This window comes from Equus quagga, chromosome 8 (genome assembly GCF_021613505.1).
Source record: "Equus quagga isolate Etosha38 chromosome 8, UCLA_HA_Equagga_1.0, whole genome shotgun sequence".
Classification (NCBI taxonomy): Eukaryota; Metazoa; Chordata; class Mammalia; order Perissodactyla; family Equidae; genus Equus; species Equus quagga.
In genome coordinates, this window is record NC_060274.1 from 107,952,868 (window position 1) to 108,023,434 (window position 70,567).

Consider the following 70,567-nt stretch of genomic DNA (forward strand, 5'->3'; position numbering starts at 1 on the left):
GTAGCAAAGAATTTGCAGCCATTTTAATCCACCACAGCAGGTATAGTGAATGCTGCGGTGTGCCACTGTGTTAGTCTGTGTTCTCCAGAGAAACAGAACCAATAGGAGAGATATAGATACAGACACAGATACAGATATAGATATCTACCTCTTTTTTATTTACTATGAGGAATTGGCTCACATCATTATGGAGGCTGAGAAGTTCATGATCTGCAGTTAGCAAGCTGGAGACCCAGGAAAGACAATGTGATAGTTCCAATCCAAAGGCCTGAGAACCAGGAGAGCTGATGGTGTAAGTTCCAGCCCTAGTCTGAGTCTGAAGGCAGGAGAAAACCTATGCCGCAGCTCAAAGACAGGCAGAGAGAAAGAATCCTTTATTACTCAGCCTTTTGTTCTATTCACACTTTCCACAGAGCAGATGAGGCTCACCCACACTGGGGAGGGAAATCTACTTTACTCAGTCTACAGATTCAAATGTTAATCTCATCCAGAAACACTCTCACAGACACACTCTGTGTCTGTGAGAATAATATTTAACCAAATATCTGGGCACCCTGTGGCTCAGTCAAGTTGACACATAAAATGACGCGTCACAGCCATCCGGCTCCCCCTTCCAGGTGGAGGCATTTGTTTGCCTGCTGGGAATGTTGGCTGCTCACAGCTGGGTCTCTCTCCAGGAACTGTCCTCCCCCTAAGTGACATCGCCCTCAGAGCACAGCCCCCACCCAATGACTGGCGCATGTGGGGCTTATCAGAGCTCAGCCCCCTTACTGTTTGGGACAGCTCTGAAGGGCCATCCCAGCTTGAGATCTCCCCACGGGATCAGCTTATGATTCTGTTGTAACTGTATCACAGCTCTTCTTCTCCTGCCCACTCCTCTTCCCTCATCCCTCACAGATGCTGCTCTCAAAGCCCTCCCACTCTGTCTCACAGTGTTTCCCACATGCCTGACCTAGTCAGAGGAGGAAGGGGCTGAGCTCTGACTGGGGCATGTAGAGGCGCAGACAGCTTCTGAAAGGTAACCAGAGCCTTCTGCAGGCAGCAGGATTTGTGAGGCTGCAGTTGGAGGGAGAGGTTGAGCTGTGATGGAGCAACAGAATGAGAGGATCAGGAGACCGAGGTGAAAACAAAGGGAACATGGACCTAACCAACCTGCAAAAGTTAATCATTTAGGTTGTCTCCAGTTTCCACTGTCATAAAAAGAAAAAAATTGCAATACATGTCTTGATACCTACGTTCTTTTGTCCACAGTTCTTGATCTCTTTTTTTTGGAAAGATTTTGAGCAATGAAATTATGAATTAAAGAATATAAGCGTTCTTGAGGCTACCAGAGCTTTCCAAGGCCCCTATTAACACTGCATTTACACAGCATTCTCCTTCAGCCAAACTCCTAAATTTATAAGAGACCTGATTTAGGGAAGGTCATTGATTCAGCTGGAGAGTTAATTATTCATTTGAATTGGTTTGTGCAAAAGGCTCCAGAGAGCCTATAAGAATAAATTGAAAAGCTATTAGAACTAACAGGCGAATTTAATAAAGTGGCTGCATGCAAAATTCAATAGCTTCCTCATCAACCAGCAATAACCAATTAGAAAATATAACGAAGGTGGGTGGATGGGGGAGCAGAGAGCAAAATCAAAATAGCAATAACAATAACAAAACAACCAGGATTGACTTTACCAACAAATGTGGGAAATGGGAAGACTATATCTTAAAAATATGTAAACTTCTCTAAAACACATGAAATAATTAATGAGATGGAAAGGCATGCCATGTTCCTAAATGGGAAGACTGAGTTCACTTGTAGATTTAACACAGTCCAATTAAACGCCCAAGGAGGTTTGTTTTGTTGTTGTTAAACATGCTACAGTTATTCTCAAGTTTACTCAGAAGAAATACATAGACAAGAATAGCTAAGACAAAAATTTAAAGATGAGGGCTGGCCCCGTGGCCGAGTGGTTAAGTTCGCGCGCTCCGCTGCAGGCGGCCCAGTGTTTCGTTGGTTCGAATCCTGGGCGCGGACATGGCACTGCTCGTCAGACCACGCTGAGGCAGCGTCCCACATACCACAACTAGAAGAACCCACAACGAGAAATATACAACTATGTACTGGGGGGCTTTGGGGAGAAAAAGGAAAAAATAAAATCTTTAAAAAAAAAAAAAAATTTAAAGATGAATGAGGAGGAGTTTTGTTCTGCCAGATATTAAAAATACAATGAAGCTAAAATAATGAAAATCGTGTAGCTCTGATGCAAGAATGGCAGACACATCAGTAAGTCATACTTACAAGCAGGAGTTAGTGTGCAGGAATCCAGCATCTGCTGAAGGAGGCATCACAACCCTCTCAGAAGAGGTGGCATTATTTGATAAATGGTATAGAGACAATTGGCTAACTATTTGGGGGAAAAAAATTATACCTTCTCTCACACCACACATCCAAATAAATTCCAGGTGATGAAAGAGTTAACTGTTGTTATGGGTTGAACTGTATCCTTTGCAAAAAAGATATGCTGAAGTCTTAACCCCCAGCATCTTATTTGGAAATAGGGTTGTTGCATATGTAGTTAACTAAGATAACATCATACTAGAATAGGGTAGGACCCTGATCCACTATGACTGACATCCTTATAAGAAGACACGTGAAGACAGAGGCAGAGATGGGAGCTATATGCCACCAGCCAAGGAACATCTGGGGCTACCAGGAGCTGGACGAGGCAAGGAAGGATTCTCCCCCGGAGATTTCAGAGGGAGCGTGGCCCTGCTATCACCAGACTTCCAGCCTCCAGAACTGTGAGACCATGAATTTCTGTTGCTCTGAACCACTCAGTCTGTGGTATTTTGTTACAGTGGCCCAAGGAAATTAATACAAATGGAAAAATTAGAACCATTTAAAAAATTCAAAGAAAATATAGATGAAAAATGTATGTGCTTTCAAAAGCAGTAAGGACTCATAAGCATAAAGTGATGGAAAAAATCCAAAGGGAAAATCAATGCTTTCTATATCTAAAAAACTTAAACTTACATATAAAATAGCTTTACCCAAACTAAAAGGTAAATGGCAAACTGGGAGATATGTCACAAAATGGCAAGTGGCCCTTATTCTTGCGTGGATCTCTCAGGCGTCCTGCTGTGCTGTGTAGGGAATCCTGCTGGTTGACGGATGTCTGTTTAGTTATAATTCAGAGGAGAGAGAAAAAGGGAACAACTTACTCCGTCATGATGCTGATGTCACTCCAAGTGGCCATTATTCTTAAGATAGAGGGAGAATTCTAAAACCCCAACAGAAAATTGGGTGAACAGGAGCAAACAATTCACAGAATGCACGTGACTGTAACATAAAAAATGTTTAACCTCATTAGCAATCAAATCCATATAAATTAAAAGGTGATAATTTCACCTTTCAAATTAACAATATTTTATATTAATAAGGGTGCAGTAAAAATTGTTTCCCTCTCATAATACTGTTCCAAGTGTTAAAATCAGCCAAAATATTTATCTTTTCTTCTGGACAGTGTAATTTATGGGTGGTTTCATTTTTTTTGTATTGTGGTGAAATATATATAACAAAATTTACCATTTTTAAATGTACAATTCAGCGGCGTTAAGTACATTCACAATGTTGTATAACCATCACCATTATCTATCTCCAGGACTTTTTCATCATCCCATATTGAAACTCTATACCCATTAAACAGTGACTCCCCCTTCCCCCTCCCTCCCAGCCCCTGGCAACCTCTATTCCGCTTTCTGTCTCCATGAATTTGCCTATTCTAGGCACCGTAAGTAAGTGGAATCATACAATATTTTCCTTTTGTGGCTTATTTCACTTAGTGCAATGGACTGAATGTTTATGTCCCCCGAAACATTTTAAGTTGAACTAACCCCCAAGGGGATGGTATGAGGGGGTGGGCCTTTGGGAGGTGATGAGGTCAAGAGGGTGGAGCCCTCATGAATGAGATTTATGCCCTCATAAAAGAGACCCCAGATGATCTCTTGCCCTTTCAGGCATGTGAGGTTATAGTGAAAAAATGGCCATCAGTGAGGAATTGGGTCCTCACCAGACAGAACCTGCCAGTGCCTTGATCTTGGACTTCCAGACTTCAGAACTGTGAGAAATAAATGTCTGGTGTTTATAAGCCACCAGTCAATGGCATTCTGTTATGGCAGCCTGAATGGGCTAACACATTTAGCACATGTTTCAAGAGTCATCCACGTCATAGAGCAAGTATCCCAGCACTTCTTGTCCTCCACAACCTGGAATCTCTTGGGAGGAGGCTTTGCCTTTCTTTCACTTCCCCCTTTTGTCCCTTGCCTGCCTGGAGCAGTTCAAATCATTCACGGCCTCCTTAGGAAAGGCATGATCGATTAAATAATTGGCCATTGGTGATGGAGCTCAATCTCCAGCCTCTCTCCCTTCCTCCTAAGTAGAGGGGAGGACAGTAAGGGGTGGGACTGAAAGTTCCAACCCTCTAAGCACAGGGCTGGCTCCACTGGCCACCAGCCCCCAACCCTAGGTGCTTTCCCAGTCTCCTCATTAACAAAAGACACCTTTATGGTTCTCATCACAGAAATTCCAAGGGTTTTAGGAGCTCTGTGTCAGGAAGGGGATGAAGATCAAATATATATTTTTCATTATAAATCACAGTATCACATTATCTTATTAGAAGGGTGTACCTGAATCCCATCCTCTCCTTGCAAATAGTATAGGAACAATGTTCCAGACCTCTCCCTCCCTCTGAGGCACCAAATGCCATGATGGGGTCTTCCCAAATGTAGGCTGACATATAGTATCTTCTCTGCAGTAGCATCCAAAGGGAAAAACCATATCAAAAGCACAGCATTTGAATATCTTTTGATTGAAAAGGGCATGTAGACAATGGAGTGTCAGGCCCAGGAGAGAAAAAAAGGAGAAACGGAAAGAGGTTGAGTCAGATGAATAGGGGACATATGAGAATGGGTTTCTTACAACTAGGTTTTTTGCACATACAGCCTTCACTGTCCAGCCCTGTGCATAGTGCTGGAGTCCCTCAGCAGAGGGGGACAGGAATGGGCTCTGGCCACAAGGCAGATTAAGCAACCTCTGTGGTTGACTTGGTGGACTGCGGCCCAGACAATGATGCCGGGAAGAGGAGGAAGAGAAAAGGAGAGGGTGAGAGAAACTGACATTTATTGAGCACATACTATTGGGAATGAGGCTGGGAAAGAAAGAAGATAAAATACACAAAATGGGGGCCAGCCCCGTGGTCAAGTGGTTAAGTTCGCGCACTCCACTTCAGTGGCCCAGGGTTTTGCCAGTTCAGATCCTGGGCGTGGACCTAGCACCACTCATCAAGCCACGCTGAGACAGTGTCCCACATAGCAGAACTAGAAGCACCTGCAACTAGGATATACAGGAAGGGGATGAAGGGGAAAAAAGGGGAAAAAAAAGATTGGTAACAGATGTTAGCTCAGGGCCAATATTAAAAAAAAAATACATAAAATGATAGATTGGGGAGAGATGACTGCAGATGCCCGTCTGCTATATCCCTCCTCTTCATCATCCTCAATAACCAATCGCTTAGGACAGCCATGTGCCAGGCCTTGGGGCTAGGATTACAGGGGCTGCTTCCTGCTACAGGGGGCTCAGTCTACTTGGGGAGGAAAAACCCAAAGAAATGACAAGGAAGCCACAGTAGCCCATGCTGTGTTGGTGAGTGGATGCCAACCACTAAGTGTGCCAGGGACTGAGGGAGGGATCGCAATGCCCTTGGTTGGTTGAGGTCCCCAAGGAGAAATTGGGCCTTGAGCCTGAACTTAAATACTGGATGGCACTTGAGTGGAGAGGAGGGACAGACAAATTAGTATGGACAAGGCACAGCAAAAAGAACACAGGTGGTGTGTTCAAGCAGCTTATTCTTCTTTTTCTCCCACTTTGTATTTTGGGGCCCTTTCACATACATTGACTCAGGAAATGACTCTGTTGTCCTTCTCAGTCCCAGCTAAGCCTGGAACAGATGGCCTTCAGTGAGTTCAACAGAATTAAAAGAACTCCTACTATGTGTAAATCATTAAGTATTGTAGAGTATGTGGAAAAGTGTGAAATATAGTCCCTGCTCTCAAGGACAGAAAGGATTTTCCTTCTGTCAAACGGCCAGTGAAGGAGGTGTGGGGGTGACTCTGCAGCAGTGAAGCCCTATGTCTGATCAAAGGCAGTGGGCTCTGGGCAGCATGGACAAGTCTAAAGTAACCTGGATTCGCTATCTATCAAGATGCTCCATTTGGGGGTGGTCCAAAAGATATTCGTCACTGCACAGTTTATTTCTCAGAATTGGGTACCAGGCTCTGTCCATCTTGTGTCCTTCACATTCTTCTCAGTATATTCCTTCACAAGCACAGACGCTTGTCTGCAAACACCAGGTCAAAACAGAAGCCAAAGAACCTGCAGGTGCACCTATAACTCATCCATAGCGGGGCCACTAAACATCCCAATCAATGGGCAGTCTCAGACTCTGCCATTAATCCTGGAAAGGAAGAGGCACCAAGACAGGAACAAACCAACCAAAATAAGGCAATGCATGTGGGTAACTTCTAAACTGGTCCACCTTGGGCAAAGGGAAGTCTGGAAAGTTTTACTTGGCCTGAGAGAAACAAAGCAACCTCATCCTGGCCCTTAAAGCACAAGTTAGGGCTGATGGGAGAAAGCATAGTTGAGCATCACTCAGAGCAAACTGAAATACAAACTTATCTTGGGCATCCTTAGTCTGATGATGTGGCTACTTCCATGATGGAGAGCAGCCTATGGAGAAGTTCAGGAACTTTCCAAGTTGCGTGGCAGAGTTGCTACTTACATGACAGAATTGGCAGATGCCTCTCAGTCACTTCATAAAAAGTGAGTTGAAGGAATATTAAGCAGACAACTAGCTACTTGGGTCAGCCAGAGGGCATAAGACTGAAGATTCTGGTTAGTCAGCACTCACTGTGGCATATTTGACCTCCTGCCTCTTCAAATGACTGAAGGCCAAATACATGGTAAATGGGAAATCTCTGGAGCCTTGAGGTTCTCAGCTCTGAATTTTTAGTTGGAAAATCTCTTTTCAAGGCAAAAACTACCAAAGGCTACTTGGAAGTATTCTGAAGAACGAATTCACACGCCCTAACTCTGTAACAGAGGAAGCTACAGATCTCATTTCAAGACAGATGAAGTATAATCCTTGCCACAGGCTAACTCTAGAGGAAGGGACTATACATCCTGGATCAGAGCAGATTCCTCAAAATTGCCAAGCAGCCGCCCCCAGCCCAAAAAAGAAAGAAACAGCCAGCACACAATCTTAAGACTCTTTATTTAAAGAATTATCTCTGAGCCAGGCTACTGTGTAACCAAGCAGGAAAATGCTACTGAAACTTGACAGTTTTGGCTGATGGCCTTCAGTCTTGCATGTTAACAAAAATGGTTATTATCGTTGTTTTTTAACCAAGCAGTCTGTACTTCCACCTTCGTCTTTAAGTGAGAAAATTCCATTAAATAAAACATCAGGCTCCGAAGTGAAGGAGTGAGCACAACTCTTGTTGCATTAACACTCCCAAGGCAAGGGGAGGAGCTGTCCAGATAACCACAGCAAAGTGTCCCACAGGAAGACACCATACAAGGAATCTGGGTGGTGAGAAAATGGATGATTTGTCCTCCTATCACTTTCTTAAAGAGCTGCACAATAACTTTCCAAGCAGTTTTTTTTTTCTTTTTTCTGCTTTATCTCCCCAAATCCCCCCAGTACATAGTTGTCTATCTTAGTTGCAGGTCCTTCTAGCTGTGGCATGTGGGACAGGGACACCACCTCAACGTGGCCTGATGAGGGGTGCCACATCCGCACCCAGGATTCGAACCAGTGAAACCCTGGGCCGCCGAAGCAGAGGGCGCGAACTTAACCACTCGGCCACAGGGCCGGCCCCTCCAAGCAGTTGAATGATGTTTTAAACATACTGGGTTGCCAAAGCTGTCAAAAGAAATATTTGGATCTAAGAGAATCCAGCAAAGCTATCTGAATGAACACCAACTTTCATCTATTCTAAATGTTAAGATATATTTTCGAATGTTAATTTATAGATATCTGCATACTAGGGGAAAAGGTGTCTGGTGAGCAGACAGGTGACCAAGGGAAAACAGATGAGCTGACAGACAGGTTGTGGATACTGTGTATCCTCCATAATAAAGTACCTGACTCCCTCCATAGCTCACAGCCCTTCCCAGGACAGGTGTGCTGCCAAGCCGCTGCACGAATGTTTCAAACTCCTCAAGTCACAATGTCTCAGGGTAACTCTGGAGATAGAGCCCTCATCCTTAAGTTCTTTCCAAAAGAAGGTTTAAATATTCTCAGGGTCTCCCCTTTATCTATTTTTAACCCAATTAAGAATCTTTTGAGCATTCACTGGTTTCCCAAGATATTGCAATGAAATAGCCATATCCCTCGGTCAGGAATGATTCTGAGAAAAACATCACTATAGCACCAGATTGGACTAGGGAAGCAAGAACTTTGGGCTATATTTCCAACTCTTTCTCTGGCCTGCTGAGTACTGTTTCTTTCTTTGCCCTATTATTTTTTTCATTCAAAAAATATTAACTCAATACCTACTATGTGCCAGGCTCAATTCTAGGTGTTGTGTCTACAGGACCAAACGAGAGAGATCAAGTTCCTCTCACAAGGCATAAATTCTAACTAGGAGGAACAAACAAATAATTTCAGATAGAGATGAATGCTAGAAAGAAAATAAACAGGGTAACAGAATTCAGTGATGGGGGCAGGATAGAGAGAAGGGGAAAAAAAGCCCTACTTTAGCCAGAGAAGGGCTCCAAGAGGCAGTGACAGCTCTATGGAGATCTGAGTGATAATCCAAAGATCTGAGGGAGAAGCTCTCCAGGTGAAGGGAATAAATACAAAGGTTCTGAGGTGGTAAACAATCAAACAAACTGAAGGAAAGCCTGTGTGGCCAAAAATGAAAGAAAGGGAGAGTGGATAAAGACAGGTAGGAGAGATGATGGGGGCTGGAGAACCTAGGGCACTGCACATTATGGAAAGGAGTTGAAATTTCAATCAAAGTGAGATGAGAAGGCACTGGAGGGTTTTAAGCAGAAGCTAAGCCATCTCAACCATGGGGCAGACCTAAGGAGGACCAAGTGTATGAAGGATACTACACAGAGAATGCTGATCAGCTTTTCTCCAGAAAGGGGCCTCAGGGCCTAGGGTGAGACATGAGGCACATCTTCAGGTCATCGTGGGTCCAAACATTAATGGGCTGACCGATCCTTACCACCTCCTCTAGCCCAATCCCCCAGTTCTGGAATCCCCTGGACAATATCATGGACTTACTACATCTACACTTCAAGAGTTCCAGAGACAGAACTCATGCTCCTCTGACAGCTATGCTAAAGTTCTTCCTTGTACTGAGCCAAAATCTGATTCCTTGTCACTTTTACACATCTGCCTCCACATATCCTTCTGGGCTCTACTAACAGCTATTACATCCCAAGAACCCCCTTCTCAGGCAGGTCAGTACCAGTTTTCTTCAGTTACTCATCTAACTTTGTTTTGTATGTGAGGAAGAATAGCCTGAGCTAACATCTGTTGCCAATCTTCCTCTTTTTGCTTGAGGAAAATTGTTACTGAGCTAATATCTCTGCCAATCTTCCTCCACTTTTCATGTGGGATGTTGCCACAGCGTGACTTGATGAGTGATGCTAGGTCTGTGCCCGGGATCCAAACCTGCAAACCCCGGGATGCCAAAGCAAAGCAAATGAACTTAACCACTATGGCACTGGGCTGGCCCCTCATCTAACTTTTTATTACAGAAAATTTCAACTGTTCACAAAAGCAGACAGAATAGTATTACAAATCTCCATTTACCCATGACCAGCTTCAATAACAATAAACTCATGACCACTTTTGTTCCCATCTGACATTTTGATTTCCTTCACCAATTTAGTCATTACATTTGTCTTACAAGTGTGGTCTGGCCAGCTCAGAGTACTAGCAGCTCACTCATTTGAGATATCTCATTCCTACTAATACAGCCTAACAGTCCTCCTGCATTCGTGGTAGCCTCTGTTGCTTCATAATTGACTCAAACTCTCCCACCAGAATTTGTGCAGTAGGATTTTTGGTCCCAAGTGAGAGAATTTATGTTTGTTTCCAATGATTTTCATCTTATCAGATTCAGTCCACTTCTTCAGGTGATCACGATCTTTTTTGGATCTTGATTCTCTAATATTTATTCACCATCCCGCCCAGCATTTGTGACACCTCTAAAATTTTGAAAAGTAATGAAAGCCACCTATAACTTGAATTTAAAAATAGAAAGAATATGAACATGGATAGGAATGCATTAGAAACAGAGTTTAGAGCTGGGAAGGATCAGAGAAAGCCTGTAATTAAACTTCTTATTCTATAGATGAGGAAACTAAGGCCCAGAGAGTCTGTGTCTGGTTCAAGTCCACCCATTAGGTAAAGGCAGGTCAGGCTAGAGCCAAGGCCTTGTGCTCACTGCTCTCTCCACTACCCTCTACCTTTCTAAGTCCTCAGCATGAGGCGCACGATGAGAGAAAATGCAAGTTATCACCACCCAGGCTAGTGTCTGTGGGCCACTGCAAACTGATTTCTAGTCAACCACTAACAATTACCCACTCATCTGGTAAATAACTATCAGGCATGCTCTCTGCCAGGCCCCACTGCCCTTAATTACTTTCCAAGTTTCTTTCACCCTCAGAGATTAGGTTGGAAATAATTTTTCTCTGCTCTTAATCCCTGCAGTATACAGGACTACATAACTGAATTAGAGTTAGGAAAGTCAAAAACATTCATAAATAATAAAAGATTCACATGTATTAGAAATGAGAGATCATTTGTTATTCAAAAAGCCACAAAATATCTCATCTTAAAATATATATATACATCTTAAAAATTCAGCCCTCAAGAATGCTTTTTACAATTGTTTTCATCTGAGAAACAAAGAACTAAAATGGGTAATAATTACAGACACAACTTCAACACAATAATCCGGATAATAGGCAAGAAGCATCACGACGTTTTTCTGAGATTTCTCTTTGTGGTTAACTGACCACACACCAGGGAGAGACCAAAGTTCAGATGTGCACAGCCCAGGGGCCCCCCAACAAAGTGGCAATGCACTCAAGGGGTTTCTTACCCTCAGTAAATGACACTGGGGATGTGGGGGGGCCTGGGAGCTTTATCAAGAAGCGCACAATCCCGCTTCTTATCCAGTGTGTTGCCATCATCAACTGTCAAACCATTTGCTCCTCTTTGCAAGAGGTGCTCCTTTGGAAGGTCCCAATAATTTCTGCTTATATTGTTCGACCAGCTGGTTGAAGCGGTTTTCTGTCTTATTTCCCTTAGCTTTTTTCCTAGGTGCCTACAAATGAAATGCAAGGAAACACAAGATAATCAATTTCAAGCATTAAGTATCACCTTACCCTCAGGACACCCAAGAGAGAAAATAAGTAGGTACAGAGATCTAGTCCGCTGCAAGAGGTAGACTTCCAGTGACTCTTTGAGAGAAAAATCCAGAAAGAATCATCCATCAGTAAGAAACCAGACCAGGAATGCCTAAAAGAAGGGCCCAACTAACACACTGTTCCGAGGCCTCTCCCAAGCTAGCCCCCAAATGCTCACGTGAATCTCCTCACAGATGTCAGCCCAGAGTCTGGATGTTCTGGCTTTCCCTTCTCTCACAAAGAACACTTAGGGGATTTCAGAGATAGAGCTCTGTAAGATAGTGCAGCACGGGTCAGACTTCCCAGGGACACAGACTTCTTGAGTAGGATGGGAAGCTAATGCTTCTTTTACCTTAAAATAAAAGGACTAGGGAAGGGGAAAAGAAAGCTTGACCTCAAATGTTCAAGAATGTAGGACCACCGTTTTCTACTAAAAAGAAATAAGGCTCCTTGGAAAAATGGCTAATGCCAGGCCCAGGGAAGAAATACATAAGATGAGCTGAGCTGTCTGGTTGTATTAGAAAGCAAGGACACTACCGAAGACAGGTTCACATCAGGACTCAGAAGCCTTCTGTTCCTGGAGAGGCTTCTGTTGGCCTCACATGAGACAGGAATAATAACTGCATTTGAGTGAAACACATCAAGTATATAAAAACTCAGGAATTCATAATACTAAAAAAATCTTACTTATCACTATAGGAGGTTGGCAGGATATCAATTCATTACTCTGGAAACTGATAAAGAGAAAAAAAATCAAGCATTAACCTGCCTTTCCTATACAAATGGTATTTCATGGTAACCAAATAGTTGACAAGGGAAGGTTCTTTCTTCCAGAATTCTACTAAAAAAATGCGAAAGGACTGATACAATCAGAAAATCACCATTCTGTAACCTGCACTGAACCAATGGATCTGGATAGCAATCATCACTGGGTGCTAAAACCATTAGGTGAGAGGTTGATGGGGACTTCACAGTGGAAGATGAGGTAAACAATCCCTCAACCTAGTGATCAATCTCAGCATCGATGAAAACGGGGCAACCAGACAGTATGTGCCTTATGATGCGATGTCACAGAAAGTACACAGCACTACTTATGAAATCCTCTTGCCAACAAAGTGGAACTTGAATCTAATCAAGTCTCTACATATAACTACCATTTTATAGGCAATACGGGGTGTTACAGGAAAAAGTTCAATGACACCACAAGGAAGCAAGCAGCTAAATTCAAAATTTAACACATTCTAAAGGGCAAATGACCTGGTTTCTCCAACAAATTATCAGCATGGAAAAAAGGGGAGTGATGAGAAAGAGGGAAGATTACAGGGGAAAAAAAGACAAAAGATATAACAACCAAATATAATGTGTGGACTTTGTTTGGATCCTGATTTATATGAACCAACTATAAAAAAACATTTTTGAGGCAATGGGGACATTTTCATATGGGCTGACTATTAGGTGATATTAAGAGATGCTTATTAATTTCTTAGACATGATAATGGCATAATATATACATACGTATGTGTAAGTATTTTTAAGGTCTGGTCAATTGGAGATGCATTCTGAGGTATTTTTCTCAGCAATATACTTCATTTTCATACAAGATGTATTTACATGTGAAGCAGTTTGCTTTAAGGTACTCTAGGCCGGGGGGGGAAGTATGTATGGGGAACAGGTAAAACAAGGTAATTGTCGAAGCAGAGTAACTGATATATGGGAGTTCACTTTACTATTCTCTCTACTTTAAAACTGTGTACCTCAGCATCCTCAAAAGGTGCAGTCTTGCGTGTAGCTGCAATCCAGAAGCCCTTTTTGTTCAACTAATCAAGGCAAAAAAGTGGCTGCCAGCCCCGGCAGAGTCATGCCATACCAAAGTCTTACGCTCTACAAAACTCACCTGCTTAGAAGATAATTTCTGCTTCTCCTGTTTCCACTGGTTTATCTGGGGCTTTGGCTTTTTGGGAGGGAGAGACTTCACTTTGCCTTTGTCCCGCAACCTGAAATAAGACGGTCAAGCAAGGGTCACCCCGAGTTCTTCCTCTAATTGGTACCCCTGAGGTTCTCTCAGCCTGGAAGATAAAGTTCATTTTCTTACACTGGCTCTTTCTAAGCCCTCGATAAGTCATTCTAAAAAGGGAGAGTGCAACAGAATATCCTAAGGCTCAACATTTGTATACTTGTTTTTTCCTTTTGGCTTCAAACCTCAAGAGAATCTCAAAAACCTTCATTTATTTAACAAATATTTTGTAAAGATCAACTTTTGTTGGGGCTGGCCCCGTGGCCGAGTGGTTAAGTTCGCGTGCTCCGCAGCAGGCGGCCCAGTGTTTCGTTGGTTCGAGTCCTGGGCGCGGACATGGCACTGCTCATCAGACCACGCTGAGGCAGCGTCCCACATGCCACAACTAGAAGAACCCACAACGAAGAATACACAACTATGTACCGGGGGGCTTTGGGGAGAAAAAGGAAAAAAATAAAATCTTTAAAAAAAAAAAAAAAAAGATCAACTTTTGTTCATAGAACTAATTTGCTGCCCCAACAGAAACTGCAAGGAAACATCAAGTAAGTGGGTCTCAGCTGACAGGGGCGGCCATGTGGACAGGAGGAAGCTCTTCAGAAAGGAGAAAAATGGCATGAAAGCCTGCCCTGGAAGGCTCCTCCGAGGTCCCCTCTGCCAGTCATGTCCTGGCTTCCATTGGCCCAAGAGTGACAGCTCCGCTGGTATGAAGATACTTGTGCACTACCCTTCATGTGGGACTGGCCCAGCACCAAGCATCCCTTTTATCCAAACAAAAGCCACAAAGAGGAAAAGGGTTAAACGAGAACACACCCTGAGGAGCCACCCAGTGCTCAATGCTACCATCCTGCATCTCACCTAATTTTGGGGCCTCGGTGTGAGGGGAGCACCAGGACCTTTCTTCTCTTCTTTCCATCAGGCAGCTCCACCTGTTCCACTTCAGCCTTGGTCTGGAACCCTGTCCACGAGATGGAGCCCGCCTTCCCCTTCTGCTGCAGGGGAGCCTGGCTTGGTTCCTGGGTGTGGTTTTGGGCTGCTTTCCATTGCTGGTCTTTTCCAAGCTCTGGCTGGTTCTGCTGGGGCTCGCCAGTCATGGACTTGGATTTCATTTTTTGCTGCATAAAACAACAGACTGCCATTTCTGGATGAAGTCTATTTGCTGAATACACTCAGTAGAAGAGGAGATTTATGTGAGCTTGGTAAAAGAAAGAGAATTCTTCCCCTAAATAGAGACCAGAGGAAAGTGAACACAAGTAATTCACAGGCCCTGACACAGTAACAGAAGGTTACTGAGTAAGGGACACTAAACAACCATTTCCCATTCCATATGCAGAAACAGGGGGAAAGTACATGCATGACCAAGACTCGAAAGATGGCAGAGAAAAGGAAAAGAAAAGGCCAGTAGCATGGGACAGTTACTAAAGGTGTAACGAATGTGTAATGGGAATAGCAGGAGAAGAAAGAAAGGAACCAAAGACATATTTGATAAAAAGTACTGAGATTTTTCCAAATTTAATGACAGACACTAAATCACAGATTCGGGAAACTCAGCCAAATACCAAACAGAATAAACACCAAAAAACCTACACCTAGGCCTCTCATATCTAACCACAGAAAATCAAAGGTAAAGAGAAAATCCTGAAAGAAGCCAGAGGGGGAAAAATAAGATTACATTAGATTTCTCTTCAGAAATCATGTAAGAAGAGTATAGAGCAAAATATTTAAAGTTTTTTGGGAAAAAAAATCACCAACCTAGAATTCTGTATCCAGTGCAATTATCCTTCAAAACTGAAAGAGAAATAAGGACTTTCTCAGACAAGGAAAAATTAAAGAAATTGGTCACCAGTAGACCTGTCTTGCAAGAAATGCTAAATGAATTTCTTCAGAGAAGGAAAACGACCCAAGTCAGAAACTCAAATCTACATAAAGAAAGGAAGAGCATTAGAGAAGGAATAAATGAAGTGAAGAAGACAAGGAAAAGACACTGTGAGAAGAAAGGCATAAAGTATGTTACAGAGTTACGTAGCATTAAAGTAGAAGATTCATGTGAAGTTAATGTAATAATAATAAGCGTTATTTTGTCATTTTCACCTTAAAAATCTAGATAGGGACATTGATATAACAAAGATTTACTGTATGCCTATTTTGTGCCACTCTCTGTTTCTAAGTTGTAAGGGTACAGATGCAAAGAATAAACTATCTCCCTTTCAGGACTCAGCCTAATGGAGAGAAGAGATGCATACACAAATAAGGCACAGCAGACAACTAAAGAACAGTCTAAGGAAGTTCATAAAAGTGCAAGTAATGAGGTCTTATCTCTTGAGAGAGGTGGGAAAATGCTCCTTGAAGAAGTACATTTGATTTGAGTATGGAACTGAGTAGAAGCATCCTTGATTCAGGGGAAAGGGGAGACACAGCAGTATGTACATAAGTGGAGGCAACAGATAAAGCCATCTGAATTTTATTTTTTAAGCCAGTAGCCTCAGAATCACTTCTAAACAATGGCTTAAGGCAGTAAACAATTCTATACCTAGGATAACAAAGCAGGCTTGAATAACTAGATCCCAGGTTTTCCAACACAGGGCCATTGTATTAACCAGTGAAACTGGTCCTCTATTGGTCATGCTCCTAGCATACACCACAAAGACAGCAAATGTTTGATACATATGCAAGTTAAGGTATCGTATCCATGAGGGCTGTAAGAATCATGATATCAAAAATAATCTGGTCCCATGTGCCCTGAGGGAAGATGGGTAAGACAATGAGATTTAACTGTGTGCTGACCATGCAGTATGCAAGACAACTTACATGTATTATCTGATTTAATCCTCATCAATCATGTGAGGAAGATGCTGTTAATCTCATTTTACAAACTAGAAACTGAAGCTGAGAGAGGTAATAATTTGCCGAGGAACTAAGAAAAGGGCAGAACCAGAGTTTAAACATGAGTATTCCTGTGCCCAAAGTTCCTGTTCTTTCCTGTATACCACACTAGATTAAAAACAGTACTAAAACTACCAGACATCACAATTCTGGAGCCATCTAAGAAGAAAAAAGAACTATGGAAGTGATAGTTGAAATCTACAGGGAATGTAAAACGTTAATCTTGGCAATTAATTTGATATGTACGGTCAGCAAACACTGTGTAAGAACTGCTGATTGGTAATAACATCAGTCTAATTCTCCTCTCTCCCTCTCTCTTCTATGGAGCTATCACAAGATAGGCTAGCAGAGGAGAAGGTGGCCTGGAGAGTTCCAGGGAACAAAGAGCAAAGGGTAACAAAGAACCTAATGAGGTAGAGACCTACTTCAAGGCAGCAAAACCTTAAACTGAACAATATAAGAGTTTAAATACGGCCTTAAAAAAATTATCTTAGTGCATTGTACACTTAAAAACAGTAAATTTTATGTTATGTGTATTTTACCACAACTATAAAAACAAAAACAAAAGAAACATTTCGGTTCTGTACCAGGCTGCGCTGGATCCTCAGTTCCTTTATTTTGAGTTTCCTTCGATCTTCCAAAGAGAACTCCACTATCGGTCTCTGTGTCAGGAGACAGAAAGTCATTCGTTAGCTTTCTCAATCTCCGAGTGCAACGAGCTGAGCTGTCCCCCACCACTGCCCTCTTTTTTGCAAGTCAGAGGCTGCCACTCACATACTCTTCTTAAAGGTAAGAGGTCAGTTCTGCAAGCAGTCTACCCAATTTAGAGTTCCTTTTAGTCGTCTTATCATTTGAATCACAGCTCATTCCCTCCACTGACTTTCTACTCTTTCCAACCATTCAAATGTCAGAGAACACTGGACATGAAGGAGAGAAATGGTTTTCTGCAAATGGCTCTCGGCAAACAGCTGTCCCCACAGGATGAGGCCCACCTTCTGAGGTCCAAAGATTTCCGGATTGTTGTTGATATGGCGCAGGGCCACCAGGGCATGCTCGTGTTCCTGGAACTCTGCAAAGGCGTAGCCTAGGGACTGACCCTTAATTTTCCCGTGAACTCCTTTAAGGTCTCGCATCACCCTACACTATGAGCAGAACAAGAAAAAGAGCAGTAATTATGAGATGATGAGAAATCTTAACAGATTCAATAAGAAATCAGATTATTGGAACAGAATCTTCATCTATATCGTCATCACAAGAATTACACTGGAATAACACTTATGTTTGTCTTATTAGAATACACCTAGCGAGAGCACAAAACAAATTAAATAGATATTTTCTCACTTCCTAAGAGTTTACAGACATCAACACAAATCTACAAATAAGCATGTAAATAAAATAAACTTCCCAAGGAAAAGTTATAATAGCTAACCGGTGACAATATGTACAACTCGAGAGGTACATGGTACTTATAATAAGTATTTATTATACAGTAAGTTGCATAATAAGTTATCACTAAGGATGACATGCTGTCCACAGATCTCATAATTGAAGAAACCACTCAGAAAGGAACTTGTTGAAGAAGGCCTGATGGCTTTAGATAAGAAAGACATTTCAGGTATGGGGAAGAGCCTGCCCAAGATACAGCCTCAGAATTACAGGAAGAAACCTTAGCCGTCTTTGCTTGGAGCTTAGATACACTTCAGCATGATTTTTCCCTAAATCCTTACGCTGGATGTAATAGACATGCTGGGGCACCGAGGTACGGTAGGATATTTTAGGAAAACAGATCATTCACATGCTATTACTCCTGGAAGCCGTAGTTCTCATGTAATGAAGAAGTCTAGGTATTGGGGACACTCGGACGCTGCATTTGGTAGACGTCCAGTATCTACTGTGCCTAGAACTGTGCTATGTACTGTAGGGAAATCCAGAAAAGCATTAAATGAGGTTCCTGTCCTCTAGAAGCTTACTATCTTACTGAGACACTATATTTACACATATGAAAGAATTAAGAGAAAATTCAATATAATGGAAATATTGTAAAACACACATAAATTGTTCTAAATGACAGGTTTTAAATGTGCAGACATTAAGTATTGTACATGTTCATATGAGAAATTACACAAGTGACCCCTGTGCCACTAACACTTTGAATAGTTTTATTAAGAGTGGTATTGGATCTATGCTGAGCGTTCACATTCTCTCATGTGATTACCCAAATACCAATACCACACATGTTGAAGAGTCTTTCAGGGATTAGAAAACAGTTTATGGTGATGAAACAAAGCAAAGCAGATTCATAATACTGGCTATGTTACTTTTTCAATAAGTACTGATTGAGACATTACTATGTGCCAGGTACTACGCCAAGGATTGGGAACAATGAGCTAACACCTGCCCTCAAAGAGCTCAAACCAGTTGGGAGAAATGACTGACTGACACCACAGGACAGTGTAACAGTAAGTGCTCTACTGGAGGTATGTAAAGGGTGCTGTAGCGGCAAAGAGGCTTCTGTACTCACACCATGTCTAACCAAGTCGGTATGAATCCAGCACTTGTCTGATACAACTGTCAAAGACCCATGTGGCTCCCTGTGCTCACCATGGGGCACTGAGGACTCTTACTATAGGCTAACAGCCTAAATGGTAGTAAAATGCTCTTCTAAAGAGCAAAACAGATGATTTTCTCTGGAAGAAAATTAACATTACAGCACCTGTTATAAGGCTGAGCACACAGCAGGCATTCAATAAATGCTTGCTACAGTAATTCACCCCGGCAGGGACTTCCTCACATTCTGCTACAATTTGGTCAGTGAAAAGCAGTTCTCAGAAGAGAAAAAACAAAAAGGAAAGAAAACTACCAAACACAGCCTTGTCTGTTGACAATGGGTCCAAAAGAAAATCTGTCAATTTGCTAGCACCACAACCTGAAATAATGCTTGATCTGACCCAGGATGAGTACCAAAGTTCTGAGAGGGCAGAGCCAACTCTCACCTCCTTGATGCGCACCCCTCTCTCCCCTCTAGTGGCATTTAGCAGCAGCTTTCTGAGCTGTTTGTCATCCACGGCCTTTGGGAGGTTGTGCAGGCAGAGCCTCGTCTGGGAGACAAAGATATTCTGGTCCTTCAATTTCTGATGCTTCAGTAGCTCAAACTGAAAGAACAACAAACTGTTAAGAATACAATCCACCTTTTAAAAATGCAGGCTCATAGCTCTCCAAAAGGGAAGAACCATGACGCCCATCTAAGAACCACATCTGCAGATAAAAGGAGGGGAATTACCCACACTGCAGCCTTACGATGGCCACCCTCACAGGGAAAGGTTCAAGGAGGCAGCATGGTGGGTAGGCGGTACACACAATCATGGGCTCTGGAGTCAGACTCAATTAGATATCCATCCCCAACTAGCCAAACGTGAAATTTTTTAAGCCTCGATTTTTCAGCTACAAGTGAAACTGCTGATCAAAAAAGCAATCTCTCAGCACTGATGTGAGGCTGAAATGAGGTAATATACATAAAATCTCAAACTTGAAACCTGGCCCAGAGCAAATAATAAGTAACACTGTGTTTAACATCTATGCACAGTCCTTATTCACCCACCAACTCAAACTAATTATCTAGTCCTTTCAAAAGGAAACAGAATTTATTTAAAGAATACTTGAGAGAATGTTGTCTTGTCTCAACTCTGCCACCTTGAGGCAAAAGAGTACTCATGACCACAGAAATGCATTCTGCTTCTAGAGCATCAGCCTCAACTATGCTGCACAAAACACTGGTCTCAGAGCAACCTGTCTCTAAAGTGAAAAGATGACATTCTTCTCCCGATTTGTTTTTTTAAAATTAGGTTAGTAGAAAAAAGTTTTAAATTGAAATTTTCTTTTATTAAGTCTTCTCGTTACTGCTATTCTTTGGTAAAAGTACTAACAAATCACAAAATAAACAGATACTCTGGAAATGAGTATTACAGGGCTATTTGAGGAGGCTATCATGCTGAAGTTCAACAGTCTGATTTTTCTCCCAGGAAAAACTGTGTTTGCTGTGAATTATCATGCATATAATCTAGTGAGCTTTTTGCTAGAAAAATTCATGCTAAGAGAAAACTAAATGTGTCACTATCGCATTGTGATCAGAAAAGGGCATACAATGCCCCCCCCACACACCCCAATACCATGATTTCCAGATGCTCACTATCAAAGGCAGTTGAGAACACTGGTCTAGAAAACGAACACAGAAAAGACACACTGCCTCTTGCTGTCATTATTTTCTCATCTCTGTCCACCATCTTCTGCACTTTCAGGTTCCATAGTTAACTCTGTTACTGGTTATGCATCTTTACCATTCTAAGCTGGCTTACCCTTTTGAAAGCAAGCTATATGAGCAAAAGTAAAAATTACTGGGGACAAACATTACTGAGCAGCAAAGGAACTTAATGGTAGCAGTTATCAGTGGAAACTCCCATAATATGGAGTTTTCCTAAAATGATTTTATAATCTAGGGATATCACCCTCCTGCCCAAAATGTCTATCTTAACTTTGACTTCCAAGACCCACATCTACCTCCTTCCCTACTAACTCCAGCTTGCTCTGATCTTCCTTTCTTATGTTATTCTGCATTTATACCGATATCCACTTATAAATAGCCCTAGCCTCTAAGCGTTTACTGCATGATCTACAAACATACTATTCGGCAAATATTTACTGCTGAGCATTAGGAAAATAAAGAATAAGACCCAGTTCTTATAATGGCATATAATGCTGATATAATATTATGTATAATGTTGGGTTATCTGTTTTGTCACCTGTGTGCTTCTTTTCTAACAAAAGTGTAAGTTGGGTCTGTGATCAATACTTAGCTCTTTGATAAGCACCTCTAGCATTCGTTATTATTTTTTATTGATTTATAATAAGTCATGCAGAACCTGATGGCTGGTGCCTAATCCACTCACTCGTTCTCTTTTGGCCATATCAGCAGCACTCACGCCCTCTGCAGCCTTCGTCCCAGCACGAATCACTGCAGAAAGAGGGAAACAGGCCAAGACATCAGCATGGGAACTTTCACTGAGCAACAAGAAGAATGTGATTTGAATGATGCAAGCTCTCTGTATAGGGCCCAGAGGACTATGCTGGCCAGGACACAGTGGCATTTGGGTAGGTCCAGAAATAGGCTACAGGGCTAAGTTCTCGGCTCAGAGCTGCTCTCAAGGACCAAAACTCTGAACATTTTGTGATTTTTGCTCTTTTTCTCATTCCCTCCCCTTAGAGAAGCTTCATGTACATGCCCAAAGTCAGATGGCAAAGCCCAGAGGAAGTTCTGAAAGTAAGTACATTTTAGACATTTGGAATGCAAAAATGCTCCCCCTATAACCTGCCCTTAGAATGTTGCTGCTCTTCATGTACTTGGGGGCCACTACTAAGCAGTGAATAAGCCAGCCCAGAAAACAGCCACGCTGCCATATAAAGGCCTAGTCCGAAAGGCTAATGGCCTTACATTAATAGTCTAGGCGGTGCAGAAGGTGGGCCAATAAATACTGTATGACCCTGAAGAAGAGATTCTTCTTTTTTTTTAATTAAAGCTAATTTTTTATTATCTTTCTGACATTAAGAGAAAGACACTGATTGTACATGTTAAATTCATGAATAATCCAAAAGAATAATTCTAGTCATAATTTTCAACTCCTTCAGAAAACATATTAGAAATGATGACAAGAAGCGAAGGCAATTTGAGTTTTTCCTTCCTCTTTGCCCTGGCAATCCTCTGACGAAAAGGTCTAGAGGCATGCAGGCAGAAAAACAAATGGACCAGTTAATCCACAGACTGGGTGAAGTTTGCTAAGAGAAAGCCACATCTGCTAAAGTGGAATCACAATATAACACTGTTAAAGAGACATTTGGGTTTTTAATTTGAAACATGATCCCAAACACACTATTGTTGGGTCACTGTCACAGCACAGAGCCAGCTACTGAGAAGGCTGGTTCATGTCTCCCTTCCACTACTCACAGCCTTCCCGGGCCAGATAGAGGTTCCGGGTTCCAGTTGGCTTCTTCACCTTCTTTGTCTGGAGCTTTGCAGCCTCATCACGGGTCACTGCCAAGTCAACCTTGAGCTGCCGGCCATCCAGTTTAAGCCCACCACCCTGTAAGAGGTTGTAATCCTCTCTCTTAAAATACATAATAAGTAGAAACTAAGCACCTGACAAGGAACACCAAGGAAACGGAAACAGCAAGCCCTAACTATGCTATGGAACCCAACCCCCAGGATGTTTTAGCCCAGCTGGCTGCAAGTGGATCACTGAGCCTAACAGTATTTAGTATAGTCATGCAAAAGGCCACGTGTGTACTTAGGGCAGTCAGCAGTAAATAATTTATTTTTGGGGAGTTGATTAGTCCCAAAGTAGGCCCAAATTGAGGAAAATGATCTGTAAATAGGCATATTTTTAGCATTCTAAAGAAAGCTAATGAAATAATAGTGTTAATTCTACTCAAGAAAATTTAGGAGACAATGGCATCAGGATAACTTGTCTCAAAACAATGTATACTCTTGCTCATAGAATACACAGAAAAATTCTTCATCAACCACTTTCTCTCTCAAACATTTACTCTTGGGGCTGGCCCGGTAGTGCAGCAGTTAAGTGCACAGGTTCCACTTCGGCAGCCTAGGGTTCGCCAGTTTGGATCCCAGGTGCAGACATGGCACCGCTTGGCAAGCCAGGCTGTGGTAGGCTTCCCACATATAAAGCAGAGGAAGATGGGCATGGATGTTAGCTCAGGGCCAGTCTTCCTCAGCAAAAAGAGGAGGATTGGCAGTAGTTAGCCTAGGGCTAATCTTCCTCAAAAAAACAAAACAAAACATTTACTCTACTTCATAGATGGCCTTAATCTGTTCTTGCCCCAGTCTTTCATGTCATCAGCTAGGATAAAGGCTAACACACAGATAGTGATCAAGAAATATTACATATATCATTATACCTGTTTCCTCACCTATAAAATAGGGATAATAATTGTACTTACCTTATATGCTCCTATAAGGCTGATACAAAGATTAAAATAAGGTAATACAAGTAAAGCTCAGTGCCTAACCAAGTGCTCAATAAGTGTTAGCTTTATTATTATATTATTGACAATGATAATAATATTGCTTTTTGTAAACATCAGATGTTGCCCCTGGGAGCCACTATCACCTAAGTTATAGAGTAAAGGAAATGTCTTCCTTACCTCAGTCTCTGGAGATGCAGCTTCAAGGCATTTCTGCGCTGCTTCTTGAGTCATGAACTGAGCAAATGCACAACCTGCTCAAGAGACAAAATTAAGTGAGATCAAAGACCAAAGACAACACTACAAATGGTGGCAACCTGACACAACGTGGAAGGGGTAGTAGCATCCTTTTGCTAAGTACCACGAGACAGGCACTGTGTCAGGCATTAAGAGTTCAAAGACATAAGATAGCACACCTGCTCACAATGAAATTTTATTACTTCCTTCATCTTTTCCAATACATCTTAGAGCTTTAGTCTCACCATCTCCCTCCTTAATAAGAAAGATCCATACGAAATGGTAGAGAAATTCCAGCTTAACACTTAATTCACTTACTGCATGTCTATTAGAGGACTAAAAATAAGGCAGGAACCACTTAACCCTGAAATTAATTACAGATCTCACTGTCATCACAGTCACTTGGTGGGAGGTATCAGATAAGGGCAGATCTGTCTCTTGGAGTAAAAGTTCCTGGTCTCTATCACAAGAATACAGCAGTGAACCAGAAAGCCATGAACTCAATTCTTGATTCATGCTCTAAAATTGCCACAGGCCCACCCTTCACTGGCTAGATGTAAGGCCAATCAGCCCATCCTAATTTCTGCTATTGATAAAACACAGCTTTTACAAGCAAATAAAAAAAAGTTCACCTCATAGAAAACTCCAAAAAAGAAATACAGGTTACATAATATTTTGTTAGTATTCCTTTAGACTTCAAATATTCTCTCACATATAAAAACAATGCCATATTTCCTAGAGCTACTGGAACATTGATCTTTTACCACTATTTGCAGGTGACATAATTTTATATCTAGAAAACCTAAAGAATGCAACAAAAGACTATTAGAAATAATAAGTGAACACAGCAAAGTTGCAAGATACAAAACCAACAAACAAAAATCAGTTGTGTTTCTATACACTAACAACATACTAGCAGAAAGAGAATACAATCCCATTTACAACTGCAACAACAACAACAAAATACCTAGGAATAAGTTTAACCAAAGAGGTGAAAGACCTGTACACTGAAAACTATAAAACACTTAAAAGAAACTGAAGACAACACAAAGAAATAGAAAGATAGTCCATGCTCATGGATTGGAAGAATTAACATAGTTAAAATGTCCATACTCCCTACAGCAATCTACTGATTCAATGCAATCCCTATCAAAGTCCCAACAACATTGTTCAAAGAAATAGAACAAAGAATCCTAAAACTTATATGGAACAACAAAAGACTCCGAATAGCCAGAGGAATCCCGAGAAAAAAGAACAAAGCTGGAGGTATCACACTTCCTAATTTCAAAATATACTACAAAGCTGTAGTAATCAAAATGGCATGGTACTGACACAAAAAGAGACACACAGATCAATGGAACAGAATTGAGAGCCCAGAAATAAACCCATGCATCTATGGACAGCTAATTTTTGACAAGGGAACCAAAAACATATAATGGAGAAAGGAAAATCTCTTTAATAAATGGTGTTGGGAAAACTGGCCACATGCAAACGAATGAAAGTAGACCATTATCTTACACTATACACAAAAATTAACAAAAATGTATTCAAGACTTGAATGTAAGACCTGAAACCATAAAAGCTCTAGAAGAAAACATAGGCAGTACACTCTTCAACATCAGTCTTAGCAGCATCTTTTTGAACACCATGACTCACTAGGTGTTCACTAGGTGACTGACTATCAAAAAAAAATAAACAAATGAGGTCACATCAAACTAAAAAGCTTCTGCACAGCAAAGAAAACCATCAACAAAATGAAAGACAAGCTAACAATTGGGAGAAGATAATTCACAAACCATATATCTGATAAAGGGTTAATATCCAAAATTTATAAAGAACTCATACATCTCAACAATAAAGAAACAAACAACCCAATTAGAAAATGGGCAAAAGATCTAAACAGACACTATTCCAAAGAAGATTTACAGATGGCCAACAGGCACATGAAAAGATGTTCAACATCACTAATTATTAGGGAAATGCAAATCAAAACTACAATGAGGTATCACCTCATGCCCGTCAGAATGGCTATAATTAACAAGACAAGAAATAAGAGGTGTTAGAGAGGATGTGGAGAAAAGGGAACCCTCATACACTGCTGGTGGGAATGCAAACTGGTGCAGCCTCTAGGGCAAACAGTATGAAGACTCCTAAAAAAATTCAGAATAGAGAGCCAGCCCTGATGGCCTAGTGGTTAAAGTTGGGCATGCTCTGCTTTGGCAGCTGGGGTTCAGTTCCTGGGTGCGGAACCACACCACTTGTCTGTCAGTAGCCATGCTGTGGTAGGGGCTCACATAGAAGAACTAGAAGGACTTACAACTAAAATATACAACTATGTACTGGGGGCTTTGGGGTGGCGGGGGGAGGAGGAAGGAAGATTGGCAAGAGATTATAGCTCAGAGCAAATCTTTTCCAGCCAAAAAAAATAAGAAAATAGAACTACCATATGATTCACTATTCCACTTCTGGATATTTATCCAAAGAACACAGAAACATGAATGTGTAAAGATATATGCATCCCTATGTTCACTGCAGCATTATTCACAATAGCCAAGACTAGGAAACAACCTAAGTGTCCATCAATGGATGAATGGATAAAGAAGTTGTGGTGTATATACACAATGGAATACTACTCAGCTATAAAAAAGATGAAATTTTGCTGTTTTGAGACAACACAGATGGACTTTGAGGGTATTATGCATGCTAAGCAAAATAAGTCAGATGAAGAAAGTCAAATACTGTACGATTTCACTCATAAGAAAATAAAAACACCACCACCAAATAAGCACATAGATACAGAGATTGGGAAGGCGAAAGGGGTGATAGGGCATATGTGTATACTGGTAGATGGTAATTAGTCTTTGGGTGGTGAACATGATGTAGTCTACACAGAAATCGAAATATAATGATGTACACCTGAAATTTATTTGTTTTAAACCAATGTTACCTCAAAAAAAAAAAATATATGAATGAATGTTAGCAGACTAACTGAAAAGACACATGTAGCAGGCCAACACAAGGGTCACCATCTAGGTCTTCCCTGCCTCCTCCAGGCAGAGTCAAGTACCCCACCCACAGGTCCTCCACTCACATCTCTATTACAGTACTGGTCAGGTGGCACCTTCCCAAACAGAGTGAATGCCTCAGGAATAAGGGGCATGTTTCTTGGCTGTTTGTAGATCCCTAGTACCTACCATAATGTCCAGCATTAACAGATACTCAAAAGAAACAAATAATAAATATGGAGGAAAAAATGTTTCTAATAGGCAGATCTGCCTATTCATCCAATATGAAGAAAGTGAGTAAGTACTTCTCTCTGAATGGGTATGAATTTTATCACTGGAATTTCCAGGATCAGTACTGGGTTCAGTCTTAACACTTCCCAAAAAGTCTTCAGATAATATTTAGCTCTTTCAGGCAGTGAAATGGCATGCTGACGGGGAAATATTGTAGCAGGAGGCCAAAGTTGTGTGAGTAGGCAGAAAAAGTGCCAGAAAACCTTAATACGAGCTAGGGAAAGACAATGCATTACGAAAAAATAATGAAAACTATGCTTATTAAGATCATTAACTCTCAGCTAACATTAATAGACCAAGAAAGAGACTGAGCAGGTCAACTGTAGACTACCTTCTGAAAATATCAACTCAATATACTACTGCACTCAAAAAGGAATAAAAGATACCATCAAAGTAAAGCAATATCCTTTACTGCTTAAAACATTCTATGCAACTTTAGTTGCCCATTTTTAGAAGAACATACTAGAATGGAGAAGGTCCAAGAAGTATAACTGAATATCAGAGCTGAAGGCACCTTAAGTGACTACTCTAGTTAAACCCACTCATTTTACACATAAGAAACTGAAGCCCAGGGTGCTTAAATGATTTGCCAAAAATCACCCAGCTGTTCTATGGCTTAGCTGGGATTAGATCCCTAATCTCCAGGAAGCAGTTGGATTTTCTTTCCATCAAATTGCCTTATTTACATCTTTTCTAGCTGAGTAAAAACCAAAACTGATCAGATCTCATCAATTCAGAAAATAAGAAAGTTTAGAATGGAGGTTATTAATCCATGGATAGGCTCCAGAGAGCCCACAAACCCTCAGAAGTGGTATTTTTCTGAGATGGTTCATTGCTTTTCCTAGATCTCAAAGGAATCAAGAATCATAACGAATTAAAAATTCACTGCTTTAGGAGAATGACTGCAGTTGATGAAATCAAAGATTATGAATGGAGAATGGGTTGAAAAGACGGTCCCCTAACAACAGTATACTAGAATAAGGAGTGGTCAACCCTTGAAGATCAAAAGAAACAGCTTTAGGGGAAAAAAACCTGAAGGCAGCACTACCACTACACAGTTTTCCTTCTGACTATTGCCACTGCAACAAAGTTTCTCTGTCAGCTTCCATTTCTAACAAAAGAGCTGAGGAAGATTCCAGTAATTTCAAGCAATGTGGAATGATTAATACCCAGGAAATGTTATCATATTTGAAATTCAAAGGAGAACAACAAATGGAATTCATTACCCTAAATTAAATAAGCAAGAGCTTGAAAAGCTTAGACAAAATTACGGCTGGCAGCACCATTAAAGGTGATGAGTTTGACATGATGGAAGACAACCTCAAAATGTCCTTGGTGCTTCTATGGACCAAAGAAACCTGGATGGCCTGTGAACCCCTCAGAAGGGCACATGTTATGCTCTCACATAACCTAGTCAGTGCCTGTGGCAGTGGTCTCAATCCTTTTAGGGCCTGACCAGCTGACAGCAAATACCTTTAGAATGCTCTGTGTCTGGATGCAAGACAATGCGGACATATTTAAGGTCTCCAAACTGCTGGAGGAGCTCCCCAAGCTCTTCTTCCTCTGAGTCAAAGGACAGGTTTCTATGGAAGACAATCAGGTCACAAGAAAGGTCAATTACAAAAGTGAGATTCTGTGTTCCAGTACAAGGTGAGTGAGTCAGACATCAGAGGGTTCTCTTGTCCATGACCACCCTCCCCTGTTCAGGAATAGCACCAACAGGGGTGGCCCCCAGTGGCCAGGTCTCTGATGTATGACTCTGTCCTTCGGCCATAACTGACTGACCTGCCCAAGTCAATCAGATTCTCCTTCCCAGGAATTTAAAACTTGAGCAGACATACAACAAGGACCAGAAGTTACAGATGCAGATTCACTTCCAAACAGCAATGCCCCACCCGAGGGAAACTTCTGGGGAACTGAAAATGTTCCATATCTTGATCAAGGTGGTGGTTACATGGTAATATATATACAGCTATACATATTTGTATGTGTGTGTGTGTATATATATATGTATTTCATATATATATATGAAAAATTTCACTGAGTTGTACACATAGGTTAACGCACTTTACAGAATGCATGTTATACCTTAAGAAGGAAAAAAAAGGGGGGTGGGGATCCTCAGAGAAAAGACCCATGGCCTGCTGCAGCTAGGGTCTCAGAACTACCCAGATTTTCATCCCCTTCTTGAGGTTTGCTCTTTGACAAGCTTGATTCTGTGAGTCACCCTAATGTTCATCCAACAAACCCGCTTTTTCACTTAAACTGGCCAAATTTAGTTTCCCTTACTACAACCAAGACTCACAGCAGGCTAATGAGAAAAGTCAAAACTCTCCCTGTCTTTCAATTAGCCATTTTCTCCTCTGTGCTCCTATGAAATCAGGTTTCAGTTAAAATTTTACAAAAGTCATAAAGTCCTTCAAAATAATAACTCAAAAGCAAATATGGTAAAGTTTACTGGCTAAGTGCAAAAAAAGAAAATTACTTATTTCTCTCGATGGGATTAAAAAATGTTGGAAGGAGATTTTGTTCTACTAAATTTCAACACAGTGTGAAGATTCCTCATCTCCCCAGCTATGCGCAGCCTTCCAGGGATAAGAAAAACAGTCCCAAATAAATACCTATTTGACTTCTCTTACACTCAGTTCACGACCCCATAAATGATCCTGCCTTATGGAGTAACCAAGATAAAGAAGATGTTCTGTAATAAGACATATCCCAGCCACATTATTTCTTCGAATTTGCCTCATCATGTACACAGTTTTTTCTCTTCCATCCCATGACTTTCTTAAGTTCTTTATTAACTAAAAGATGTATAAGGAATGGTACCCTTGGTATTGAGGTCACAGGCTTCTAAATGCGACATTTCTTCCTTCCTTTTAGATAGAATCCTCTACAAATACAAAATTATTTATATGGCAATTCTAAATAACACAGTAAAAAAAAATTATGTAGACATATGCTGCAGAGGAAGAAAATAGGCTACAGCACAGCATGCATAGGCTAAACTCATTTTTGTGAATATTTATGATACGGGCATGTGTGCGGGTGTTCTCTGAGTAGTGATTAAGGTTAATTTTTTTGGTGTTGTTTTGCTCATTTATTTCCTAAATTTCCCACAATAAACATAAATTAACTGTGTAACAAAAACAATCTTAAAAGATTGTACAGAGCCTAGTAGTTAAAGTTTAGCATGTTCCACTTCAGTGGCCCAGGTTCGGTTCCTGGGCACGGAACCACACCACTCGTCCATCAGTAGCCATGCTGTGGTGGCAGCTCATGTAGAAGAACCAGAAGAACTTAGAACTATACATAACTATGTACTGGGGTTTTGGGGCGGGGGGAAAGAAGAAAAAAGGAGGAAGATAAGCTAGAGATATTAGCTTAGGGCAAATCATCCCCTGCAAAAAAAAAAATTCTACAAGAGGATAAAATACACATTTCTAAAATAAGACCCAAGGATGAGAAGGCATGCTTGAGGTGTACTGAAGATATCCCAACCTTCTGAAAAAACCAATCTACTGCAGTCAATAGGACTAAAACAGCAATGACAACATGAAATAAAACCTAACTCCAGCCCAACTCTCTCCCTCAGTTTTCCTAGAAATAGGATGCCTTACTTTATTCTGGACACTACTTTAGAATATAAGTTAGGCATGAAGAAAGAAGTCATTTTGGAGTAGCGGTGTTACTCCCTCCCCAGCACTCCTTCTAAAACAAAGGCCAGAAGCAAGATGTTTCTAATAGTTAAAGAATTGATTTGTGCCAAATTATGCCACCCCAATTACAAAGAATGGAATCTAAATGAGGACAAGATATGAAGACCCCTGCTATTTATCTTCTTTGTATAGTTCTGATTCTCCTACGTTTCTCATTGTTTGGTATGTTCTTAGGGCCAGATGTGCTAATGGTCTTAGAGGCATCTAACTTTCTGGCTTAGCTAACAGAACTAGCACCAAAAAAAAAAAGGAGAAAGAGGGAAGGAGGGAGAAGAAAAAAGAGAACCCTCTGAAGGCGACATAATCAGCAGTTGTCAAGGTAGAAGGGGATACCTGATAAAGACAGTTTTCCCTTCATTCACATCAGAGGGTAGCTTCCTCTTCTTTTTCTTTGAGACTTGCACATCTACAGTAAAAAGAAAAGTAACAAACTGAAAAAGAGTAGTGCAAGCCATACAATGGGTTAACTTCTTAAATATATAAAGATCTTGCATAAATCAATAAGAAAAAAATCTGATTAAAAATGAACAAAGTATGTGAAACTAAATATAGAGAAAGATGCTCAAACTCACTCATAATTAAACAAAAACATAGCACAAGAAATAAGATACTATTTTTCACCAACAGATTAGCAAAAACCAAAAAGATAGATGATATTCACTGTGGTAATGGTATGGGAAAAAAGAGATTCCCCACGTACTGTTGTGACAGTGTAAACTTTCTGAAAATATAAAATATGTAGGACATTTGAGGAGAAAAAATGCACATACCCACAAACAACATACACTATATTGTATATATGTGCGTATATATGTGTATGTGTTTGCTTATAAAGGCATTAAATATCTTTGAATACACGAGAAACCTGGTTGTCTCTGGGGAGGGGCCCTAAGTGGTCAGGAACAGGGTATAAGGGAGACTCACTGTTTGTTTTTAAAAATAGACACACATGCGGGATGTGCGAATTTAACGGCTGCACTACTGGGCCGGCACCTAAGCTAGGTTTTAAATTCCCTAACAAAGAATCTTAACTCTCAGACACCACTCCAAACTCATTTAAAAAACAAAACAAAAACACCTTTAGAAGACAGGAATATAAAGGTTTCATCTTTAGCACTGAAACATAAATTTGACAGCACACCTCAGGGTCCTATTTAAAAAGAGGCATGAGCTGAACTGAGGCATATCTCTCAGTAACTTATTTTAAATTTAAAGGCATCTACAAAGATCCCTGGCAAACCTTCGTCCTCTTGCTCTTCAGTGTTGGTATCACTCTGAGCCTGTTCCTCTCCACTGTCAATACTCTCTCCGTCCTCCAGGTCGCCGTCCTCATCGGAATGCTCCTCTTCACTGCCTTCTGCAGGCGCTGCCCTCTTGACTGCTCTGCAACGGGACAGTTCAGAACTAAGGATCTGGGCTGAGACGGGCCTATCCAACTTCCTTACCCATGTCAATTCTGCAATGATGGGGGCAGGAAAAGACATCACTTTTCTCTCAGAAACAACTCTAAATCTTCCTCTGTTGTCTCAGAACAAGCTGAGCTGCTTACCTCTTCTGAATTTGCACAGCCTTCATCACCTTTGATTCTTTATTCTCCTCCTCCTCTTCTTCATCTTCTTCATCCTCCTCCTCCTCCTCCTCCTCCTCCTCTTCCTCTTCCATATCATCTTCATCCTCCCCCTCCTCCTCTGCTTCCTCTCCCACATTCTCTTCTTCCCTGCCATTCTCTTTACCTAATTTCTGATCTTTAGGTTCAGCCCTCTTCTCCTCACCTACACAGGGAAGTAAAGAAAGTTAGGAATTCACTTAGTATCCAAAACAGGGTTATTTTAACAAGAGCAACTAATACCCCAAGTTCCTAGTTTCTTTGGTTTTACAGAATCTCACATAGTTTTCTTACTGTACTTAACAGGAGAAAGTATGGAGGAAAAAAAGCAAAAAAACCCAACAAAAACCCCTCATCACTGAGATTCCCTTGGAGTCTGTCTCATTCATCAGAAACCTCAAGGTTAACCTGGCTTGGAATGAGAGAAGTAGCAACCAAGCCTCCACAAACAGCCCACCACTGTGCACCACGGCCAGCACAAGCCTTGCTCTGGAGCCCAACCATGAACTTTAGTCTCAGTGAGTTCTGTTTTCTGAGAACCTGGTGACTCAAAAGCCAATTGTTTTCTAAATAAAACTCAAATTTTTAAGTCTCCCTATTCTTTATGTTCTATCACTCCCTATTATGAAAAGCTTGGAGAGGACAGCAAGTAGAGGGGACAGTGAACTCAGGCCCCACCCCTCACTTGCATCCGCATCCAAGAGGGAGCTTAGACTCAAAAGATCCTATGTTTTGGGACCAGATCACCAGATGGTATGATATGAACTGACAAAGAGCTCTGGGCTCATTTGTGAGACAGAAGGAATTCAGAGTTTTTCTTACTCTTCAGTCTCATTCTTCTGGTTAATCTTACGCTTTGGGTGTCTCTAGGCCAATGTTCTCACTGACAAGCAGGTTCCCTTATACTTTTATTGTAGATAGTTGTTTCTGCACTCACCTTGGGACATACAACCCCTCCTACCCAACACCACCACATCTTACCTGGAGCAGAAGCAGACTGAGTATTTTTATATTTATCCTTTGCCACGGCCCAATCCACAGCCACCGTCCGCCCTGTAAGACAGAAAAGTAGCATCAGAAAGGCCTTCTTCTTTTTAACATTCCTATCTCCTGTAAATGGCTTCTTATTCATCAAAGACTGTAACAGAACCAAAGGAGACAAAGAAACTGCCAATTCAGACAATGTTGGTCCTAAATAAAACTCCAGTAGCTGTCAATTCTTTTTAACCTTTAATCATTCTAACAACGAACAGAAATCTTGCCTTTCTACACAGCCACCATGCCTGGGATAAGATAGAGTAAAACATAAATAAAGAATTAGAAGAGTGCATCCAGTTAGACTTAAGTTTCCAGTTAGATTAGCAAGAGGCAAAACAGGCATTCTGGCATAATCTGCACCTTACTCAGAAGTTAGGAAGTCTCTGAGCCAATCCCTTCCTCAGGCAGAGTACCTCGTAAATCAATACCAGAGTAGCCTCACAGTCAACCTAAGAGCCTACAGATGGTAAACAGTGACGATAACCAAGAGGGAGGAACCTGCAGATCCCACATCCCCTAGACAGCAGCCTGCGTCTATCAGTGATTACTTCAGGGACAGCTCTCATTAGGGACTTAAAAGGACACTCATCACCAAATAAAGAAAAGAGAATAATGACATGGGTTCTTTCAAGTTTAACCCTAGAATAAACTACCAGGAATATTTCACCAAAACAGCTTCTATATTAGCAGTGAGACTCTCAACAATGCAAACACCTTTTGAAAATGTAGAAAGTGGGTTACTGTGTGAATTTACCCCAACACCAGAAACATCTGGGTCAATGGTATGGGTATAGAAAACTTACCTTTTATCTCTTTCATGTTCATGCTTTTGAGAGCTTTTCCTGCTTCTAGGAGGTTTTTGAACTGAACAAAAGCGAAACCACGCATCTTTCCATCTGTGTGCAAAAGTAGAAAGAAGTTAGAGGCAGCAGGTAGGGAGCCAACAGACACTAAGAAAGAAGTGACAGCAAACCCAGATGGCCCAAATCCTGCCAACCAGTCAGCCCCTTGCCCAAAGCAACAGCTTATGTCCTGCTGAGCATACCCTGACTCAGGCTTGGGGAAAGCAACGCATTTTCTCAAACTGTAACTCATCTTCTAAAACTAGTTTGATCTAACTAAAACTACCATCAGGAGAATAGCACTAGTATTTGAGTTTTTATTACTTGTCAAGGACTGTGCTTGATACTTTATGTATATCATATCATCTGGGGCTCACAAAGAGTATGACATGAACCTTGTATTTCTACTTCAAATGGCGCTTAGTTCAAAGGCGATAAGGAAAAAGACCATTTTGTAAAATAATCTTAATCTAATCCACAACAAAAGAAGGGTTGCTAGTACCTGGTTTCCTAGGGATGTTTACTTCCAGGACAGCTCCAAATTGAGCAAATATTGTCTTCAAGTCATCTTCTGAACACTGAGGCCAAAAGTGAAGAAAGACAAAGAGAGATTATCACAGCAAATAAACACAAACATCAACTACCAAAGTAGTTCACTAGGAAGAGCCTGAATATTTGCACTCCTTTTTCACTTTTGAGACTAGGACATGGAACATTTCAGAATAGAAGACATCTGGCTTTGTATCTAAAAGGCAAAAAAGACAGATATCAGAGAGCTTTTCTCCCCTCCCTTTCTCAGCAGTAGTTTCCCAAAAAGGAGGGAATCTTCACACTTACTGTCCTTAATAAGGTCTTGTTTATACAGGCACATTTTATTTTTCTTTCTTTTTTTTTTTTTTTGTGAGGAAGACTAGCCCTGAGCTAACATCTGTTGCCAATCGTCCTCCTTTTGCTTGAGGAAGATTTGCCCTGAGCTAATATCTGTGCCAATCTTCCTCTATTTTGTATGTGGGATGCCACCACAGCATGGCTTGATGAGCACTGTGTAGGTCTGCAACTGGGATTTGAACCCGCAAATCCCAGGCCACTGAAGCAAAGTGCATGAACTTAACCACTTGCCACTAGGCTGGCCCCTACAGGCCCATTTTCTGAATTCAACAAGGTTAAGGTTCATCCCCAGAAGGAAGTAAGCCCAATTACACCATCCTAGTGAGGAGTTCCACCAATGAGCATGCCTTGGCTCCAACAGCCTTCAGAACACACAGTGTTAGCCTTCTCTGTCACTTACCTTAAAGCTCAGGTTCCGAATAATTAATCTGGCTTTCTTATCTGTCACTTTGGTTTTTTTAGGCTTCGGCTCCTTCTTTAGGGACTCTGAATTTTCTAAAAAGTAGGAGGCAATGGAATAAGTCTGTGCTCCAAGACCACCCACCTCTCGGCCCAGAACACTACAGGAAAGAAGCTACTAGCAACAGATGACATTTACACAGGGTTAAGTAAAGCAACTCCCAAGAACACCAGACTTTCCAGACTTAGAAGTAACTAAAAGACTAAAACAAGTAACAGAATACACTGGATGACTTAGAACATTAAAAGGAAATTTGGAAAGCTTTAGGTCTAGAAGCTAACCCCAGTGCCACTCTGCCTCCTCTTCACTCTGGGAGAAAACTCCCTTCACTTACTAGAAACTCACCATTTTTCCCCTTTTCCTTGGACTTGTTCCTCAGTTTTTTCTTAGCAACAGTCACGTTGATCTTGCAGCCTTCAAAAGTAGTAACCTCCTTGAGGGCCCTCTGAACATCTTCCAGCATAGAAAAAGTGACATAGCCAAAGCCTCGACATGCCTTACTCCCTGGAACAGTATCGGGGTGGGAGGGAGACGATCGTAAACCAAGAGCCCTAAATCAGTAAATTCTCAAAGTCCTAAACTAGCAGATATACAGCCGGGTGATCCTGTTGTCAGTTTGCCAAAATTCTTAGGAGGGAAAGAAACAAGGTTGGCATCAGTGGCCCCTTCTCCACTTTGCTCACAAATCGTCAGGCTTCCTCTTCTAACCTGGTGTCTTCGCTGTTAGCTCCTCTTCTTCCTCCTTTCCTGATAATCTCAAGGATATGGAGGATCCATGAAACACACTGCAGCTCCAAAGAAGAACTCAACATCAGATAGAACTGAACATCACCAGAGAAGTAAAGAAAGTAAGGTAGCTTCAAAAATTACAATGTAATAATGCAGCCCCTCCTCAGAATAGATCAGCAATGAATGGCTGAGGCCCTGACAAAAGAACCTCAAACGATAAACATTGCTTCGGGAGCCTGCAGATACCATTACCATTATTACCAACCCTTAGCAACCAATATCAAATTAAACTTTCCAAAATGGCTCCAAATCTCTTATCTCACTTTATCTTCAGAACACACCAAGGTAGGTAAAGCGAATATCATCATCCCTTCTTTCCAAATGAATACAGTCATGAGCTGCATAATGATGTTTTGGTCTAGGACTGACTTTACATAAGACGGTGGTCCCATGAGATTGGTACCATACAGCCCAGGTGTGTAGTAGGCTATACCACCCAGGTTTGTGTAAGTACACTCTATGATGTCCGCACAACACAAAATCGCCTAACGATGCACTTCTCAGAAGGTATGCCTGTCATTAAACGACTGCGTAGACACAGCAGCCAGGGAAGCCCCGACTAGCTGAGAGAGTGACATAGTGGGCATTCATGATAGTTGAGAAAATCAAATAAGATAATACATGGAAGACTCAGAACCCATCTGGCAATCAGTTGACTCTCAGTAAGCCTCACTGACGTTTTATTAAAAGTTAGCTACTTTCATTATTACAAAACCTGATCTTACATGTGAGTGCACACAATAAGCGGAAAGCGCTATATAAAGTTAAGGGAATGCTTTGACTTTCAAAAACAAACACCTAAGGACTCATCTAAAGCAGAATCAGTTTAAAAAAGAAACTCAAGGCCCAGTCCCTTCTCTTAGGGGCGGGTAAAGAATGATATGGCTCCGCGAAGTCTGGGAGGGTGTCCTCGCCCCCATCCCGCTCCCAGGAACCCCCAACCCTACCCTCGGCCGCCCCGCCCCATACCTTTCTCAGTCACCACGAAGCACTGCTTCACCGGCCCCACCTGACTGAACAGCTCCTCCAGCTGCTCACTGCGGGCCGAGGGCGGGAGGCGGCTCACAAACAAGGTCAGCCCAGCCATGAGGTCGGGAAACCGATGCGCGTGAGGCCGCAAGCAAACCAGGCCGGCGCACGAGAGTCACCGAGTCGCCTTTGCCTGCAGAACACGCCGTGCTGCCGGGAGGCCCCGGAAGTGCTCGTTACCCAAAAGAGTCCGGAGGAAAACGTGGTGGGAAGGGGAAAAAACATTCCGGAATGAAAAAATGGTGACGCCTGGGGGCTGAACTTGATTTGGGCTCCACCCCTAGTCCAAGTACCTCCCCCTGCCTCTGTAGGGAAACTCGATTTCGCTAGTTCCTACTCTGCTTAAAATCGCACTTTCAGGACATCGATCCCAAATTCACCAGGGCAGGCAGGAGAAGTCGTTTTTGCTGGCCTAACCAAGGATCGGACATACAACGGATGTTTAATAAATATTTTCCGAGGTGCCGCCCAGTCTCTCAGATTACATGCATGAAACACAGCCAGAATGCAAATAGACACAAGTATATCACATACATCATTCGGACATTTCTCACGTTCTCAGAAAATATGAGACATCTGTCAGACTGTAACAGATAACTGTAACTGTGCCTGTAACACTCCGCAAATTATACCTACTAAAGTACATGTAGGCACAGATCGCACACGATCATTCTTTCGATAAGTATTTCCTGAGCTTTTACTATGTGCCAGGCACTAGGGATAAAATTGGTGAGCTAATAAAGACAGGATCTCTGCCCTCATGAAGAATATAGTCTAGTGGGGGTAGAAAGACATTAATCCAAAAAAAAATCTTACAAATAAATCACAGCACACACACTGCAAGATCACATAAGGACACACCCAAAGCAAACATAGCATCCAGCTTATACAAACAGACCTAGAACCCAGGTCCCCCCAGAGACAGGAGAAGATCTTCTCTCAGGTCAGTTTATCAGACAGACCCAAGATTGAGGGCTCTCACTGGCCAGGAGGAGATCTGGGTGCTCCTGGATCCTGGAACACAAAGAGTGTTTACCATCCCACTGAGCTCTGGCACCGACCTATGCGCAAGACTGCAGCGTCCTGCAGAATGTCCAGCTGAAAAGAGTACCCAATGCATTTTTAAAATAATTGTTTTTAAATGGTATAACCTGAACATATGGTAAGTAGAAAATTGAAAAAGTACAAAATGTACAGTGAAAAGTTTCCCTTTCTCCTCAAATCCAAGCCACTTTCAACACATTTTGGATAGATGGATGACTGGTTGATAGTGATGGGGGCAGGGAGGGAGAATGGTAAACATCATATTTGTGAAGCCTTAGCTCCAAGTAAGTAACAAGTGCTTAAAAGAAAACGCCACAGTTATTTTTAAACACATAACTCAGGAAAGGAAGTACTGAAATACAAAACAGATTTTTAAGGCTATGGGGTTAATCCTATCCAGGATAAAGAGAGACAAATATACAAAGGAAATGGGATGGGTTATTTGAATAAAGTTGGTATGGGATTCCACATTTCTCCCTCTTTTTTCTCTTCCTCTCTTGCCCCCTCACCATCTTAGAAATCAAAATTAATTCCAGCCCCAAAGACTAAATTGCAAGCTTCAGGGCCCTAGCTATGGGAAGGCCTTCCCAGTCCTGGCTGCGGGGTGCACAGGGAAGAGAACCCTGAGAAGGCTGTTCCGACATCCCTTTGGGATACCTCCTACAATGCTAAATTTTAAATGCTTCGGACTCAAATCTTCCTTAAAGGACAAAATGAAACTGTCCCTGTGCCCATCAGGGGGCAGCAGCCACCCACAGTGTGGAGGAGCTCTGTGCCCCTAGGTGGGGATAACAATGCAGCTGACCCTTTCTATACTTCCCAAGTTTCAGACCTGGCTCCCCATCTCGGTCTCCTAGCCTCAGTTTCAGCCCCAGCCCCTCCTATCTATTGAGGCCACGTGGTTCTTAAGTCAGGAATATTTGCTCATCCATCTACCCAGGACACATGCAGCGTTCTTTATTAAATAGCAGGAGTCGTGGTACACTGCACCACACCAGCAACGTGGCTTCCAGGGGAAATAAACTGCTGGCTTCCCCCTCATCCATCACTGTGCAGGAGCCTGGAAAGGAAATAAGAGAGGCCTGGGCTGTGCTCAGCCAGCTTCTCCCAGGCCCCATCCCTCAGGCTCCACTCCCCCTTGCAAGCCAAGCCGTGTTCTAACACCACATACATCTTGTTCTTAGCACTTTTCACAATTGTAATTAGTTTCTTGTGCTATTTTAGTTATTTGTGTGACTAGTTGTTTAATATCTGCCTTCCCCAAAAGACTTTCAACTTCATAAGTTCAGGGCTAGTATCCGCCTCATTCAGCCTTCAATCCCCAGCACCTAGCACCTTGTAAGCATTCTATACAATGTTTTAAAGACATTGAATAAATGAAGGTGAGTTTGTTTCTCAGTCGCATACAATACGAAGAATAGGAACCCAAGGATGTACACATTAGGATCTACCTGGACTCCTCTGAGGAACCTGCTTTGGGTAAGAGCTGAGGCATGAGACAAAAGGGAAGGATTGTCTCACCAATCTCGGCCTGTTTATTAAGTCAAAGGGCTGAGGTAATTCTTGCTGAGGAAAATCAAAGAAGTGTTGGAGCTGGGGAACACTTAGCTGTATTCCTTCGCCCCCCTCCCCATCTCACCAGCCCCGTTCAGAGCTTCCAGACAGAAAAGGAGTGTGTGTGTGTGTGTGTGTGTGTGTGCGTGTGTGGGAAGAGAGAGAGACTGACTGGGGGCATGTGGGCCTTGGACTACTTTGTCAGGAGGTGTGTGCATGAATCCCAGGACCCTTGATGGAGAGAGTGAATGAGCAAGAGCAGCTGGCAAGGATTAAGGTGAGGAAGAGATGGCAGAGAGGAGTTGAGTGTGAGCAGAGGCAGATGACAGGCAGATGGAAGAATAAGTGGGGAAGAAAGAGAGCAATTTCTCTGAGCAGCAAGCACTCCTTCCACGACACAAAGCAGCTCCGATGCTGGACCACTACAGCCACTACGACATCAGTGAGAAATGCCTGTAATTAGGAGGCTGGCAGTTCTCTGGGCCTCAGCCCAGAGTGACAATGCAGAAAGAATTTCTGAGCCAAGCTGAGCCAGGTGATGGAGGAGACACAGTCAGAACCACTCTAATCCCATCCCTCGGCCGTGCCTGCACCACCCTCTTCTCATTTCTCTTCCCTATCATGACGCTCACTCTCCCCCAAACATCACTGACTCCCCTCCTCCTTCTGAGGGACCAGGCCCTGGATGCTCCACTCAGCCAAGACAGATCTTCATGTGCAAGGAGAGCAGTGCTTTAATTCTTCCACTAGTGCGACGGACCTCGTCTGGCCAAAGGCCTCACCCCCTCCCAGCCTCCCTGCCTGTTTCCCTCACCTCCCTTCTCAAAACCCCTGGAGCTGATGGGCAGAGTTGGAAGAAAAAACACTCCTATTCCTGTTTCTCCACTTCAAGCCTAGTCTGTGTGCCCCTGCAGGTCTCCCTGTGATGTGCAAGACAGCTGCCAAAACACTGCTTGATTTTTGTTTTCAAACCTAATCTACAACCCTGTTTTAGTGCCACTCTGAATTTACAGCATTTTAGCCAAATGACAAATGCATACTACAGAGCTCAGAGCCAAACGCTCCAGACAAGGGAGGGATTACAGAGCAGTTGGCAGCCGGATGTGGTCCTGGTTTTCTGCACTGTGTGTTCTGCTTTGGTAGGTTGGATGGGACTGAGGTTTGGGGAAGACAGATTTTCTCCAGGGAGGATGTGCACCTATGGGAGATGTGTGTTCTGCAGGGGAAGGGGGAGTTGTGAGTCTAACCTTGCAGAGGTTCTGTTGTTGGATGGAGAAGTTTACTCCATGAACCTCAAACTTGTGGGAACATGGTAGAGGTGTTGCTGGGCCTCCCAGCTCAAGGTGATCAAGCCCTTGACACATGTATCAGGAAGAACTTTACCACTAACTAGTCCCTAAGCTGCTGTCCACCAAGACTTGAAGCCAGACTCTTAGGAACACAGACATTTCCGCCAATGACTGCAGAGTTTCTGCTTCACCCCTCGGGGCCATGTACCACCTCTGAAAAGCCACTTCCCAGAGAGTCTGAATGGTCTTCAAGGGGCCACTTTCAGGACACTCACTCATCCCAGCCACTGGATAAGATTCTTTGCAGTCAGGAGCGAAGGTCACTGGGGTCTGAGATGGACCCACCCCACCCAAACGCTGCTTCTCTTCCAGTTCTGATGAACCACCGCTGCTGTTGCCTCATTGAGCTTTCCCAAGAAAGTCAAACCTTTCTCCTCTGAAAATATTTTATTGATAAATTAACTCCGAAAGCGTTCACCTCCCACCCAACTGCTGTGAAGTCTGCTAGATGGGCCACAGACCCTTCTATGGGAAAGAGTCCCATGGAGGACAGGGAGTCTCACTCACGCAGGGATGGGATTCCTGGGCATGGCAGAGGTGGGTATGGGGACTGAGGCCAGTCCCGAGGTCTTCTGAAGACAGCCCCTCTCACTCAGCACCAGAGTGGGGAGTGGTGGTCAGGAGTGGAGCACCTTGGAGCTTTATTGCTGGTGAATGCCAAGGAAAGTGGGACCACTGCCAGCCTAGGATTGCAGCTGAGGGCATCACGCCCAGGGCTCCAGAGAAGGTGGCACTAATTCCCAATCGACAGAGCCTGGCTGCTGACCCACCCACCCAGGGGCCCCTGGATGGGGAAGGAAGCCGGGAGAGGTATCTGAGCCAGGCGGGATTGGGGAAGGGTTACAGTGTGCAGGTCTCAGGCAGAGCAGGCGCCAGAAAGGGGCGGATGGCTGGGACAGCGAGGGAGCCCCCTCTTCACAGGTCTATGGTGTCGCTGCCCATGCTCAGCTCGTCGATCTGTCGGCAGGCGTCCAGGAATTGCTCCTGCAGCAAGGCCTCTTCGGCCTGTAGCTCAGGAGCAGGCTCCGGAGAGTCGTGGGAAGGTGGAGACAGGGCCTGGTAGGATCCTGAGGCCGGGAGGCTAGGGCTGCTCCCTGAGGGCCTTGGGGGACTGAGGACGCAGACCAGCGGACAGCGGGGGGGCCTGTCCGGGCTGGAGCACAGCAGCATGGACGAGCTGTCCCGCGAGAGTCCGCACAGCGAGCCGGATGAGGCACTGCTGCCCGCGGGCCAGGCCCCGGGAGAGGGGAGCTCTGGGGGAGCCGGGGAGCCAGGGGCCTCCTCAAAACTCCCACTAGACCCGGCCCCCGTCTTCGCCCCCAGCGACGTGGTGCGGTAGAGGCCTAGTCCGGGCAAGGCTTCCCCGAAGGCAGGGCCCTGGAAGAGGCCGGGCGTGAGCAGAGCCTCGCTGCAGAGGGCCTCCTCGATGCTGCGCCGCAGGTTGATTGGGGAGGGCGGGCGGAAGTCCACGGTGTAGTCGCTGCAGGGGGAGGAGGCCGGGGAAGGTGCCGGGTTGACCGCCGCGCCTTCGAAGCCCCGGGAGCCACCTCCCTGGAGTAGGAGGTCGGGGCCTGGCCCCGCCAGGGCGCACAGCTGCAGCAGCTCCGCGTCGCCACGCGCGATGGCGCTACCCAGGGGCTCCTTGTCCGGGGGCCCGGTGACCCAGCCTCCAGGCAGCAGCGGGGCCGCGTGGCCCGGGGACAAGCGGAAGAGCTTGGCCCAGCAGCGCGGAGGCACGCGGGGGCTGCAGAGCGCGGGGTAGAGGCCCAGCAGTGCCAATGGGAGCGCGACGCCCACCTCGCCCAGGCGCAGGCCTAGCTGGAAGGCCCACCAGGACCAGGGGCCCTCCAGGCCAGGCTGGCCGCCGTAACCCAGGGCATGCAGCACCTCGTAGCCCTGCAGGGCTCCGCTCAGCAGCCCGAAGGTACCCGCCACCGGGGCCGTGCGCGCCGCGCGCCGCCAGGACTCCCGCGGGGCAAAGGGGCTGCGCGCCTGCGGGAGAGGTGTGGCGCCCTTGAAGCCGGACCCTCCCAGGGGCGCTCCGGCGCGCCGCCGCCGACCCCCCCAGCAGGAGAGCGCCAGCAGGAGCCCCGAAAGGAGGGCGGCGAGGAAAGCGTGCAGCCCGCGGGAGGCGAGCCGCAGGGGCCGCAGCGGGCGGTGGGCGGCGCTCCCGAGGGCGGCGGCGGCCGCCAGCCCCAGCCCCAGGAGGAGCAGCGCGGCCAGGCCGGCGGGACACCGCGGCCGGCGCGGCCGGGCCAGCAGCAGGCAGGCCAGGCCCAGGCCGGCGGCCAAGCAGGGCAGCGGAAGGTCCTGCAGCAGCAGCCAGGCGAGGGCGGGCAGCCGGTCGCGGTGCCCATAGGCGTCGTAGAAGAGCGGGAAGGCGCGCGTGGTCCCGGCCGAGAACAGGAGCAGGTCCAGCAGCGCCAGGCAGGGGGCGCCGGGCGGGCAGCGCCAGGGCAAGAGGGCCAGAGCCAGCAGCGCCAGCAGGGCCACCAGGCCGAAGAGTGCGCCTACCCCGTACACATGGGCCTCCCAGGCCAGACCCCAGCGAGCCCTGGCCTCTGCCCAATCGGCCTCCAGGGTCAGGAAGAAGAGGGGCAGCCGGGCCACAGGAGGCTGGCCCTCCCCTTCGGGCAATTCTCCGATGCTGCAGACCTCTGTCCCGCACTCTGGCTGCACCGAGGGGTTCCCAAGGCTGGCGGCAGAGGGGTCATCTGGACCAGAGGTGGGGATGGCGGGGTCTGTGGGCAAAGAATGTTTGTCTGAGGCAAATGTGCAGCCCTGCCCCTGCCCACCCGACAGCCAGCAGCCTGTATGCCAGTCAAAGAGTCCTCATGGCATCCAGGATACACTTGTCTTAAAGATGACACTGCCTGACTTCTCAGCTCCTCGCTTTCCCCTCCCCCATCAGACTCCTCACGCAGTGGTTTTCAGCTCTCATCCCTTCCCTCCGCCCCAACCCACCCCCAGTTCCCTGCTTTGCTCATTTCCCCTCATCACTCTATGATTTTACTGAAAAGGGTTTTTCTTAAGAAGTCATGGAATTTTACAACTGGAAGGAACTGTAGAAGCCCCCTCTAGTTCAATCTTCCCACCAGGAAGGAAGCTTTATTAAGAAGAGGGATTTGGGGCCAGCCCGGTTGCCCAGTGGTTAAGTTCACGTGCTCTGTTTCCGGGCCAGGGTTTCACTGGTTCCATCCTGGGTGGGGACATGGGACCACCTCAGGCGAGGCTGAGGTGGTCTCCCACATGCCACAACTGGAAGGACCCACAACTAAAATATATACAACTATGAACTGGGGGGATTTGGGGAGAAAAAGCAGAAAAAAAAAGAAGCTTGGCAACAGTTGTTAGCTCAGGGGTCAATCTTTAAAAAAAAAAAAAAGTACAGGGATTTTTGTTTGCTTTGCTCACATCTGAATCCCCATGCCTAAAATGGTGCCTGGCACAGAGTTGGCAACGAGCAGATATTCGTTGAATAAATGAATCCTCTTATTTGCCAGATGAAAATACTGAGGCTCTGCCAAGAGGCAAAGTGACTTATCCAAGTTCATAAATTGGCAGAGCTGCAACTAGAATCCAGATCAGAGCACCACTCTGAGCCCCTTTCCATGATTTCAGACCCTCTTCATAATACTAATTTGTGGGGCCATCCCGGTGACACAGCAATTAAGTTCTCACGTTCTGCTTTGGTAGCCCAGGGTTCGCCAGTTCGCATCCCGGGTACAGACATGGCACCGCTTGTCAAGCCATGCTGTGGCAGGCATCCCACATATAAAGTAGAGGAAAATGGGCATGGATGTTAGCTCAGGGCCAGTCTTCCTCAGCAAAAAAAAAAAAAAAAAAAAGAGGATTTGTGGCAGATGTTAGCTCAGCACTAATCTTCCTCAAAAAATAAATAAGTAAAAGTAAAAAAATTTTAAAAAACACTAATTTGCTTGTCTCTTGTTCTGCACCCCGACTCCCAACTCCTACCCTCAGTGCTAGGAGAAGCTTCCCCTGCCCTTTTTCATCTGCCTACCCCTTCCCCTGTCTCTTCAGGAAAAGCCCCTACACTTGTGCGTGCGCAGCAGGGGAAGAGGTAAGACCCTCCTGTCCCCAGCACCTTGAGGAGAATACGTTTCCTATTGACTGGCCTTTCTGCCCACTATACCCCCAACCCTCGGCTTACCCATGGCTGTGGTCCCCATCCTGACTCAACCACAAAGCCATTGATCTAAGGCTCTTAATATAGATGCCCCTTTGGTTCTCCCCTTTTACGGAAGGTGACATTGAGATGGAGTCCCCTGGGCCTTGAGGCTACCCTTGAACTCCCCAGCAAGGAACAACTAGGGAGGTCACAGTGGGATAAAATGCCATCTTAGTAAGTGAGCCCCTTAGGTGCTCTTGGGTTTGCTAACTCAAGCTTCCAGTCCCCTCTTGTGCTTCAAAATCTTCCCCACATTCCTTGGGGAAAGGGAAGTCAAGTAAGAGAGGGCGAGGAGTAAGATCCCTAATTCTCCTCTCCTGGAACAAGAGAGGAGTAGAAAGAATTAGACTCAAGGATTCTCTCCATGGCCAGGCAGCAAGGGAAGATACTTCTGGCTGAACCTCTCCTTACCCTACCTAGCAGGTTCAGCAGAACTGCATGTACAGGCAGGGATGCAGTGAGGAAGATGATGGTGAAGGATGGGGACAGCCTGGTGGGGATGGGGAGGAGCACAGGAGGCAGATGCAGAATGGAGGGGGGCTTCTGACAACTAGACTCCTGCCCCAAATGCCTAACCATGCCTCAGCTGGACAATACAGGAAGACCCCAGGAGCACCCCCCGCCCCCCAGGGAGTGCCAGCTCATACTGAGAACAGGCGAAACAGAGCAGTCCTGAGAATAAGGGAAAGGAGTGAGGGGGCAGAATGTGGCTCTGGAGAGAGGGGAGAGGAAGATAGAATTGGACAACTGGGGAGGGCAGAGCAGAAGCAACCAAAAAATTAATTTCACACAGCTCACTGCCTACTGCAAATGGCAGCATGTGCCCTGGTTCCTGCTCCATCACATTCCTTAAGTCTGAAATGGAGAAGAGTACGCACTGCACAGGGCTGTTATGAGGATAAATGGATGATGTGTGCAAAGCTCTTTGGAGTGTCTGGTGCCATAAAGAGCATTCAATATATGATCATTGTTGGTAGCATCATTATCAGCTAACGTTTATCATCGATCAATTATCAGTTCATGTTTGTGTGAATGTGACCATTTCTGGCCTCAAACTAGGTCTTGAATTGACTGATAAAAAGACTGTTGTCCCTTAGCACATCCTAAACTTGCTTAGAAAGTTAACAGTTAGTCAAATGAGTGAACATCAACACATTGTCTCACTTTGTAAACTCTGTTTAAAGAACACCATTTGGAGGGACTGACAATCCCTAAACACCTAATGAAGACACAGCCACAAGTTAAGTAAGGAACCAGTCACTGGGAACGGACAGCTTGCTGATGGGGGGGAGGGCATCAGCCTGAGGTTAGCGGGATCAAACACACACACACACCCTCCCACCCATGCTTCCTTGGTTCCCACCAAAGCCCTTGCCCAGCCCACTTCTTTTGCAAAGCAGATGAGTTTGCTTGGCCTTTCCTTGGCCTTGGTGGGATCTGCAGAGAGGCAGGGAGACCAGGAGCCCCACACCGCTTGCGCCAGCCTGCTGCTCCTCATGCCCTCCTCCTTGCTCACTATACAGACAAGTGCAGCTCTCGGATGTCTGCTCCACCTCACCTTCTTCCAGCTGCACTTCTCACGTGAGGGCCACAGGAAACCCCGTCTCTCACCTCTGACCAAAGCACTATGGCAGCTAGAGCAAATTTCAACATTCCTAAGAAGCCAAAAAAGGCTTAAAAACCAGAAAATAGGCAAAGCACTGGCATAGCGCGGGTATTGGAGGAGGGAGTTCTAAAGCAGCAGCACTGCTCTCAGGGGGCAGGGCATGCCCCTGTGCCCAGCCCTGGGCCAGGCACGGGTGGAGACAGGGGAAGAAGACCCAGCTTCTGCCTTTGAAGGGTCCACTTGACCTCATCTCCTGTCTCCCCATTCGAAGCTTCCCCAGAAGGAGCCCTTGGTTTCCCCCAGAAGACCCCAGAAAATAATGACTTCCTAGGATCCCACTCCTGAGCAGGCCTCCCTTTCAAGGTGGTCTCACTCTGGCCCCATGGCCCCTCTTGACTTCAGGGGCAAGGGAGGAGATTGCATGTCAACACGAGTAATTGGTGAGGCTGGAAATGGCTGGGGAGGAGTCAGGGAAAGGGGCCGGCTTGACTTTTGGAAAAGTCAGGCCTAACTATCCACCAGCTACCCAGATCAAAGGCTGGGGAATCACTCTCCACTCTGGATGCCAGAAGCTGCAGGTTGTTTGGTGGTCTGGCCCCATCATTCTCCCCACCCCCACGTTCAGAATCATGAGGATGGATACTGTTTGTAAGGGTGACAGTCGAAATATTTAACAAGTGGAAATGGAAATGGTGCCAGCCAATCATAACAGATGCCAGCCAGGGTGGTCAGGGAGCAGAGGGGGCTGCTCAGGGGGCTAAGGGCAGTAGCTACTTATCAACTGCTATGAAAGTCTTTCAATATGCTAACGATGTGTACAACCGTTCCACTGAGTACTGGCTGAATACAAGCTCTGTCCGAGGTGAAGGGGACCTAATGGAAGAGAAGAGAAGCCCTAGGGTCAAAGGTTAACTGCACCTAGATTAGAAAGAGCCTAGAGGAGACACAGAGAGATTCCCTTTGTCCCCTAACTGCTTGACACTCCTCCCCACACATGCTGCTGGCATGAGCAAGTCCCCTTGGCCTTCTTTCTCTAGGAGGCCTGAAGCCCTTCTGGGTTTATCCAAGAGGAATAGCCAGGAAGAGGCTGGGTTCCTGCAGCCATCAGTGAGGCGGGTGAAGGAGGGCGGGGCCGGTGAGCTGGGCTGCCTCTGATACTGTCCAGACTCATTAAACCTGCCTGGCCAGCGCTGTCACTAAGGCTGACAGACTGCCAGCCAGCATCCTTCCCCTGAGGCCACAGAGCCTGCCCCCATCCCACAGCAGATCCTGCCACTGCTGCACACTGGGCTGGATGGGGAAGGGACGGCAACCTCCTCATCCACATGCCCGGGAGTTCTGTGACCACGCAGGAGTGAGCGAGAATCAGGCACTGTGTTGTCTGGAGCTGGAAGAAGCTGGAACGACCAGTGGTTTCCACCGCCGAGCAGGTTCCTAGTGTGGGGTGGATGCACAGCCACAGTAAACCCTCTGCACAGCAAAGCTGGGCCTGGAGGCTCCTCTACATGGCTCCCTTGGCCTCACCTACCAGAACCTCTCCTGGAGCAGTGTGCCCTCCGCCCTGTGGGATTTGTGTTGTCCCATCACTTCTTAGGGCTAGGGTTGTGGTGTCTGAGATGTAGGGTCTAGAAAGTGTATTTGGGGAAGAAGCAAGGTTAATAGCTTCTATTTAATGAGCTTCTACTTTATGCCCAGCCTCATGCCAGGAGCTTACATTATCTGGATGCTTCACAATAACAAAATAGGTACTGTTATTAAATCCTTGATATATGAGAAAATTTAGGTTCAGAGAAGTTAAGTCACCTGCCCAAGGTCACCCAGCTAGTTAGTAAGTGAACTGGGATTCAAAGCCAAGTCTCAAGATTCAAGAGTCGCTGGTCTTTCCTCTGCACCACCAGCCTATGTGCATGTTCTGAAAGGCCCCTTTGAATAAGGATGGCGTCTGTCTGCTCAAGGTCTCCTCTTCAACGTCTTCCCAATGAGGGCCCAGCTCTGCCCATATCTGACAGCAAGTCATGTCAGATCAGACGGCAAAGGAGAAAGCCCCAAGGTTGGGGTGCGGGGTGGGAAGGCAGCCAGCACAGACTGGAGCGGAGGGTGGGGTTAGTGCTGAGGCTGTGGAAATCATGAAGGCGTTCCTGTGTCTGTTGGCCTCTGATACATTTGTCTACATCCTGCTCTGCCCGTGATTGCCAAACTCCCAGAAGACCATTACTTAACTCTGTGTAGGACCGTCCCCAGCAACACTTGTTCTCAGAGCATTAATATATATCTCTATGGTGATGATGAAGAGAATGGTGATTATGATTATGAGAATGAAATAAAAGGGTCCCAAAATGCCAGTGAGTGGCTAGCAGGTAATAAGTGCTCAATAAATAATTGTCAAGTTCAAATGAAGAGGATACTTACCTAACAATGCTGTTGCAATCAAGGCAGAGCTTAGGGAAGCAGCTGGGTCCAGCGGGCTTTGGCTTGAGAGCTTTCTCTCCAGGGGGGCTGGGGGTGGGGACAGAGAGGTGCCAAAGAATCCTGCAAAGGGAACATGTTGGGCTCTAGTGCCATCCTACCACCTAGCCTTAGCCTCTGGGGCTTTGGAGAAAATCCTGTCCTTCCCCAGAGCTTGCACTAAGGGAGTCACTGTCTCAGGGATTATAGCCACATGTCCACCAGGAGCTAAGCCACAAGGACCAAACCAGACTCAGTATGGCAAAGAAGGAATTTCCCCATGGGAGCTGTGTCTCATGTCCCAGGGCCTGGGAGAAGCGATGCAGGCCTCCCTCGAGTCAAGGAAGAAAGGGAGGTGCCGGTTAGGCCTCCAGCATAGCACCTGCCACATAGAGGTCTTCCACAAATGTTTGTTGCAATGAAATAAACCCTCACCTGGAGAATCCGAAACTCTGAAGGCAGAGGCTGGGGATGTAGTTGGGCCTGGGGAGCTGGAGCCTGAGAAGTTCCGGAGTGGGGATAGAGTAGTGCCGAAGAACCCTGCAAAAGGATCCCAGGCTGAAGCTTCCTCCTAGCTGCCAGGGCTGCCCAGCAGGGGCTCTCCCCAGGATGGGGTGGGTACTCACCAAAGGGTCCCAGGCGCCCAGCAATCTCTGCCAGGCTGGCCCTCAGGCTGGGCAGCAGGGGCAGCGTTCGATGCCCAAGCGTGGGGGCTGCACCCGCTCTCAGTGCCATGTCAAACTTCAGCTCCAGCTCGCTCTGGTGGGGCCGGGGAGCACTGGATGGAGATGCTGTGGCCGTCAGAGCAGTGTCCCAGGTCACGGTGCCCATCCTGGGCTGATAGGGAGCAGGGGGCTGGTCGGTGGGCCCAGAGAGTGGGGATGTGGATTCCAGAGGCAGGGAGGAGGCCCAGGGAGTAGAGCTGCCTTCAGCAGAGCCCCACTCTGGGGGGGAGTTCCCAAGGGAGCTCACCAGCAGTTCCCAAAGGGGGTCAGTCCTCAGCCCACTGGCCACCTCTTCCACTGGTTCCCGGCTCAACCCAGGAGAGAGCGGCTGGGTCTCCGTGACAGGGCTCCCCCAAGCAGCGGCAGGTCCCCGAAGGTGGAATTTGAAGTTAAGTCCCAGGTTGAGAGACAGCATAGAGGCCTCACTCTGAGGTGGTGGGGTCAAAGTGGTGAGAGGGGCACCTGGGATGGAGGAGGCAGGCTGGGGGCCCACGGGAATAGCAAGCAGGACCCAGCAGAACAGCCCCAGTCCCAGACAGCCATGCCCTGCCATGGCCCCACCTGGTCTCGGGTGGCCTCGGAAGGCAAGGGGCTCAGTTCTTCTGCACCTTTTGAGCACGAAGTTCCTGGAGAGAGGAGAGGCACTATGAGCCCGGGGTACCTGGGATCTGATGGCCTAGAGAGAGGCTTCTGATCACAGAGAAGCAGGGGGTGGAGGCAGGACGCAAAGGTTCTGCCCAAGGAGAGATGCCAGCTCCTTCCTGTACATTCAGGCCCCAGCACAAATCTCTGCCCAGCAGTTTCCTTTCTCTTCCAGCTAAGCCTCCCTCTCCCTAAACCCTTGCCTCCCCGACCTGCTTAATCTGGGAACCAGGGTCTGACGGCAACCAGCTGCCCTCATCCTTGACTGATAGCAGATGGGGTGGACTTGACTCCCAGACCCAGATCCCTTCTCTCCCTCTCTTCTCTCTATCCTCTCTTCTACCCTCGAATACTTGTTGAGGCCTACTATGTGCCAAGCACCCTCTGGTAATACAACTGTGAACAAGCTAACCCTCACAGATGAGTCTATTCAACCTATTCCCACTCCCACCTCTGGCCCCAATCGAAGATGTTGGCCCCCTCACTCACTCAGCCCCCAGGGGAGCACTGTGCCCTGGGAGGGGCAACGCACAGGGCTGAGCGATCTGGAGAGATGGAGAAGGCAGCCTGGCTCTGCTAGAGAAGCAGGGAGCCCTGGGCAGGAAGAAGCTCTGTCCCTTCAGCCTTTCCCCCTTTCCTAGGGTTTGGCCTGTGCTCGTCCCCTTAACCCTAGAAGTATTTGGGGGAGGGGTAGTTTGGCCATCTCTGGCTTCCTGGGGAGATGGCCAGGCAGGCAAACTGGCCAAAGGGCTGCTGCCGCAGACTCCTCCGCACTCCCCAGAATCCCCCTCCACGCACACACATCTGGTGGGGGAAGGGGAGGGCCAGCCAGGGACACACGTGCACCGGGCACCCTTACATCACACATACACAGCCACACCTAGCACCCCTGACACACTCACCCACTCACCCTTCACACACCCCTGCACACAGTGCACGCACACACATAAACACACACATTCGGTCCGGTCCTGCTGAGCCCCCCTCCCTCCTACGTGGGTTCAGACCCAAGCTCTGTGAGCTCCCAGCCTCCACTCTCTCTCTCTCTCTCTCTCTCTCTCTCACACACACACACACACACACACACGCACTCCTACCTCACAGACATACACAGTATATACAGTCACATAGGCGCACACACCTCTACACACGCATTCACACACTCTTTAAGACACATATCACACTGTCATCCCCCCACATACACACCCCTACACACCCACCCACCCGTGCAGGCGCGCATACACTCTCTTTCTCCCCCTCTCTCTCCTTTCCACTCCCCGACCTGCTCCTCTCGCTCCCTCCCGAAGGCGGGTCTCCTCTGCCAAGTCCCCCGAGAAGGGGCGGTCGCGGCGGCCCAGGCGCCCAGCTGGGGAACGCTCCGCCGAGTCTCGCCGGCTCTCCCGGCCGCTCCCGACGCCCCCTCGGCCAGTCCCGGCGACTGCGGCTTCGCCGACGCGCTGCCCCCGGTCTGGCAGCCCGGCCCGCGGCCCGCAGCGCCGTCCCCAGGCGGGCAGCCCGGCCAGCACCCCGCGCTCCCTCCCCGTGGCGCCGCCTCCCGGCTGCGAGCCTCGCTCCCCGCCAGAGCGCCCGCGCCGGGCTCCGCGGCACCGCGCTCCGCCCGCCCTCCCCGCCTCGCTCCCGCCCTCTCCCCTCCTCCTCTCGCCCGGCCCGCCCCCCGCCCCCGCCCCCCGCCCGAGCCCGCGCACCGCAGCGTCCAGCCGCCGCCGCCTCGGCGCGGGTCGCCCCCCGCGCGCTCATTCACCCAGCGCTGCCAATCAGCCGCGGCCGGCGCGGGCGCCGCGTGCTCAGCCCGGCGGTGGCAGCACACTCGCCCGGGGTGGCCCATCACACGCGTCCACACGCACGCCTTCCCCGGGCAACACACCCGCGGGCCCGGGCACCGCGCGTGCACACACATTCGTGTGCGCACACGCACGCACACACCGGCAGCCTGCCCCAGGATGGCACCCCAGGCAAGAAGAACCACTGTGCTTATTAAGCCGTGAGTAGAAGTGTAATAGGCACTTCTACACCTCTTATCTCATTAGTCCCCGTTTCACAGATAGGTAAATTAAGGCTCAGAAAAGTAGCGAATTTGCCCAAGGTTACACAGCTTGGCAGAGACTCGAACCCAGTCTCTCTGATGCCCTCTCCACCAGCTGGTGACTTTCAACAGTTGTACCCCTACAGGGAAGTGCCTCCAACACTTCACAGGTGAACTGCCAAATGTCAGTCCCTGTGGAACACTTCTTTTTGCTAAAACCGATCACTCAAAAATACTTAGAGTTTCAGAAATGCCTGCCAGGAACAATGGTGAGCTCAGCTGCTGTGAGAGGTGGATTACAACTTGTTTCCAATAAGGGCCAGAGGAGAACAGTGAAGTCCAAGAAAGTGTGCACACTCAGGAATGTAAGAGAGCCCACAAGGCTGCCACAGTGTTGAAGATGACTAAGGAGCAGGGCCGTCACTTTGTGGACCATGTTATGCTGTTGCAGTGACTGATTTAAGTGATACTGGTTCATTTATGTTGTCTTGAGTCTCTAGATCCCCTCAAGTGTCCCTCGAAATCCAGACATCCTACTGTGTGCCAAGAACCGGGCTGGATGCTTTATGAGTCTCCTCACTCATTCCTCATCACAGGCCACAGAGAGGGAAAAATTATTGTCACCGTATTACGGCCTTGGATGTGACCATGACCCCCTTTCCATCCACCCCTCCCTTGCTGCTCTGCAAGGTTGCGGAGGGGGTGCTTAAAGATTACCTAAGGCTGGTTCTGTCTCAGGTATAGAGAGCTAGCAGAGGACTTTACCAGGGCAGGTGCTCAGTGAGTATTAGATAAGTGAATAACAAACGAATGAATGATTCTAGGCCCCAAATGGGCAATGGGTTACATTTCAGAAAGGCATCCAGGACTCATCGTCTTATCACAGAATCCCCCCATTTTATGTAAGATAAAATCAGGCCACCAGCTGAGCCCCTTTCCAGGGAATGTCACAATGAAGTCTGGGATCTATTCTGGGTCCCTAAACAAAATATTGCAAAGGGCATTCCCTGCATGCACCTTCAGGGGTCGCTATAGGGTCCCTCCTTTAGCAGGACACCCCTCTCCCAGTCCTTTACGGGCTGCCTGGAGGCTGCATACTGGGATCCAGCTTCTGGTTTTCATATACTTAATAAAAGTTATCCCGCTAGAGACATTTTCCTTGAATCCTCCTCATAGAAAGGCTCATTTCCTGCTAATCATGCTCACTTAAAGACTTCTAAAGGGAAACACAGAAATAAACATACCCCAGTACGTTAAAATAGCAATCCTCCATGACCAAGTAGGGTTATTCCCAGGAATTATATTTTAAAAAATACATCGAAAAGGGAAGTTAGCTTTCTGGGTTAAGATGGTGATTGAATGCATATATCTAATTTCACTCCCTCCCAAAACCCCACTAAAACTTCAATAAAGAGATTTTTAAATCAAGAGATAAACCTACAAGGATGGAGAGAACAGAAAAGAGACAACAACCACACAATTTTTGAAGCAGGATGGCAGACAGCCATGTGGTTACTGACTTATCAGCCCTGAGGGAAAAGACACGTCTACTGGCAGTGGGGGAAAATTGAGAGCCAATTTGACTTACATTGCAAGGTTCTCAGAAGGCACAGAAGTCGGCCATCCAAGGTACCTCTGGAACCGTGGAAGAGGTTGCTAAAACAAGGACCAGGGTGAGAAGAAGTTAGAGCCTGAGATCTCTTCCCCAGCTGCTAGCCACTGGGCAACAGTCCTCCCCTATCCTAGTAAAGTCTGGAGGATTTGCCTATGGAGGAAGTAAGATAGAGGGTATCTGGTTTGGAGAAGCTTCAAGCACAGTTGTGAACGGAGATACCATACTGAAAATACTGAGAACAAGGGGAGTAAGTGACCATGTCGTATGGAATGCTGAATGCAGAGACGCTGAGCCCTCTGCTACCATCGGGCTCCCAAAGTGCTGGGAGCAGGACCTTTGTCCTCTAGGCAGAAAACTGGAAAACTCTATTCTGGGGTATTTCATCAGCCCAAGAGGAAAGACCTAAAGATACTGACACAGAGGTTTCCCCGCATACAGCCCAGCTAGACCTGCCTACAGTGGCAAACGCAACCTGTGAGCTCAGAGTTTCTGACTAGCCTCCCTCTCACCTCCTGCAACTCTAATCATGGCCAAGGATTACCAGGCATCCAAAAAACTTTCTAATGTAGAAGAGAGAGACAAAACAAACAATCAGAAAAAGTAACTTAGAGGAAACAGGTTCTATTGAGAGAAGAAAGTGTCAAAGAGACCATTGTTGAGTGTCAAAGATAGTGCATCCATGAACCAAGAACAGGTGCTATACAAAGGAACACTCACAGGATAGCAACCACCACAAGTATGTCTTGAAAAACAAAATCATGACAGCAGAAACGATAATGTCAATAGAATGATGGAAACATAAAGTTGATTAAATCTCCCTAGGAAGTAAAGCAAACATGCTAAGAGATAGAAAATATAGGAGAGAAAAGAACAGTAAAGGATAATTCAAGTAGTCAACATCAAAATACTATAACTAAAAAGAAAAAAAAAAAAGAGGAAAATGGAAGGAAGGAAATCATCAATGAACTAATTTGAGGAAATTTTCCAGAACGGAAGGGTATGAGCTGCTAGATCACAAGGGTGGGTTGGGTGAAAATAAACCCAAATGAAGGCAATTTAAAGAGAAGAGTCTAGAAACTTCCAGAAAGAAAAAAAGCAAGTAATTTGCAAAAGATTGGATATCAGAAAGGCTTTGGATTTCTCAACAGCAATACTAGAAGTTAAAAGCAGTGCTTTCAGAATTCTGAAGAAAAGTTACTTTCAATCTAGAACGTATACCCATTCAAGCTATCAGTCAAGTAAAAAGAGTGTATACATTTTCAGACATATGAGATTTCAGAAAGTTTATCTCCTATGCACATATTCTGGAAAAGCTACTAGAGACAGTGCTCTAACAAAACTGGAAAGTAAATCTCAAATGAGATTTAGTCAACTTTATCTTCTTATCTTTCTATTGACGTTTTTGTTTCTGCTGTCATGATTTTGTTTTTCAAGACGTAAGAAAACAGAAAGCAGAAACCGTGGGATGCAGGACACAGGAGATCCACTACAGGTTGAGAGACAAAGAGAGCTCCTTGGAAGACAGTGAAGGGGATCTCAAGATGTCAGCCGTGCACCACATGTATGTAGAGGGACACCAGTTCACATTGGAGCAGTGTGACTGACTCAGGAGATGGAGGAGTTGACGGCTGTCATCACCAAGACCCTTGATGCCAGCACACCAGCTTTGGAACCTCAGGTCAGATAGTCTTGGTGAGGGTGGCCCCAATTTTTATTTGTACTTGCCTTGTCTTGACCAAGTGCAACGAAGCCACGATTCTCCCCTCCATGCCTCTCTGCCTGCTCAGGGAGTGCTCCACTTTGACCTGCTCCTGAGAGAAGGAGACAGGAGTGAGCTCAGAAGCAGAGAGCACAGAGCAGCCCACTGCCCTGACCATGTTCCATCCAGATATCCGGTCTGGTTGACACTACAGCCCTAACTGCAGTGAGCTCTGTGTTTCCCAGGACTCCTGCCTAACCTTGCCCACTGACGTTCCCAGAAGAGGTTCATGTAAATTCTCAGAGAAGCCAAAGCCAAACCAAGACCCAGAGGCTCTACTCAGCATCTCTTCTCCCAGAAGTCTTCATGTAGCCCAAGATTGTCCTTTCCTTTTACAGTTAGAATTACGATTGCTTCTCAGCATTGTTTAGGAATATACACGTATGCGGTGAAACCATAAACAACAGCAGGGGAAGGATTAACCAGAAAGTCAAGAGACTGGGGTAGGGAAGAGATTATGGCAAGGAGGGAATGGTTACAATGAGGGGAGGGGAGCTCAGGGGGCTTCTAAGATGGTGGTCACGTTCTATTTCTTACCCTATGTGGTGGATACATGGGTGTTCATTTTATTTTTTTTTAAAGGATATACATACCTTTTCCTTTTTTTATATATGTACCCTTCTGAATGTCTGATACACTTTTCAATAAAAATTTAAATGTATTAAATAATATATCAATAAGTCAACTAAGAAAAACATATGATCATTTTAACAGATATTCAAAAGGTATATTCAAAAATTAGGGGCTGGCCCAGTGGCATAATGGTTAAGTTCTCACACTCTGCTTTAGTAGCCTAGTTCTCCAGTTGGGATCCTGGGCGCAGACTTACACACTGCTCATCAAGCCATGCTGTGGCAGCTGCCCACATGCAAAATAGAATAAGATTGGCAGAGATGTTAGCTCAGTGACAATCTTCCTCAAGCAAAAAGAGGAAGATTGGCTACAGATGTCAGCTCAGGGCCAATCTTCCTCACCAAAAAATAAATAAATAAGTAAATGAATAATGGAAGGATATCTCCTTAATTGATAGAAAGTCTATTTCGAAATAACAGCTAGCTCCATACCTAACAGTGAAATACGAGAGCAATTCCTATTAAAATTAGAAATGGAGACTCTGTTATCAATGCTGACATTTAACTTTGTTTTATAAGTTGCAGCCAATGCAAAAAGATGCGAAGAAAAAGGAAGAGGAACAGGAAGAGGAGAAATAATAAGTAAAAAATATTGCAAAACAGTAAAGGAGAAGTCAAAATGTCATTATACTACTGTGAAACATTTGGAAAACCTTTAGGAAAAAATATAATTAGATTAAAGCTAAATATCCCCATTAATGGCTTTTCTATATAAGACTTGAGAGAAAAATCCCATTCACTATGTGCAAAATGCACAAAGGAAGAAAGAAACGTATTAAGAAACGAAAAGAACCTATGTGAAGAAAACTACAAAAGTTTACTGAGAGATATAAAAGAGGCCTTGATAAATCCTTTCAGAATGTATACACGTATCAAATCATCACACTGTATACTTCAAATATATTACAATTTTATTTGTCAATTATACCTCAATAAAGCTGAAAAAAATTTAAAGAGGGTTTGATTAATGAAGAAACAAATCCTGTTTCTGGATAGAACCCCTCAATATTTTATCAGGTTATTAATTCTTTCCAACTTGATTTATATGTTGAGTACTATTCCAATTAAAATATCTATGAGATTTTTTTTAATTTGAAAAAATTATTCTAAAGTTCATCTGTAAGAAAAACAGGCAAAATACCTAAGAATCTTTTTAAAAAGAAGAGTAACAAATAGGATGTCTGGCAAAAACTTTCTCCTTTGGACAGTATGTATTCATTTACATAAGTACTAAACTATGTTACAAAGGTGCAATGATTTTTTGAAAAACCTGTGATTCTGGCACAAGAATCAACAGGAAAGTCAAAGCATTGGGAAACAGCACCAGCCAAGTCCCTGCCTCATTTCTTTGCTCCTCACAGCAGAACTTCTCCAGTTGTTCGCACTTTCTTGTCTCCACTTTCTTACCTCCTACCAGGCTGGCTTCCATCCTACTGCCCTACAGAAACAGCGCTTTTCAAGTCGTGATGACCTTCAGGTTGCCAAGTCCAGTGGACCCGAGTCTTCTTCCTTGACCTTCCTGAAACGGTAAATACCACTGATCACTGATCCTCCTTGAACACTCACTCCTCTGGGGTCCGGAGACAATGCACCTGCCTGGCTTTCCTCCTTCGCCGTTCTGCCTCCTCCGCTCATGGTCTACCTAGGTAATCTCACTTAGTAACATGGCTTTAAATATCAACTCTGACCTCTAAGCTCCAGACTCATTGTCCAACCACCTACCTGACATCTCTACTTAGCTAAGAGATGCTTCAAACCTGTCATGTCCAAAATAGAACTCTTTTTCCCATTCATTTCCCACAAAAAAAAATCAACCTCCCACCAAAAGAACTTTTCCTTCAGCCTCCTCCATTCTTTCTTCTTTTGTTTAATAGTACTAGCTTTCTCTACTCAGTCAATTTAACCAAAAATCTAGCTGTTGCTCCTGATTCCTCTCTTGCTCTCACCTTACATCTAATTCATGAGCAAATCCAGGCAGTTTTATCTCCAAAAGACTTCTCACATCAGTGCCCCGCATCCCTCTCTGTCACCATCACTCTCCCACCTGCATTACTGCTTCCTCTCCCCAACCCCTGGCAATGACTCATCCTTTTACTGTCTCCATACTTTTGCCTTTTCCAGAATGTCATTTGGTTGGACTCAGACAGTATGTAGCCTTTTCAGCTTGGCTTCTTTCACTTAGTAATATGCATTTAAGATTCTTCCATGTCTTTTCACAACTTGATAGCTGATTTCTTTTTAGTGCTGAATAATACTCCATTGTCTGGCTGAATCACAGTTTATTCATCTAGTTGCCTTCTAAAGAACATCTTGGTTGCTTCTCAAGCTTTGGCAATTATGAATAAAGCTGCTATAAACATCCATATCCAGGTTTTTGTGTGGACATAAATTTTTAACTCCTTTGGATAAGTACCAAGGAGTATGATCTCTGGTCATACGGTAAGAGTATGTTTAGTTCTGTTTGAAACTGCCAACTGTCTTCCAAAGTGACTGTTCCATTTTGCATTCCCACTAGTAATGATTGAGAGTTCCTGTTGCTCCACATCCTGCCAGCATTTGGTGCTATCAGTGTTCCAGATTTTAGCCATTTTAATAAATGCATAGTAGTATCTCATTGTTTTAATTTTCAATTCTCTAATAACACATGATGTCGAGCGTCTCCTCATCTGCTTATTTACCATCCATATATTTTCTTTGGTCAGCTGTCTTTCAGATCTTTTGCCCATTTTTAAATCTATTTCTTTGTTTTCTTGTTGTTGAGTTGTAAGAGTTCTTTGTATATTTTGGGTAACAGGCTTTATCAGATATGTCTTTTGCAAATATCTTCTCCCAGTCTGTGGTTTGTCCATGGTTACTTTTTAATCAGAAAAAAAAGAGTTCTTCAGATTCAATACAACATACATCACCCAGGTGGACATCTCAACACCTTAAACATCTCCATCATCTGAGCATCCTGTGATCTTCCTAGGTCCCACAGCAGGATCCCCCTCACCTCCTCCCAGTGGCTTGGCCAACATCTTCCCCAAGGCCACTTCCCCGTCAAGCCTTCCTGAGTTCAGCTGTTCTCCCTCACTCCCTCTCCAACCATCCTCTGAGGCTTTCTGCCCCTTCCCCTGGGACAGAGGCTGCAGCTACGTTGCAGAGATACTCCTAGGAGGGGACAGTGGACCAGGAACAGCGTGGGACTTATGCACCAGCCACTTGAGAGTGGAGTTTGGTTTGGTCCTAAGAGGCAGAGGGAGGGGAATGACACAGCAAAGGGCCGTGGCAGGAATCAGCCTGCAGGTCTGTGACGAGAGAAGAGACAGGTCTGGGACAGGAGCTCCTCAGCCCCGCTCTGTGGGGCTGTCCCTTCTCAGCAGGTCAGAACACCTTCCCAGGACCCAGAAGGCCGGTGCCTGCAGGTGACTGCCTGCTCCCTCCAAGAGAGATGAAGAAAAAAGGGGGTGAATGAGAAGCAGAATGGTGAAGGGAAGGAGGCTTGGGGAATAGAGATGGGGACCAAGGAGCCTGACGGTGCTCTGGTCACCATCCTCCTTCCTTCTGCTGCTGGATCCTAGGGTGGGGGAGCTGAGGCAGGCTGGCAGAGGGTCCCTCCAGTGAGGCCCTGCATTTCATCTCTTTGTGTCTTCAGCTCTTGGGGATCAGGGGTGGAGATGGAAAAGGTCAGGGAGGTCTGCTGCCCACATTACTTTGTAATTAAAAAAAAAAAAGAACAGTGCTGTAATCTTTTGACAAGGACAGCTGTTCCCAAATGTCTGCTTTGCAGGCCTCTATCTCCTTGTTTCTGCCGCCTTTAGACTTAACTCAACCTTGTCGTTTTCCAGTGTATCAGATTCCTCATGCGCAAAATGGGGATAATAACAGAGTTATGGGACCACTAAGTGAGTTAATATATATGAAGTGCTTTGAACACACAGAAATGGCACATAGAAATATTATGGAGGGGCTGGCCCCGTGGCCGAGTGGTTAAGTTCCCGCGCTCCGCTGCAGGCGGCCCAGTGTTTCGTTGGTTCGAATCCTGGGCGCGGACATGGCACTGCTCATCAAACCACTCTGAGGCAGCGTCCCACATGCCACAACTAGAAGAACCCACAATGAAGAATGTACAACTATGTACCGGGGGGCTTTTGGGAGAAAAAGGGAAAATAAAAACCTTTAAATATATATATATATTATGGAAGTGTTTTCTACTATAGTACTATGTGTTATGGTTCCAGGAGTGGCAAAGCCTCTGGGGGGAATAGATGAGGTGGAAAAGTTGGGGGCAGTGAACAGAAGAGGCTGGTGGGGGATAGGGGCACCAGGAGGCAGAGGGGCACAAGTGAGACATGAAAGTGGCTCAGAGAGGAGGATTCCTACCAGGGGACGGGCCACAAGGTGCACTCTAGCCAGCAGGAAGAGGTAACGAGGTTGTGGCTGGTAGGAGCTGTGATGCCATCTGCAAGGTTGATCTGTTTAAGTTTTATAGGGCAGAGTAGGCCCCAGGGAAAAGTGTCCTGGTTCTCACATCCCTGTGAAAAAGCTCACGCCCTGCTTGGAGCACAGGTCCCCTCCTCTGCCCCTCCCACCCTCTGCAGAGCCTTGGACCACCCAGGCACAAGATCAGGGGGATGGAGTGATGGGTGGTTGATGGCCGCCTTGGTGGCTCTGTTCCAAGCCCCTCCTCCCACACGAAGGCGAAGGCGGGTTGGAGGAAATCTCAGCTGGGCTTTGGCTTTTGACAGCCTGAAGTCTTCCTACACGTGCCTGGAGAGCTCAGCTGTTTCCCGCAGCAGGGGAGGGGAGACCCGATGCCCTGAGCCGCTCTCTTCCTGTGACCCTCGCCCTCCCTGGTAACGTCCCCATCCCTCAGCTGCTTGGAGGACAGAGAGGAGCAGCTGAGGGGCTTGGGGGGCTGAGGGAGGATGACAACAGAGCTATCACGGCAGCATTCACGTGAGGCCTGGTTAGGATGTCGGTAGGGGAAGGCACTCCCTCTCCCTCTGCTGCCAGAGGAGATGCCAGCAGCCCCAGTACAGGTCCGGCTTCCCCAGCTCACCTGTGCCGGCCTCCCTCCCTCTGCAGCCAAGGGCTGAGAAGCAGCCTCCCAGCAGTCTCTGGTCTTCATCTCAGCCCTGCTCCCTGTTTCCTGAGACCTGATACCTTCATTATGTAAATGGCAGGATTACTAAATGGCAAAGTTGATGCTGGGGTGACTCTTCTGCCTCACCTACCAGAAGGCCTGGGCTGGGCAGGGAATGAGGGGCTGGATGTGCTCTGTCCTGGGGGCTGGTGGGAGAGAAGAGAGGAATCCATCTGGGTACCCTCAGGTCCTTTCTGTCTCTCTCCTGCTCCCCCCAGCAGCCCCTCTCCTGCCCTCTCTCCTGGGCTGTGGGTGGGAGGTTTGCCATCCAGAGTGCAAGCTGTGGGTACAAGCAGCTTGTGTTCCACATCATTTCCACCCTCTGTGCCCCACTTGTACCATAGGTGTAACTCCTGATCAGGTTGCCTGTAGGAGGGGGGCTGCAGGAGCCCCTTTGTAAAACCTTTCCAGGAGAAGGACATGGGTGAAGGGGGCTAAGCAGAAATACGATTGCCTCGGGAACTATTGGAGCAGACTGCTTAAAACACACTTCTTGTTTTATAAGGTGAAATGAGCCATTCATCGAACTCAATCACCGATTCTGAAATCCTCATGAGGTGTCTGAATCAGCCATATGCGGGAACTGGGAGACCTGTGTTCCAGTCCTGTCTTGGGCAGGGCTGTGAAGAATGTTTCCCTCCTCTTCTCTTGGGGCTGGGCCACTGCTGATAGAAGGGTGAAGTCACGTCTGCGAGAGCAAGGACAGGAAAAGCTTGGAGGGCGGGGACCACCAGGAGATTTGGGGCAGGCAGGAGCTTGGGAGGTGATAAGGGAACCAGGAGGTGGACATTGAGAAGCTGAGGTGAGGAGAGCTGCTGCATCCTGGCACCCTGGGCAAGTTCATGCTCTGCCCTGATGGACCAGACTCTGCCAGGGGAAGGAACGCGGGCAGGTTGCTCCTGCCTAAGCCCTCACAGCCAGTGTCCGGGAAGAGGGGTATTCGAGGTGACAGGGGTGATGGGGGAAGGAGGGGAGACAATGATATATTGTGAGGGCTCAAAAATATTGAATCATTGAATGAATGGTTGGGAAAAGACATCAAGGCGGACCCTCTAGATCCAGGATTCTTCACAGTAGGCTCCATGGACCAGGAGCATTTGCATCAGCTTGCTTGCTAGAAAAGCAGAATCATGGGCCCCACTCCAAGACCTGTTGAATTACAATCTGCATTCAACAAGACCCATAAGTGACCTGCCCACACATTCAAGTGTAAGCATTGCTGTCAAGAGGAGGAAGCGGGGTTGCTGTCCACCCCATCTGTGTCTTCTTACAGGCCTTGGTGACCTGAGCTGGTCTAAACCAGACCCAGGAAGCTCCCTTGTCCTGTGGCCAGCCAGGTCTGGGTGGGTCCTTCTGGAATGTGAAACAACAGGTTAGGAGCGGGGGGCAGTATGGGACAGCCCCTTGTCCTACCACCTCCTCACAGCCTGCCCGGGCCTTCGCCCCTTGTGCTGAGTGAACCCTGGCAACAGAGAAGGGAGCCCAGGAAAGGGAGTGAGGGCAGGCCCCAGAGCAGGGTTCCTTCCACGTGGATTATCTGGGTGGCCCCAATGTAATCACAAGAGTCCTTATGAGAGGACCCTTGATCCTTGGAGGTCGAGCTCCTTCTAAGAATCTGTTGGAAGTTCTGCTCCCTCTGCCCAGAAAAATGGACAGATACACAATTTTGCACACACAGCAGGGGGTCATAGATCCTCCAGAGTCCATCCATGGACCACAGTCCACAAACTCCTCTCTCCTTCCATCCAGACATTGCCCAAGAACCTAATCCTTCATGCCCCACGCCAGGGCCCCAGGGGCTAGGACACAACCCCTGCCTCAGGGAGCTTGCAGGCCAGACCAAGAAGCAAACCGAAAGGTCTCAAAACCAAAGCAGAGGAGACCCTATGGGAGTTCTCAGATGAGAGGGGCTCATTTTCAATCTAGGAAGGCAGCCTTGGGACTATGGCAAACCCACAGGCCCCTTGTCTATACAGCAGGGATCCATGCTCACCTCATAGGGGTGGTGTGAGACAGTGTCCACAGTACTTAGCATGGAGTGAGGCTCATGGTAAACATGCCTCCCTTATAAGAGGGAGGCAGGAGAGTCAGAGTCAGAGCAGGTGTGAAAAGGGAAGCAGAGGTCAGAAAGGCAGAGAGATTTGAAGATGCTGTGCTGCTGGCTTTGAAGATGCGGGAAGGGGCCACGAGGAAAAGAATTTGGGCAGCCTCTAGAAGCTGGAAAAGGCGAAAGAAAGGATTCTCCTGTAGAGCTTCCAGAAGGAACACAGCCTGGAGGATCCCTTTTAGACTTCTGACCTCCAGAACGGGAAAATATTTGTCTTTTTTTTTTTTTTTTTTGAGGAAGATTAGCCCTGAGCTAACATCTGCTGCCAATCCTCCTCTTTTTGCTGAGGAAGACTGGTCCTGAGCTAACATCCGTGCCCATCTTCCTCTACTTTATATGTGGGACGCCTACCACAGCATGGCTTGACAAGCGAGTGCCATGTCCACACCCGGGATCCGAACCGGCAAAGCCCCAGCCGCCAAAGTGGAACATGCGTACTTAACCCCTGAGCCACCAGGCCTGCCCTAAATATGTCTTGTTTCAAGCTGCTGAGTTTGTGGTAATTTGTTACAGCAGCAATAGTAAACTAATACACTGGGCCTTGCCAGAAGAGGCCAGAGCCTGCTGGGGCGCAGCTGTGGTGCAGGAGGAAGGTCAGAGGGGAATGTTTGCAGCCAGGCAGGGCAAGGAGCGAGCCTGTGATGAAAGGGAGGAGGGGCCGGCCACGGCGTGCTCAGCAGTGACCTCACCCTTGGCCAGCCGCAGCTGCCCTGGCATCCGGACGCCTGTCAGCCCGGGGTTATATGCCTCACTGGGCCAGAAAGGGATCCAGTGTAGCCAGGCCCCAGGCAAGGGTGGGGGTGTGGCAAAGAAGGCTGGTGCCAGGGGAGGGAGTCCAGTCAGTCCCAGGGCTACAGAGGCCACACAAGTGGAGGGAGGAGGCCAGCAGGGGCTGGCGAGGTGCCCTGTCACCCAGAGCCCCCTGCCAGCTCATCCTGTTCTACCGCTCTCCTGCTGGGCATGAAGCACTCTCTTCCTCTCTTCTTTTTCCCTCTCCACCCCCTGGCTCCCCTGGGAGAGTGGGAGGAGTAGGGACTTTGGGGCTAGAGAGCAAGTGATGGGGTCACCATCTCAGCTCATTGACTGAGTAGCTGGGTGACCTCAGGCAAATTGCTTTGCCTCTCTGAGCCTGTTTTCTCCTCCGGAAATAAGGATGATAACAGTCTACACTTCCCAGGGCTGTATTAAATGACATAACGCATGAAAACACAGTGCCCGGCACAGAGGAAGCTCTCCAAGAGCAGCTGGTCTTTGTGTTATTGTCAAATATACACTCTATTGCCCACAGATAGGACATAACGTTTATCTCCCCGACGAGGTGCCGAGTTCCTCCAGGGAACACTTGTTGTGTCTGTCTTTGTATTCTCAGCATTGCTACACTTCCTGGTGTGTATTAGCTGATGAATAAGTGTTTTACATATTCATTCAACAAGTATTTATCAGTGACACTGCTTTCAATGATGAAGCCACAGGAGGGACAACAGACTGTGTGCGTATAACCGAGGAGTAGGTTTGTGACGTTGTGGGAAACAACAAAGCAGGAACAGGGAGCCCTGGGATGGGGGTAGGGATGGTTTGCTATTTTGCGCAGGGTGTCAGGGAGGTCCATCTAACAAGATGCTCCTTTAGCAGAGACCCCAGGGAAGTGAAAGAGCGAGGCACACGGATGTCTGGGGGAAGCGGGGGGAACTGGCCAGATGGGAGCATTCAAGGACAGCAAGGCTGGTATGGCTGAAACAGAACCGGTGAGGCAAAGGGGACAGAAGCAAGGTCTGACATAGTGGGGCTGGATCATGAAGGGCCTTGCAGGCCTCAGTAAAGACTCTGGATTTTACTTTGACCCCAGGGGAGCCACTGGAGGCTCTGAGCAGAGGCAGGATATGCTCTGGCTGACATTTTAAAAGAATCACCCTGGCTGCCGTGTTGAGAAGACTCTGTAGGGAGACAACAGTGGGGGCTGGGAAAACTGGAGCTCACTGCAGTAACCCGGGGAAGAGATGAGGTGGCCTGGGGTGGCACTGAGAAGGAAGAGACTGGAGGAAGTGGTCAGACTGAGGGTCTATTATGAAGGCCGTACCAGCAGGATTTGCTGATGGATTAAACACGGAGTATGAAAGAAAGAGGAGTCAAGGGTGGCTCCAAGGTTTTTTGGGTTTTGTTGTTGTTTGTTTGTTTATCCAGGCAACCAGAGGAACGGAATTGCTATTTTTTGAGATGGGGTAGATTTAAGGAGGACCAGTCTGGGAGGATGGTGAAAGAGCGTGATGGTTAATTTTATGTGTCAACTTGACTGGGCCATGGGGTGCCCAGATATTTGGTCAAACATTCCAGGTGTGTCTGTGAGGGTGTTTCTGGATGAGATTAACATTTGAATGGGTAGACTGAGTAAAGCAGACTGCCCTCCCCAGTATGGGCGGGCCTTGTCCAATCAGTTGAAGGCCTGAGTAGAACAAAAAGGCTGAGTGAGAGAGAATTTCCTCTCTCTGCCTGTCTTCTAGGTGGGACATTGGTCTTCTCCTGCTTTTGGACTTAGACTCGGACTGGACGGCTCCCCTGATTGTCAGGTACAAATAAATGTATCTTCTACTGGTTCCATTTCTCTGGAGAATCCAGACTAACACTGGGTGTTGGTTATGTTCAGTGTGAGGTCCTATTCGATATCCCGTGGAGATGTGGAGTAGGCAGGGGATGAGATGAGGAGGGAGTGAGATGAGACTAGATCTCAGAACTGAATTTGAATCCTCCAAATGTCTGTCCGTCGCCCCAGTTGAACCCAGCTTTCTCTCCTGTACAACTGCTGAAATGGAGTCCTTTCCTGCTTCTCCTGCCAGGAGCAGTGCTGGGCTCCGGCTTAATGTCCTTCTTGGAGAGCTCTCTGGCCCTTGGTTTCGCTAGATGGGTCACGTGACCTCCAGAATTCCTAAATCCCCTCCCCTCCAACTCTGTGCTCCTCTGACAGAGGGGCGCCCCACCACAGGGTTGGGGGAGCCCTGAGCAGAGGGGTACCCACCCAGGCCGGACAAGGAATATTGGGCCAGAAGGGGAGGATTGTCTCCAGCTCTCTAATCTACAGATGCTGCTCCTGGTCTCCCAATGGGCCTCGCCCCCAGACCCCTCATGCCAGCTTCCCTTGGGGTCTTGGACGCTTCACACACACCAGGAGGTGGACTGGAATGGTCGGGGAAATCCAGGCGGGCCCAGCTTCCTACCCAGGTCCACCTCTTATCAGCTGGTAACTTGGCCCAGTCACTTTGTTTCTCTGAGCCTCCTTTTCCCCGTCCATAATAAAGGAGTATGTGCTGCTGACTTGTAGGGCTGCCGAGGATAGGGTGCACCTACCACAGTGATGGTGCTTAGAAATAAACAGCAGAGGAAAGCAGGTCCTTTAGACTCTTCTCCCCACCCCCAGCCAGCCTCTCTTTTCTGAGAGATTAGATTATTTTACTCCCATGCCCCTCCTGTCCTTCAGAAGCCAAATTTTACTATGGATGTGGGCAACCGGGGAATGGTTGCCAAGGGCAGGGCTTTCAGAAAGGCTGTCTGTTGCCTAGGAGACTGCCCCACTCCGGTCCCTGGGGTCCCACAAATCGCTGGGTCCTGGCACCACCTGCTGGATGCAGTGCTGCACTGCGCCCAAAGCAGCCAGACCAGGGAGTCCCGCATCCCGGAGCAGGGGACACCTTCGGCCCCTTGCCCCTCCTCTCCTCGCAACACCTGCGCCATAAAAGGTTCTTCCTCCTTTTTGTCCTAGACTTTCCCAGAGACCACAGGCATGGAAGGAGCTGGAAGCACCGCGGAGCAAGGGGAGGCGTGGGAACAATGTACTTCCACACGGAGAAGGACTCCTTTGAGTGCGGGGTCCAAAGGAAGTCCCTCCCCTTAATTGATTTCCTGAAGCTCGGAGTCCGCAGTGCAGACACATATTTTGTTTCCCACTAGCCCGCTTTCCACAGGGACGGAGCAGTGGGAAGGAAGAGGTTAAAGCTGGGGGTGGGCGAGTGACGTGTGGGGTCACAGCAAGGTCCTTACAGCGACATCCTCTCCTGGCTCCCTCCTCCTTCCCAGCTGCTCTGCCCCTGGCATCCCTAGTCCCTACTTTCCTTTTCTTCTCCTCACCCACCTTGACAGCTTGTCAGACGAACCCCTTGTTGCCTCAGATCATCCTGCCTCAAAGGGAACCCCAGAGGCAGAAGAGGGAGAAGCAGAACAGCAGAGACCGGGTCTCCTGGGTGGGACTGCAGCCTGAGGCCCCCCACCTGCACTGGGCTGCCCTGAGATCAGCCTGCCCTGAAAGGTGAAGGGTGACGTGGAGCAGCTGATGTGTGGGGTCAAAAGCCAGGGAGCTATTGGGAATGCCTCGCGGCGGGGGGGGGGGGGGTTGCTCCTCTTTCTCAGTTAGGATCACAAGTAGAGAAACTGAGGCACATGGAGAGGGAAAGGCTAGTCTCTACCTGGCTAATACTACACCTTGTAACTCACATGCCTTCTCTCCGACTCTAGCTGGGCGAGGGGGGCGTAGCTGACTTGGGAGCCAGACACCCAGGCTCTCAGCCCAGAAGCTGATGGCACCAATGGGCAAAGAGGCGTTGGAACAGGAGGCTGGGGACCAAGGTCTCCTGGATCTCTGATCCCACCCCTCTTCCCTCCTGAGCTGAGCTGGAAGGTAGAGGAGGAGGCTGGTGGAGGTGACTCCTGCACCCTACAGGTGAGGGACCTTGTCCTGAGGACGAGGTGTGGGGAGCCGGGTTGTGGGGCTGGGGCCTGGGAGAGGTTGCAGGGGGCTGCATGCTTTGACCTTGGCACTACCCTCTGACCAGATGTCCTGCCTCCGAACTCTCCTCAGCTGGGGGCAGAAGGGCTGCTGGGGGTGGGGTGGGGTGAAGCAGATAACCCCCTAATAAGGGGGACCTGTGTGTAAAGCAAGGGTGGAGGGGAAACCCCCGAGAGGCTGGGGTTGAGGCCTGGGCCTTACAAGCCAGGACGGATCCTGAAGGGACAGAATGCTCAGCATAAGGGTGGAGGGAGTAGCTGCCTCCCCCTCCCCCGTGGCTGGTCCCTCTTCCTCTCCAGACCCCACTCCTGGATGTGAGGAGAGGGGATGGAGGGAGGGATGGAGGGCAGCAGCCGAGCGGCACACAGCTGGGGTGCAGACCCCTCCTCTCCAGGCTGGCTGCCCACCTCCTGATCAGCTCTAGAACCGCAGAAGCTGAAAGAGCTCTCAGAGGGCTAGTCCTGAGCTCCCTGGTCAGGCTATCTGAGAGCCCCTGTTCTCAGCCTGGCCCACAGGTGTGCAGGGAAGTGTGGGGCCAGAGTCGAGGGCCACCCACCGCTCCTCCTCCGTCTGTCCTCCAGGGTGCTCCAGCCTGGCCCCCCAGCCACCTGCACTGTAAGCAGAGCCTCTCAGGATCCCCTGGGCCCCGCCCGCCACTCCTGCTCCTGCTTTAGCTTGGAGGCATGGCTGGCCAGCTGCCCAGGCCAAGTATCCATAGCTCTACCTGACCTGCTGGCTGTGAAGAGCGCACTAAGCCACTTCCTGTGCCCATGTAGGGGCCTGAGTGCTGCCCAAGTGCTTGTGGGGCTTTGGGGTTCTGGTGCACTGGCTGGCCACCCACGGGTGGTACACACCCTCTCCCTGGGTGGCTACACCTTTGCGCGGATGCTGCTGCTCATGAGCCAGGACCTGAGGCTTCACACAGCAGGATGGCCGGGCGGCTGTGGGACCACGTCTTTGACAGCCTGGGGGTGAGCAGCCTGGACCACGTGGCGCTGGGTGAGTGTGCCAGGGTGAGAGTGAGGGGGCACCTGGGCCACACAAACCAGGCTGGACTCCAGGTGGACACGTTGTGCTGACCGTGTGGTCTGTGATCTGCATCTGTCCCCAAAGTGGCTCTGGATTGCCTCTGAATGTCCACCTCATGTGGCCTTCCTACCTGGAGCATCTGTGCCTTTGTCTCACCTGGGTCTCCCCCACCATAGCTGAATTTACAACCCTGAGTGAGCATGTTGTCTGGGTCCAGCCTGGGTCCAGGCTGGTGTTTACCTCCAGCCTCTATTCCTCAGCGAAAGGGGAGGACAAATCGGACATGATAAGACTCATCTACTGAGCACCTGTAACCTTGCATACGTCCTCTCCCATAATACCCACAGTGAGGCCAAGATGTAGGTACTGTGTCACCTGAAATTCTTTTCTTAGAGCACATGCTTTGGAAAGAGTCTCAGAAATCATGTAATTGGATGCACAGATTCCCCTGCACCAGTGATTCTCAAACTTCGGTAGGTCTCAGAATCACCTGGGCTGAGTGACGGTTCAGAGGCCCAGATCCTTTCCTACTTCAGTGAGCTTGGGCCTCTAGGTTCGTTTTTAGCTCTCCAGCTGATTCTGATACACACCAAAATTTGAGGACCACAGCGCTTGAACTTCTTTC

At 46.6% G+C, this 70,567-nt stretch overlaps 2 protein-coding genes across 5 annotated transcripts; both read right to left on the reverse strand.

Moving 5' to 3' along the window:
• Positions 1–9,719: 9,719 nt before the first annotated feature.
• RBM28 (RNA binding motif protein 28) lies at positions 9,720–37,458 on the reverse strand. 2 transcript variants are annotated; one of them, XM_046670134.1, is made up of 19 exons: positions 37,247–37,458; positions 35,834–35,992; positions 35,429–35,523; positions 34,643–34,718; positions 34,102–34,194; positions 33,242–33,313; positions 32,204–32,426; positions 31,895–32,037; positions 30,988–31,060; positions 28,409–28,518; positions 23,583–23,656; positions 22,369–22,504; positions 21,317–21,381; positions 19,367–19,525; positions 17,366–17,515; positions 16,961–17,035; positions 14,349–14,605; positions 13,374–13,473; positions 9,720–11,397 (listed from the first exon to the last, which is right to left on the reverse strand). In XM_046670134.1, the coding sequence occupies exons 1-19, from the start codon at positions 37,362–37,364 to the stop codon at positions 11,263–11,265; spliced, it is 2,313 nt and encodes a 770-aa protein (XP_046526090.1). In that variant the 5' UTR covers positions 37,365–37,458; the 3' UTR covers positions 9,720–11,262. The 2 variants fall into 2 exon arrangements, with proteins under 2 accessions (XP_046526090.1, XP_046526091.1); XM_046670135.1 differs by lacking the exons at positions 9,720–11,397; positions 13,374–13,473 and having other exon boundaries at positions 14,575–14,712.
• Positions 37,459–41,631: 4,173 nt separating this feature from the next.
• On the reverse strand, positions 41,632–52,320 carry PRRT4 (proline rich transmembrane protein 4). Of its 3 annotated transcripts, none has more exons than XM_046668786.1 (5): positions 52,143–52,320; positions 50,120–50,844; positions 49,929–50,033; positions 49,458–49,577; positions 41,632–43,994 (listed from the first exon to the last, which is right to left on the reverse strand). In XM_046668786.1, exons 2-5 carry the CDS (start codon positions 50,769–50,771, stop codon positions 42,169–42,171), a joined length of 2,703 nt encoding a protein of 900 aa, XP_046524742.1. In that variant the 5' UTR covers positions 50,772–50,844; positions 52,143–52,320; the 3' UTR covers positions 41,632–42,168. The 3 variants fall into 3 exon arrangements, with proteins under 3 accessions (XP_046524742.1, XP_046524743.1, XP_046524744.1); XM_046668787.1 differs by lacking the exon at positions 52,143–52,320 and adding an exon at positions 51,350–51,422; XM_046668788.1 differs by lacking the exon at positions 52,143–52,320 and adding an exon at positions 51,393–51,419.
• Positions 52,321–70,567: the final 18,247 nt, after the last annotated feature.

Bases quoted from the DNA above. Each gene is read 5' to 3' on its own strand.
- RBM28 (XM_046670134.1), bottom strand. From the start codon at position 37,364: ATGGCTGGGCTGACCTTGTTTGTGAGCCGCCTCCCGCCCTCGGCCCGC. The intron at 19,526-21,316 runs GTGAGTGGATTA...TTGTTCTTTCAG, and splicing joins ATATGGCCAAAAGAGAACGA to TTTGAGCTACTGAAGCATCA. The intron at 11,398-13,373 runs GTGAGTTTTGTA...TTTCATTTGTAG, and splicing joins AGAAATTATCTTCTAAGCAG to GCACCTAGGAAAAAAGCTAA.
- PRRT4 (XM_046668786.1), bottom strand. From the start codon at position 50,771: ATGGCAGGGCATGGCTGTCTGGGACTGGGGCTGTTCTGCTGGGTCCTG. The intron at 49,578-49,928 runs GTGAGGGTTTAT...TTCCCTTTGCAG, and splicing joins CAGAGTTTCGGATTCTCCAG to GATTCTTTGGCACCTCTCTG. The intron at 43,995-49,457 runs GTAAGTATCCTC...CTTTGCCCACAG, and splicing joins GATTGCAACAGCATTGTTAG to ACCCCGCCATCCCCACCTCT.